Source organism: Macaca thibetana, chromosome 1 (assembly GCF_024542745.1).
Source record: "Macaca thibetana thibetana isolate TM-01 chromosome 1, ASM2454274v1, whole genome shotgun sequence".
Taxonomy (NCBI): domain Eukaryota; kingdom Metazoa; phylum Chordata; class Mammalia; order Primates; family Cercopithecidae; genus Macaca; species Macaca thibetana.
In genome coordinates this window covers 162792122-162864210 of record NC_065578.1, presented here as the reverse complement: position 1 = coordinate 162864210, position 72089 = coordinate 162792122, and the positions used below count along the sequence as shown (strand labels likewise).

Here is a 72089-nt window from a genome sequence, read left to right as displayed (position 1 = left end):
AGTTTGGTATAATTATATCACTACTTTTCTTTTTATAGATACAATAAGTAATAAACTCTTTTTAAATAAATAAAAGAATGGACGTATTTTAGCTACAGCAATGTCACTCAAATCTTTGAAATCCTTGAAAGTCATAGCCCCAAATCACTTTGTAATCTATCCTTATGTTCAGCCAGGCACAGTGGTGCGCAACTGTAATCCCACCGATCCTGTGAGGCTGAGGTGGGAGGACCACTTGAAGTTTCAGGCTGTAGTGTGCTATGATCACACTTGTGAACAGCCGCTGCACTCCAGCCTGGGCAACATACTAAGACCCTATCTCTAAAGAGAGACAGAGAGACAGAGAGAGAGAGAGGGAGAGAGTGTGTGGGGGGGGAGTGTGGGGGGGTGGGTGTTTAGGTCTCCCTTCAAGTACGTTGAAAGCGAACAGCCAGAAGCCAGACCCACCTGACTTGGAAAAGGAAGCGTCACATGCCGAGTCCTTCACATTCTCCTACATGCATTACATTTGAAATTGCCCCCTAGGTTTGGGTCCCAGAGGTTTTTTTTTTTTTTTTTTTTTTTTTTTTTTTTACCTTCCCAAACACACCATAGCAAGATTATGGAAGTGCAAGAGGTGTGTATTTTCCCTGTTCTCCAAGGGATCCGTTTGAGAAAAGTATGTATATATGAACAGTGAAGGTCTGAAAATTGCTTCCCTCCCTCAGAACCACTGATTCTATTTACAGCCATGCGACTCTCAAATCTAGCTCATCTCTTACTAAGCCCTTGACCCTGCAGCCTGAAGCACACTGCTTCATCAGCCCTCAGCCCCCTCACTATAGGGGTCTCAATAGGTCTCACATTGAGCTAATCTTCCCCAAATGTATCTCCCTTACTAACAGGCACCCCGCGCACTCTGTTCACCACACTGCTGCCAGATCAACATCCTACACAAGCAAATCCTGTCAAGTTGCTGCTCCACTTGAACTCCTTCACTGGTGCTCAGAATCTACCTTAACCCTTTGCATGCAAAGCACCTCATCTGAGAAACAATGAAGTCAGGTCCTCTATGGGGAAATGACACATGCTCTCAGGCTGACCCTCTGAGACCTGGTTAAGAAGTGCCAGACCTCAAGGACACAGGACAGGTTAGTGGTTAAAAGGATGGACTCTGGAATGGAACTACCTGGGTTAAAGGCAGTTTACTCACTGATAACTTTGACCTCCCTGAGCCCATCTCTTCATCTGCAGAGTATAATACTATCCTTCTTAAAGGGCAGGTGTAAAGATTAAGTGAGATAATGTACGTAATTTGCTTAGCACAGTGCTTGACACATGGTAAGTTAGAATAATACCTCAGTGAGTCTTAGCTGCCATCATCTTCCTCATAATTATCATGAAATTAACTCCTAAAGTCTTCCATTGAGGGTCCAAGTCCCTTACATGTCAGAGAAGCCCATCTTGCAGCCTCTCCTCTACTCTTCCCCACACCACACCACTTACTATCCTCCCTGTCCCTCTCCCAAATCAGGCTTTCACATCTCTGGGTCTGGGTACCCACTTTTCCCCTCACCTAGAATTCTTTCCCTACTCTGCCTGGTGAATGCCACCTTTCAAGACAGCCTCATTTGTTACTCCATCTCAAGTCCCCTCTGAGGCTCCCTCTTCTTTTTCTAGAACTCACAGTATTGTAGCACCTCAAAGCTCAGTCTGTTGACCCCTTCTCTTCTCTATCAGTACTCCCTTTATGATCTCTCTCTCTCCAGGCTTTAAATATTTATACGCTGGTAATTTCTTTTTTTTTTTTTTTGAGACGGAGTCTTGCTCTGCCGCCCAGGCTGGGGTGCAGTGGCCGGATCTCAGCTCACTGCAAGCTCCGCCTCCCAGGTTTACGCCATTCTCCTGCCTCAGCCTCCCCAGTAGCTGGGACTACAGGCGCCCGCCACCTCACCCGGCTACTTTTTTTTTTTGTATTTTTTAGTAGAGACAGGGTTTCACTGTGTTAGCCAGGATGGTCTCGATCTCCTGACCTCGTGATCCGCCCGTCTCGGCCTCCCAAAGTGCTGGGATTACAGGCTTGAGCCACCGCGCCCGGCCTACGCTGGTAATTTCTAAAAGCGTATCACCAGACCAGACCCTTTCCCTCTTCCATTTGATCCCCACTTGGATATCAATTGGACATCTCACACTCAACATGAGCAAAAATGAACCCTTGGTGTTCCCCCCAAATCTGTTTTCTCTGCATATCCTTCCCACCCCAGGTAGTGGCAACGCCATCCTTCCAGGTGCTCATGCCAAAAGCCCTGGAGTAAATCCTCACCTTCTCTTTTCCACTCACATTCCATATCCAACCCAGGGATAAATCCTGTTGGTTCTACCTTCAACATATACCCAGAATCTTCCTACTATTCACCTCCATACTGTTATGAGCCCTGGTCAGACCCATCATCATCTCTTGTCTGGATTACTCAATGGCTCCTAACTGGTCTTTCTGCTTCAAACCCAGTCTATTCTGAATATAGCAATCAGAGCAATATTTTTAGATTTTTGTTGTTGCTGTTGTTTTTGAGACAGGGTCTTGCTCTGTTGCCCAGGCTGGAGTGCAGTGGCCTGATCATGGCTCACTGCACCCTCAACTTCCCAGGCTCAAGTGATCCTCCCGCCTCAGCCTCCTGAGTAGCTAGGACTACAGGTATACACCAGCATACCCAGCTTTATTTCTCTTTTAGTAGAGACGAGGTCAGGCTACGTTGTCCCGGCTGGTCTCGAACTCCTGTTCTCAAGTGATCCTACTGCCTCGGTCTCCCAGAGTGCTGGGATTACAGGCATGAGCCATTGCACCTGGCTTAGAGCAATCTTTTTAAACTCTCAGTCACATCTCCTCCTCCACTCAAAACTTTGCAATGGCTCCATGTTGCTCTCATAGTTAAAACTCAGAGTCCTTAAAATGATGCTGGCCAGTCTGACTCCCTTACTCCCCCACCTCACTTTCAACTACTTTACCCCTCACTCACTCTGTTTCAGCCACTTACTTCCTTGCTGTTCCTAGATCTTGCCAGAAGGCAATTTCCTGTTTCTCCTTAGTTGTTTCCTCTGCTTGGAAATCTCTTCTGTTGAGATTCCCACACGGCTAGCAACTTCAAATCTTTGTTCAAATCTCACCTTCTCAATGAAAACTGCCCTGACCTGAGCTAGATCTCAGACACAGGCACCTGACCCCACTCATCTACGTGGTCTCCCAGGAGGCTCGGCCTCTTAACTAGTTCTTCCTTGGCCTCTGAAAAAACCCTCCTGGCTGAGTGCCTTCTCTGGCCCCATATTAGGTTCTGAGAAAAGGAACCATTCTAATGTTATAGGGCTCAAATCAATTGTTCCAGATCCCAAGGCTTGTAAACAATTGAGACTGAAACCATGCATGCTAGAAGCCTGTGCTGTCCCACTGTGCTGCTTGCTGGAGAGCTCCATGCCCTTGTCCTGCCCAACATAGGCCATTATTCTACCCCTAGCAGCGAGCCCAATTCCATGTCTAATCAGGGAGTAGAATGATGAAAACAGTTAGTTGAGGATTTGGGATTGTTGGTTTTTGTGGATTTTTTTTTTTTTTTTAATTATCAAGTCATTTTATTATGTCCATCAGTCAAAACTGGAAAAAAATGGCCGGGCGCAGTGGCTCACATCTGTAATCCCAGCACTCTGGGAGGCCGAGGTGGGCAGATCACGAGGTCAGGAGATCAAGACCATCCTGGCTAACACGGTGAAACTCTGTCTCTACTAAACAAAATACAAAAAATTAGCCGGGCGTGGTGGCAGGCGCCTGTAGTCCCAGCTACTTGGGAGGCTGAGGCAGGAGAATGGCGTGAACCTGAGAGGCAGAGCTAACAGTGAGCCGAGATCGCTCCACTGCACTCTAGCCTGGGCAACACAGCAAGACTCCATCTCAAAAAAAAGGAAAAAACCGCAAAGGATTCTTAATATATTTCATGTTTTCATCTGTGGATGTTAATTACAGAATAGCTGACAGCAGAAATGCATTTTAGGTTAGAATCTTTCTCTGAGTCTCACTGGGCTCCTGCGTGATTATTTGCAACCCTTCTGTCCCTTCTTCCAGGCCTCCCCTTTGTCCCACCCCACCCCATCTCACCTCTGCTCCCTCTTAATTGTTCATTGAGAGAAAGCAAGAACACCAACCAACTGATGACGTTCTTTCTGTATTTAGTGTTACTTGCCAGTAAGTAGTCATTTTTGTGAGCTGGGAGACATTCTCCACCATGGCTAATTACCAGGGAGTTCGAGTCATTCTGCCTGGGTTCAAATACCCCCTCTGCCACCGATGCTGTGGGAATGATTTGGCCTCTTTAAGGTATTGAAAATTAGTGTTCCTTCTTTATAAGGGGCTGTAGGATGGAATGAGCGAATTCGATTAAAGACCAGAGCCAGCCTCTGGCATAGAGGAAGTGAGCACTCAGAGTACAGTAGCTGTTGCTACTGATATTTCACAGGCTCTGATGCAGAGAAGCTTGTCCCCAGTGCTCCATCCACAAAGGGAGCAAGTTGCTCCCCATTCATGACTCAAAACACCCTGAAGGAAGATTATGTTCATTGGTTCTACAGTAAATTTCCACCTTGTGAAATTACTTCGGATGTTTGTTAATACTGGTAAGCTTTCTGACTTCCCTGTGAGAGGAGTGTTGGCATTCTCTTTAGCCCCAAATACTTACTTTAAAGAAAACCACTCTTATGTTACAAAAATACAACAGCAGTTCTAAATAAAAGTTATTCCGACTTCAATCTTTATCTATAACCTCATTTCCAGTGAGTTCTATAAACTTTCTTTCTGATTCTAAGGAAACTGTAGCTTCCTGCCACTTCCTCTATTAATACAGTTGTAGTAACATCTCCTCACTGTCTATTCAACTACATGATCAAAATAGGAAAACAGACTTCCTAAAAGTTGAACTTAAGTTAGACATTAACTCTGAATATCTGGTTCATGATTGTATTTTTTGTTATTAATTCTTTAAAATTAATTCAAGAATCTTAATTAGGCAAAGCTTCAGAATAATGACAAAGACTATTTTCTCCTTTTATTAAACATTGCAAGGCAACTGCTTTACCATTTATATTCATTTTCACTTTCTAGGAATACAAATAAATACTTAGAGAATTTCACACACACAAAAATCATCAATCAGAAAGAGGACTTAGCAGACTATTAGAAATCTGTAAAAAAAAAAAAAAAAAAGTTGTTTTAAGTGTATATAAGTTACTATGTATCTGTGTACACAGTAACTTTCTCCTTTCCAGTCTTCCTATTTGTATTCAAATATTCAAATAACAGCATACCAGATAGCTGCCCACAGTGTGATTTTCTGCAGTACTTTTCCTGGATGCAAAATGTTTGACCCTGCAAAGACAAGGTGACTCAGCACATTCAAATTGCAGAGCTCAGGTTTAGATGATAGATACATTGCAAGAACTGCTGAGAAGATATTAGGAGAGGATTTTTGTTAAGGTTTGAAAAGTCAAAGAATTTAAATGTATGCCCCTCTATCCCTACCCCCACCCTGCCCCAAAAAGAAAAGTATGGACTGGAGAAATGAGAAATAAGATTGCGGTAAAAACAATTTTATCTGATTGCTAAAAAGATTGTTGTCCTTAACTACATTAGCATTTAAATGGCCCCAGTAGGACATGGAGGAAATACCTACACGCTAATGCAAAAAAGGTAGGGAAGCTGGTCAAGTTTCCACCTTTTTTGTCCCATTGTTCAAATGGAGCCAGTTTTTTCCCCAGGCTGGATAAACAGACTGCAATGAAGGTGAAACAGACATTGAGAAAGCTAATGTTACTTACAAAAAAGCAAACAAACTAAATTTTGTTAAATTACAAAGACTCTAAAGTTGAGAAATTGAGAATGTTAAGCACTATCTGCTTTTCTACTGGTGTGTTTGGGAACTAGTGATTCCCAAACCTTGCAGACTATCAAAACCACAGGGGAGGTTTTCATAAATATAGATTGACAGTTCCCTTCCTGTCCCCATTCTGATTCAGTGGGTTTGGGGTAGAGCCCAGGAGTCTATAAAACACTCATCCACGTGATTCCGACACACAGGTTAGGCTGGGATCAGACACAGCTGATGAAATGCAAAGGTGAGGCAAAACAAACCAGGAGTCACATCTCTCCCAGCCCAGCTGTAAAATGCATGGGTAAAAAATCAAAGGGTACTTTAACATTTAGGAGGATGTCTCTTCATATGTTAAAACTGACAAATAAGGCCAGGCGCGTGGCTCACACCTGTAATCCCAGCACTTTGGGAGGCCGAGGGGGGTGGATAACTTGAAGTCAGGAGTTCAAGACCAGCCTTACCAACATGGTGAACACCTGTCTCTACTAAAAATACAAAACTTAGCCGGGCATGATGGCGGGTGCCTGTAATCCCAGCTACTGAAGAGGCTGAGGAGGGAGAATCACTTAAACCCGGGAGGCAGAGGTTGCAGTGAGCACCACTTCACTCCAGCCTGGGTGAAAGAGTGAGACTCTGTATCAAAAAAAAAAAAAAAAAAAACTTGACAAATATTAGTCGTATTTTTAATTGTCTTACCTTTTAAAATTCCCAATGATATCCTAACTTTTAAAAGTTATTTTAGAACATGACCTTGCCTTCTAGTTCCTGTTTATAGTGATGGGCTACACATCTTTGTGCCTGAAACAAAGACTTCTTTGCCAGACTCTGTGCCTGCTAATTTCCTTCAATTCATTCACAAAATCTTCACTGCAACTCCTGTAAGTAAGGACTGTTATCCCCATTTTACAGATGAAGAAGTGTGGCTATGAGAATTGTTCTAGTGATAAAGCTGAGACTTAAACAGAGTCCTAATACTCATGCTAGGTTGTCCATTGTTATAAAGAGCTGGGTTTGTTGGTTGGTTGGTTATTTGGAGAAACTAACACATGACATTTGGATATGTTCAAAAGAATCTCAGGCCTGGCATAATCTTCATACATTCAGCAAACAACGAGTTAGGCATCGTGTCAGGTGTGGGCAAATACAAGGACCCCCTACAGCTCTCTACCCTGGAAGTACCTTCCCGACCCCTCTACAGGGTAGCACACAGACAAAGAGGAATCACCTCCAAGAGCTTCTTCTGGACTTTGCTCAATTAACTGTCCCATTGTCTTCAGGGACACATGCATAGCTGTCTGAACTGAAACATTTCCACTGCTGATTCAGAAATGTGTTCATCCTAATTATGGGCACAGAATGCTCTGAGGAACACAGGTGGGAGGGGCTGTCTGGGGCCCTCTGGATGCCTCCACAGAGAATATGGCTTATGAGCTGAAGGTTGAAGGATGAAAAATATGTCACAAAGCAAAGTAAAAGGGCCCAGGGCAGAATGTACTAGGCCTGCCATGTCCAGCAGGGGACCCTGGGGCAGAAGTAAGGCCAGAGGTAGGAGCAACAGGGGGAATGGGGCAGGTGGGGAGGTGGGGTGTAGGCTGGGAAAAGACCCAGAAGGGGATTTTATGCTATGTAAGGAGTTTAGAATTCAAAAGATGCAAAAGGGAACCAATAATGGGGTTGTGTGTGTGTGTGTGTGTGTGTGTGTGTGTGTTTTGGCTAAAGAAGGAACAAAGATATCTGTAACTGGTTGTGATCAATTAGTTGTAAACACTGTTGCACTTGACCAGCCCCAGCAGTGGTTTTTATGCAGAGGAGTCATAGGACCAGATTGGTATTTTAGTAATGCTTGTGCCAGGGTAGAGAATGGGTTGCACAGAAGGCACAGGGTTTGACAGATAAAATCAAACGCTGTTGCAACAATCAAGGTTGGATCCAGTCCAGACTAATGGTGTGATCCTGCCATTAAAAAAAAGGACCTCACTGGAGAAATCTCTGAGGTTCGGGTCATGAGCTTTGGAGTCAGGTGGGCTGAATGCTGGTTCTCAACCTCTTCTTAGCCATGTCCTTAATGTCATCAAAACCTCACCTTGCTTATTGCAGATGAGATGAAATCTGCTGTCTGGGTCATTTTGCAAATGAAATTGGGGTTCATGCTCATCTGCACAAGGTTCTCACTCCATCAGTGGTGATAGCATTGATGGTGATGATGATGATAATGATGATGACAATGACAGACAACACTTTAGTGACTGACTGGCTTTAGGCTGAGGGTAAGTGATAGAAGAGTACAGGATACCTCCAAGGTTTCTAATCGGGTGAATGAAGGCACACATTGTCAACCAGGTTGGGGGCACAGAAAGAGGACCTGGTTTTGGAAAAAAAAAAAAAAAAGCGCATTTGTTTTGAACATGTTGTGCTAAGGATACCTACCAGAATTTGTTTTATGAACAGTTAGTTGGAAATACAGATTGAAAGAGGAGTCAGGGCCAGGCATGGTGGCTCACACCTGTAATCCCAGGACTTTGGGAGGCTAAGGAGGGCGAATCACGAAGTCAGGAGTTCGAGACCAGCCTGGCCAACACATGGTAAAACCCTGTCTCTACTAAAAATACAAAAAATTAGTGGGCATAGTGGCAGGTGCCTGTAATCTCAGCTACTCGGGAGGCTGAGGCAGCAGAATTGCTTGAACCCAGCAGGCAGAGGTTGCAGTGAGCCGAGATCACACCACTGTACTCCAGCCCGGGCGACGGAGTGAGACTCCGTCTCAAAAAAACACACACACAAAAAAAAAAAAGGAAAAGAAAGGAAAGAAAGAGGAGTCAGGGCTAGAAGTACAAATTTATGAGCCATTTGGGATCATGTCTGAAGCTATGGGAATGAAGTTTCAGGGAACACTAATACATATGGCATACTGAGAAGAAACCAGAGGAGCAACTATTTTGCTCAAAATGAAAGCTCTGATTCAGGATTGTCAGAAACAGAGAGCCATTAAACAAATGTACATTGAGAGCAAACTACATGCCAGGCACTGCCCTGGAGCTGGAAACTGGAACATACAAGTCAACCCATGGAAAGCTCACATTGTCACAGAGGACACAACCCTATAATAAACCTGGTACCCCAAAAGAGGGAAACCACCACGAGGGAAGTAGGCAGGGTGCAGGCAGAGTGTGGAGATGGTAAGTGCCTGAGGGAGGCCCAGGCTAGCTACAGGGGCCAGGTAAGGCCTCCCTAGGAGAGGACATTTGAGCTGAGACCTGAGACTAGGAGAGCATTAACTGAGGACTTATTAAGTACAAGGATCTGTTCTAAGCATTTTAAGTACATTATCCTATTTAATCCTTACAACAACCCAATGATGTAGGTGCTGTTATTATCCTCATACTAAAAATAAGGAAACTTAACCACAGAAATGTTAAGTAACTTCCCCCACACAGCTAGCAAGCTGGCAGAGAAGACCCTGACTCAGACAGTCTAGCTTCAGACAGCCCATGCTCTTCCCCACTGCACAAACTGCTTCTCACTGTCTGTGATAAATGCTCCTATTAATAGAAAATGAGTTCAAGAAGGAAAATGCGATCAACAGTGATCACAGTGGTTCACAGCACAACTAGAAATAATTGCAAGTGCTTGGTCTTTGCTATGTTACTAGTTAAAGCATGGACGCTTCATAGAGAATTGGTCAGTAGCCCCAGATTCAAGTGTCAGGTTCACTATTCTCTCATTCCGTAACCTGGGGACAGACAAGCAATGACCTCTACGAACCTTCATTCTTTTCACCAGTAAGATAGGTCTAACACACAACTCCAAAATTACCGTGAAGATAAAGAGATAAAATCCACATACATGACAATCTCTAGCAGACAATGTTATCTTCAGGAGCTGGCTGATGCTGGGGAAAGGTTCTCAGTACAGATAGCACACCATGACGTCTTCATAAAAAGCTGAAGCTCATAGCAGGTGCGGCACTGAAAACAGGACACTTTAGGTGACAGCCTACAGACTGCTATTCTGAGAAAAGATCTTCAAGGGGTGGAAAAAATCACTTTTAGAACTCCAACTGGTCTTATCAATTTTTAAGGAAAATTAAATTTGTCATATTTGCCACTGTGAAAATCAGCTCAAATATACAACAGGAAAGCTTATTTCACTGAAACTCAGTTCGTTCCAAAGTGACTCAATCAAAAAAGATAGGCTTCTTCTGTGTTCTACCTTTTCTCCCCCTACTTTCCTCATACCAGACAATAAAGTAGTGTCCCTTGTGAGGTAGAAACAAAATAGCAACATGAAAACAAATTCTAATAGCTCATGGGAAGAACAGACATCAAGATCCCAAAGTTCTATGTTAAATGCCGTAAGAGGAACCACCACTGTGCAATGGTGGTCCAGAAAGAGCGCGCTCAGCCAGCTGGATCAGGAATGATTATGAAGAAAGGATTTGATCACGGCTTTACAGGGCTTTAAAGGGCAAACTACGGTTTCCTGCAGTGGCTTTGGAAGACAGCATCCACAAGGCCCTGAGAGGCATGGCTTTGCCTGCCTTTGTCTCCTACAGCATCCACCACTCTCCTAGCCCCGACTGCCAGCCACAAGGGCAGCTCTGTTCCTCTCAGGATCCTTCGAGGCCACCCCTACATGCAGGCATCTGCACTTGCTCAGGATCAGAAATACTTCTGGTCTGTGAATGAGCTTCACACTGCTGGTCTCAAGGGGAATATAACCTTCTCTGTAAAGCCTTCACTGAGCACCTGCCCCTCTAAAGTTCCCACCTGTACATGCCCCATATCCACCCCCATCACTCCTCCACACAAACTCATTAACATTCTATTTTACTTTCTTTATAGTACTTATAAAGTACTATGGAAAATTATCGTGTTCAATTTTTTTACTGGATTATTTTCTGCCCATCTCCATCCTCTACTAAAAATTAAGTCACATAAGTGCCTAGATATTGTCTTTCTTTTTCACCCTTATATTCCCAGCACCTGGCAGGAAGTAAAGAGCTCAATAAATATTTATTGAATCAATACAGGAATGCAGAAGAGCATGATCAAGTTGCAGAGGCAGAAAAATAAAAGCTGAGTTTGAGAAAGTGGTAAGTTGTATGTTCTGGTCCAGCTGGGCACAGATGGATGAGGTGGGACAGGTTGCTTGCAGAGAACTTGATGCAGTTTGGACTGAGTAGATAGCGTGAGAGCTTCTGAGAGTGTTTGATCAGGCAAGGCCTTGAGCAGTGCTGTCGTTAGAGAGGATTAGGCCAGCAACTATGAATAGGATGAACTGAAATTAAGCTAGAAAGCCCAGAGAAAACCATTTGTTACCCCTAAAATTGGCAAAGATTAAGAAGTCTGACAAATGTTGGAAAGTATCTGCGGAAACAGTTTTCCAACAGTTGAAAATCAATTTGGTAATATCTCTTAAAAGTTAAATTGTGCATATTCAAAATGTAGCAATCCTGCATCTAGGAATCAAGACTAAGAAACTATTGCCTATATATTAGTGAAAAAATTATAAACAATCATATATTCACTAATAAATTGATAAAATGTGGTATTATTTATGCGATGAAATACCAGATAGCAAATAGACGGGCGTGGTGGCTCATACCTGTAATCCCAGCACTTTGGGAGGCCGAGGCGGGCAGATCACCTGTGGTCAGGAGTTTGAGACCAGCCTGGCCAAGACAGTGAAACCCCGTCTCTACTAAAAATACAAAAATTAGCCGGGCTTGGTGGTGGGCACCTGTAGTCCCAGCTACTTGGGAGGCTGAGGCAGGAGAATTGCTTGAACCCAGGAGGCAGAAGTTGCAGTGAGCTGAGATTGTACCACTGCACTCCAGCCTGAGTGACAGAGCAAGACACTGTCTCAAAAAAAAAAAAAAAAAAAAATGCTAGACAGCAATTAAAAATAATGAATATGTATAGATGTGTGTGTGCGTGTGTCTGTACAAAAACATGGCTAGACCTTAAAAACAATACTCAGAGAAAGTAAACAAATCATATAACAGTGGGCTGGGCATAGTGGTTCACACTTGTAATCCTAGCACTTTGGGAAGCAGAGGAGGGAGGATCTCTTGAGGCCAGGAGTTTGAGACCAGGCAACATTGTGAGATCCCATCTCTACAAAAAAAAAAAAAAAAAAAAAAAAAAAAATTAGCCAGGCATAGTGGCACACATCAGTAGTCCTAGCTACTTGAGAGGCTGGAGCAGGAGGATCACTTGAGCCCAGGAGGTCACGGCTGCAGTGAGCTATGATCATGCACTCCAGCCTGGGTGACAGGGTGAGATCTTATCTCTCTAAAAAAGAAACTATTTATGTATATTTAAATCCATAAAACAATACTACATATTAACTATGGGTACATATAAGTATATATAAAATATTAAAAAGTATACAAACTGAACATGGGCTCTGGGACATGAGGACAGAAGGAGGAAATGGAATTAATATTCAAAGGAACTTGATTTTATCATCAATGTTTTAGTTCATTAAAAAGTTGAATCACGGCCGGGCACGGTGGCTCAAGCCTGTAATCCCAGCACTTTGGGAGGCCGAGACGGGCGGATCACGAGGTCAGGAGATCAAGACCATCCTGGCTAACATGGTGAAACCCCATCTCTACTAAAAAATACAAAAACCTAGCCGGGCGAAGTGGCGGGCGCCTGTGGTCCCAGCTACTCGGGAGGCTGAGGCAGGAGAATGGCGTAAACCCGGGAGGCGGAGCTTGCAGTGAGCTGAGATCCGGCCACTGCACTCCAGCCTGGGCGACAGAGCCAGACTCAGTCTCAAAAAAAAAAAAAAAAAAAAAAAAAGTTGAATCAGATATGACCATAATAATAGCAGTTGTTAATTTCGAATGATGGGAATATAGTAGCGTTTACTGGGAATCAGAAGAGAGACGCTAGACACAGATGGAAAAACCAACAGGATTTCAGGACTGGGTGGGTTAGTGGAGGGTATAAAGTTGCCAGAAAGAATGAAGAGTAAAAATCATATTCTCTAGAGGCTAGCCACACCATTAAAAGAACTAAAAAGCAATGAGCTCTACTTTAGAAAGGTTTACCTTATTAATGAGACAGCCAAATCACGGTCAGCAAAAAGTCAGAATTCAAAAACCCAAGCGGGCACTGACAAGCTATCCTGCAAAAGTAAGGAACAAAATAGGTGCCTCAATCAATATCCTCAAAAAAAATTTTTTTAAGACTTTTTTAAGGTCCATAGAGAGTTCACTTTGTGTATTTGGCTTGTTTACAATATATATAGAAACCCAACCACAGTGTCCTATACTCAACAATTGAAAGTGAGGTTACTAAATTTTAATACACATTTCTACAAAGCCTGGGGGTCTGATTCTGAAAATCAGCCATTCTACTAAGATAACTTGTTAAGAGTTTCCTTTCAGTAAGCAAAATTGACTGACAGAGCAAATAATGATCCAAATTTACACTGTTCAAATTAAAATTTCAAGTATTAACCTCTATTCTGAAATCAAGCTGCCTGTCTCTACATAAAGATTATCAACTTCCAATTATCAGAAGAATGCAGCTTATCTTTATTATGTACCCCCCACAATATTTCATGATATTTACATGTTTGCATAGTACTTTCCTATCCTTTTGTAACATGTTTTGCAACTCCTGAAAAGTCAACAGTCTTAGCTCTTCTCTAAAGGGGGAAACACAAGAGACAGGGTGACTAGTTCAGGGTGACTCACAGGCAGAGTCAATATTGGAACTCGGAATACTGAGCCTGGCATTCCAAGTTCCCAAAACCTTTAGGCTCTTGCTAATCCCAGCAGAATTTTCTTCTTTACAGGGCTGTGCTTCTTTGAGGTCTCTGAGACCAGAATGTTAGTGTCCAAAGCTTTCTCCTTCAAAAGTAGTCAACAGTCAGAAATAAATGTTGGCCTGCAAGTTCAATGTTTTTCTTTTTTTTGAGACAGGGTCTCACTCAGTTGCCCAGGTTGGAGTGCAGTGGCACGATCATGGCTTACTACAGCCTTGACCTCCTGGGCTCAAGCACTCCTCCTGTTTCAGCCTTTCAAATAGTTGGGACCACAGCCACACCCCACCACACTCAGCTAATTTTTTAATTTTTTGTAGAAATGATGGTCTCACTTTGTTGCCCAAGTTGGTCTCAAAGTCCTGGGTTCAAGGGATCCTCCCACCTTGGCCTCCCAAAGCGCTGAAATTACAGGTATGAGCCACCACTTCCAGTCCATCTTCACTTTTTAAAAGACATAGCTAAACTGCATTGATACAACCTAACAATCTCCCTAATTAATGTAGCTTTGCTGGTAATTGTTTTTTTTAGAGTCCTCTGTTTAAGATTGGGTTAAATTCAAATCAAATGGTACTGTTTAAACTATTTGCTGTTTTTTGTGTTTGTTCGAGTTACTGCTATCTTGGACATGCTGAGCTTCTAACTGCCACAGGGCTAGTTTGCTGGTACTGACCTTATAAAGCCAACAGTTAGTGACTGTGTATATAAGGATTTAAGAGATTATTTTACCAGAATAAGGTTGCTTTGTAGCCATCCGGTGTAAATGGTGTTTCTTTCCATTAACAAATTGAAGCGCTCTTAAGCACCTGAAATTAAATAACAGCTTAAAAAATAAATTAATATACAAAAAATTTAGGTTTACTGACAATATCAGATTATTTCCCATTAAAAAAAAAAATCATCCAACTCTTTTTTCTGATGCCTTTCACGTGGGATTTCAAAAAGCTTTTCCAAATATTTTCACTATCCATAGTTTTCATTCTAATTTTGTAAATTAAAAAAAAAGAGCCAAATAACTTACCCAAGTTATGCAATCAGTTGGTAGTAAAGGCCAAATAAGAGCTCAAATTTAATCTAGTAATTAAGAATCTGACACAGTGTCCTCTTCACTAAGTTGTACTACTGCCTCATTTTATTTCCCTTAAAAAATAATTGTTTGCATATCAATTAAACTGGTCATATTGAAATATAAAAGCAAGCCAGTATTATCAGGAGGTCCTTTCTTAAAGCAACAAAATACAATCACCTTTGTGCTAAAAAAAAAAAAAAGCAATAAAAATAATTGTGTACCTTATAAATTTATCTACAAGTTTTAGCCTTCATTATATTCATTAATTAAAATGTCATAAATCTTCTTTTCCTATTGCTAAGATATTCTTCAACTTGCATACAAAGCACCAAAATGCACATCAGCCACAACACACACAAATTCATCACTCAATCTCGGTCCATTACTCTTGCCAAGGTCAGTATCGAATATTCTTGAAATTTTCACTTGTAGAATGAATAGATGTTTTGTAAGGATTATCTATTCAGGCAGAAAAAAAGGGGGGAGGGGAAGAACACAAGAAACAATTAGCTATTCAACTGGTACTGAGCAAATTCCAAGTACGGAATCCTTTGTTTGTTTTTATCTTGTTTTTGTTTTTCTTACCTACCTTGGGACTCCAGTCCATGAGAAGAAATACATCTTGTGAGATTTTTGTACAGCTTTTCTACAAACCTCCGTAGAGAAGGAAACGTTGTTGTCAGTTTTGGCTTCCTTTTGCAGTCAGGGACTGGGACCCAGAGTTATCTATTTGCATTTCAACACCCTTTTGTTTTCTGTCCCACAAGAGGCTCAACCAGTTCAAAAGCAGGTAAGGCAGTTAGATCACTGTAATAACCGTAGAAAACTCAAAGGAGAAAACTTTTGCAAACAATGTGGTTATTTTAGCAAAAAAACTGCTACTTATTTAATCATTCAAGCCTACAGAGCTCAAGCTAGACCATCTTGTTAAAAATTTACCTTAGATTGTTCTTAATTCTCTCTGTGCCCTAGAGAGAGAAGAACGATGGCGAAAAGCAGGGTTAGGGAACAGAGAGGAAGAGAGTTCTGTGTCTGGAATCTCTTCCGAATAAACAAATATCCCTAAAATATCAATATATTCATAGGAATTTACAGGTCACATTATTGCATTTGATTCTGAGAGCAACAGCCTCTGTCATTTCGGCTGAAGGAGCATTCCTATATAGCTCTAACAAAATTAAGAGAAAAGAATGTTTTCTAGGTGGAGAGAGTTGGAGAGGATTGGTAAAGGTGCAGCCATCCCAGTGCCTGAAGGACACTTAGATACAAATGCTGCTGGTGTATAATTCCTGCCACACGCACTCAGATGACTACATGGTCAAGATTCCAGAAAGTGATCCCCAGGACAGCTTTCTAAGCATTTAATATTCCAAGAGGCATCAGCAGATAAAAATGTGCAGAGTTGCAAATTGTTAATAGAAAAATCCCCCAGGGTCTATGCTGAAGGTCAGTGTTTGGGAAAAGGCTATATTATAATGGGGCTACGGAGTCACAGATTAGAGATAGAAGGGACCATAAGGTTCATTTCCTCAAGGTCCATGGTTACACGGCTGGTTTGTGACAGGCTATGAGCTGTAGGGTAGCTCTCTGGGCTCCCAATCTCACACTCTTGAGCTTTTGGTTACCAAACCTGCTTAGATGAGATCCACAGTGAGGTTATATTGTATAAAATTCTAAGACTTGGCAAGTCAGCCTATAATGAAGATATATATGCATAGACTTCAAAGGACTGACTTTGTCATCACCTACAATAGCTCTGCCAGCAAGATTACTGATTCAGGCATTCAGCTTTTGGATAAGCATCTTTCCTTCCAACTTGCATGACAACAACTCCAACTGCTCTTAGAAATATTGGGGCCTCCAGTCTACTGATCCCTCTGCTTTCTCCCAATTCATTAGCCTTCAGCTGTTTTCACTTTCCTTCTTATTCAATTTCTAGTCCATGGTCTGTTATTACAATATCCTTTTTACCAGTCCCTTAAACGCCCTTCTTCTCTGTTTTTTCTACAAACGTATCTAGGAAAACAACAGCCCTCGTTGAACCCTGCCATCTCCTTTCTCTTTGCTTGCACACAACTGTCACACTCTGCTGGAGGTGATCAAAAGCATAGATAGGTTCATGGTCACCAACTTCTTATGGGCCCTCAATACTAACAACTGCATTTTTGTTTTATTTTTAAGAAATGGAGTCTTGCTCTGTCGCCTAGGCTGGAGTGCAGTGGCATAAACACAACGCACTGCAGCCTCCAACTCCTGGGCTCAAGAATTCCTCCTGCCTCAGGATCCAAGTAGCTGGGACTATAGGAACAAGCAACCATGCCCTGCTGTAACAACTGTGTTATGTTTCTTTTTACAACTCATTTTCCAACAATTATTTGAAACTTTCTCCATCACCTTCAAACTTCCAATACAGCCATCTCTCTCTCTTTACTCCTTCATCTTCTGCTTAGATGAGGACTCTCTAAATCTTTTTACACCCAAATCCCTGCTTTCACTCCTGCTTCAAGGTGAATGAGACTCCTCCTCCACAAGGAGAAATCCTTTCTCTTTTGCCTTACATTCTCTTCTCTCATCATCACCCACAACCTTTTTGTCACTGTTTTCTCATATCGCATCATTTTAATCAGAAAAGCCTATTGGTTCTGCCTTCAAAATATATCCAAAATCCAATAATTTCTCATCATGATCACTCCTACCCCCTCATCAAAGACATGGTCATCTGTCATCTAGACTATTAATGGTCTCTCAGCTTTCACCATTGTCCCGTTACAGTCTATTCTCAACAGTGATCTTTTGAAATCATAAGTCAGAGCATGTTCCTCCTCTGCTTAAAACCCTCCAATGGCTTTCTGTTTACTCAGAGTAAAAGCCGAACTCCCTACAAAGGCCTTTAATACCCTACCAGCACTGTCCAACACAACTTTTTGTGGCAATGGAAATGATCTACATCTCACTGTCCAATACTGTAGCCACTTGCTACATGTGGCTACTATGAATTTGAAATGTGACTAGTGCAACTGAGAAAATGAATTTTTAATTTTTAAAATTTTAATGAATTTACATTTAAGTAGCCACTTATGGCTAGAGGCCTCCATGTTGGAATGCTCAGCTCTGCAAGATCTATTCCCCGTTCACCCTGTCCACCTCTTGTCTGAGCCTAGAAAAGCCCACATCACACTATAAAAACTCCTTTGAAGTCAGATGATGTCACTCCTCTGCTCAAAAATCTCTATGGTTTCCCATTTTACTCAAAAGCCAAAGAAAGTCCTTATCTTGATTTACAAGGCCTCATATGATCTGGCCACCTCACCCTTCTCTCTGACCTCAGTCTCTAGCTTAATCTCTTCCTTGTTGACTCCACTCCAGACACAACATTGCCCTCCTTAGTGGAACACACTAAGTATGCTATTGCCTCAGGGCCTTTGCTCATGCTGTTTCCACTGCCTGGAACATTCTTTTTCCCAATATTCATATGACAAACTCAGAGCTCCTTCACTTCCTTAGTAAGTACTCTGCTACAAGTGTCTTCTGATGAGAGGCTGATCTGACCTTACTTGATCTGAAAATCCTATCCAAAACAATTCCCTCCCACTTGATCATTCTCTATCTCCATACTCTGTTTTTGTTGTTGTTGTTGTTGTTGTTTTTAAGTAGAGACGTAGTCTCACCATGTTGCCCAGGCTGGACTTGAACCCCTAGACTCAAGTGATCCTCTCGCTTTGGCCTCCCAAAGCGCTAGGATTATAGGGATGAGCCAACATGCCTGCTCTCTGCTATTTCTTTATAGCACAGATCTCCATCTATGTTTCTTTACTTATTACTTGTCTCCATCCGCAGGGACAGCGTCTCTGTTTTATTCACAGCAGTATCCCTAATACCTGAAACAGTACCTGGCACAGAGTAGGGTCACAAACACACACACACACACACACACACACGGCTGAATTTGATGAGTGAATATGCATGGCCCTATGGTGCCAAAGACTACTTGCAAGTCTCAACACTGGTCTACAACCCAGCACCCTCCTGCTGCTATTCCCTGGGGAGAGGTTGGGAATGGGTTCCTCTCTAAATATAGTATCCTCACTTGCAAGAGGGTAGCTGAGTGCTTAAACTGTATCAGCTCTAATCTTCACCATAACCCATTTTACCAGTATGGAAACAGACGGGTTAAGTAAACTACTTGAACTCAGCTAGAGTGACGCTGAGCCTGTTTCTTATGACGGGGTTTCCACGGTCAATAGAAAATTCTTCTATGGGCAGCTACAAAGATATGCATTAAAGTGACCATGTAGCTTCATTATAAATCTCTTTACTGACTCTATGCCTTCATAGGGGAAAATAAGAATAACTACTTTTGTAACAGACTAAATGAAAATTAATTTCAGAGAGTTAACAGAAAATGGCCAGGTGCAGTGCCTCATGCCAGTAATCCCAGCACTTTGGGAAGCTGAGGCAGGCGGATCACTCAGGTCAGGAGTTTGAGTCCAGCCAGGCCAATATGGTGAAACCCTGTCTCTACTAAAAACACAAAAATTGGCCAGGCGTGGTGGCATACGCCTGTACTCCCAGCTACTCAGGAGGCTGAGGCAGGAGAATCGCTTGAACCGGGAGTCGGAGGTTGCATGAGCCAAGATCGCGCCACTGCACTCCAGCCTGGGCAACAGAATGAGACTGCCCCCCAAAAATAAAAAGAAAACATAGAAAAAGAAAATGAATGCTATTCCCACTTTCATTTTTACTCCTCCCCTAACTGGCCTAAGTTTTTCTTACCAAATTGCCATGAGATTTTCAAAATGCTATGCTAAATAAAATACTGTTGGTCTTCATGTTTGAAAATGATGTTGCTGAGAGTGCTATTTTTTAAGCTAGAATTTTTACAGTCAGCAAATAAAGTAATGGTCAGTAAATTCAAGACCAGTTCCACAGAATGGATTGAATTCCTCTTAACCTGCTGGGCAAGAGTGAATGCTATTTTTTTTTCTATGTTTAACATATTCATGAGGAGCAGGGATGGAGTAAGTACATTCAAGCCACAGAGAGTCAAAATAATTTTTGCCATTGGTTTTAATTATATATGCCATGGTATCTTCTGGTAGAAATTACAAACTATAAACATTGGTTTGTGTTTCACATCCCATTCTTTTCCATTGTTGCCTGACAGAAGCCCCAATGAATAGAGAAGTTACATCCTTGGCTACAAAAATGGGGATGCAATTAGAATCATCCAATAGACAAAGAACCTAAAAAATTTTAGGGATTTTGGCACTCCTGTTTCCAATATCTTTGCTTCTCAGAGGGAAAAAACTCAGGTGAAGCAATTTGCTGCAAAGTACAGACACTGTGACACATTCAGCAAGGACCAAGGTGTCCTAATTTCCCTGCAATCAGTGTGTTTTCTTTTCTTTTTTTCTTTTTCTTTTTTTTTTTTGAGATGGAGCCTTGCTCTGTCGCCCAGGCTGTAGTACAATGGCACGTCTCAGCTCACTGCAATCTCTGCCTCCTGGGTTCAAGCGATTCTGCTGCCTCAGCCTCCTGAGTAGCTGGGATTACAGGCGGATGCCACGACACCTGGCTAACTTTTGTATTTTTAGTAGAGACAGGGTTTCACCATGTCAGCCAGGCTGGTCTCGAACTCCCGACCTCAGGGAATCCACCTGCCTCAGCCTCCCAAAGTGCTGGGATTGTAGGCATGAGCCACTGTGCCTGGCCCAGTGTGTTTCATTCAAAAACCAATGATTACCTTCCAATTGGTCTGGAAGAGGGAGATAATCTCCACAGAAAACCTGCATATGAGTCTTCTGACACTGTTCACAGTTAAGAATTGCAAATTACTTTACAAAATTACTTCTCTCAAAATACTCAGACACCTGGCCACAGACTGCCAACCTAATACTAAAATAGGCACCTTGATCAGCTCACGCTGTGACTTTAACCATTCAGCTGCATTTGACCACAGTGACAGATATCTTTGCCAAAAGAAATATGAAAAACTCTGGGAGCTGATTGCAAAATTGGGATTGGTCCAAACTTTTCCAAAGTGATGGCTCTGTTGTCTGGAATGTCTCACAGCCAGGACATTTTTCTCAACATGTCAGCTCTACATAACGAAAGCAATAAGAAGAAAATCAGATGTGCACAGAGCTTTTCTCTCTCTGCCTAATATGGGAATAATAATTAACTGTCCAAAAATGTAAGCACTGGCTCATGGCTGATGATTCACCTTTAAAGTTGTGCAAAGAAAAAGGCCAAACCTTTTGCAAAGCATGTATCAGCCATGAAAATGTCTATTCCCTTTGACACAGTAATCTTATTGCTGGAAACTGATCCTAAGAAATGATCCAAAAGAAAAGATGTTCACTACAAAATATGAATGCCCAATAATCAGAAAAATGTTAATTATGGTACATCTTTCTAATGAAATTCTATATTATCATTAAAAATGAATTATGAAGACTGTCAAAATATACAGAAAATACTGAGGATGATATTAAATTGAAAAGCAGAATACAAATGATATATGTGCATTATGAATGTAACCATGTTCAAATATATTTGCACAGAGGAAAAATGGAATGGCAGTATTATGGGTGTTTTTTTATCTTAACATTTTGTAATGTTGACCTACTGTTTTATATGTAGAGAGAACACTCTGTTGCCCAGGCTGGAGTGCAGTGGTGCAATTATAGCTCATTGCATCGAACACCTGGGCTCAAGCAATTCTCTCACCTCAGCCTCCTCAGTAGCTAGGACTACAGGTGCCAGCCACTGTGCCAGGCTTGTTTTAATCTGTTTTTAAGTTATGTACAATATTTCATATTCCTTTTATTATACAATAAACCAGCATATAAATAATTTTTAAATTATCTAAAATAGCTAGCTCATTTCAAATATTTGTCCTTTAAAAATTAGGAGCAGGACACTTGCCCAACATTTGACAACCAGCAGGATATCCATGCCAGTTTTGCTTCAACCCCTCTGACCATTCCAAAGTTAACCTAGATTCACCTAAGCCCAGAATATAGTCAGATCAGAAAGGCACATGGCTCTGCCTCTGAAAAACTCTTGGCTCAGGCCCTCCCCTAAAGAAACCAGCCACCTGGCCATGGGGATCTGGGTCTCGAGCCTCTACTACTATTTCCAGGGAAGACCTGGTTTGTGAAAACCTCTGGGTCTACTTCCTGCGGTCACCCCTGAGCTCTGGAAGGCAAGTAAGCGATTTCAATATGGACTTTGGATCCTGGACCTAAAGGTAGAAAAATATACAGCTATGAGGTCTTTGTTTTGATGTTTTGTTTCTCAAAAATGGATTTTTTCACACCCAGTACATGTGGGGAGCAGCTGTTTTCTAGACAACCCTACAGCACTCCACAGAAAGATGAAGAGGTGGGGGCTGCCCCTCTTGCTTCTGGTCTGCTACCAAGAAGAGTTAATCATCTCCCCAAATAGTGCAGGGAATGAATTTTAACCTTGAATATACAGGCTTTGCACTCAGATATTGGTCATTAATGTTTATGCATGAAAGGAGACAGTTTTTGTTTGGTATACAGAGCATTAAAAAGGAAAAAGGAACTAGTAACTTCTACAGGTTTCATTGTCTTGAGATCAAAATGTTCATAGCAACTCAGAAATCTGTCTAGAGAAATGTAGCTATTGCTAAGCTAATGCTTAGTAAACTCAAATAGACCCCATTTTTATTATTGATATATATATTAATTATATCATTTCAAATGCATGCTTTTATCAATAATTCTTCAAAGGGAAATTTTTAATTTTACAGAATCTTTTTTTTAATCTATTGAGCTTTTTCTAAACCATCATATCTACATTGCTCAAAAATTGTTGAGACCCTGGGTCAAGGAGACATTCACATTGGCTTTCAACAGAAAATGTGCTTCTCTACACTAAAATGGCCACTTAAGCAAGACTGTGGAAATGATTTATCTCACAATGTTTAAAGCTGGATCCTCACTCCAGCTATGTCATGGCTGCACAATCAGTCAGAGACAAGTAGTTATACGCTCCTAAATAAAGAAGTGCACTCTAATGGCCAACAGAGTTGAGCATCTAACATACTAAAATTACCTTAATAAAAGTTAAATTACCCACATCCAAAAGAATACAAAAATCACTCGCAATAATAATGTTTAAGTGTTAAGAACAGCAGAACATAAAATAGATCTATTTACATCGCATAAATGTTATCTTCCCAAATTGGTGTTAGGTTAAGCCGTGATATTAGCAGCATACAAGTCAGAAAGTAAGAAAGTAGTATATAAGTCAGAAAGTAGCAGTATATAAGTCAGAAAGAAAAAGAAAAGGAATCAAGTGGTATAACCAGAGGCTATCACATGAGAGCATAGATTGCTGTTTATTGTTCACTGTAGTATCCCCAGGACCTAGTAAGTTCTGAATAAATATTTGTTGAATGAATGAATGTATGAATAAAGGAACAGAGCTCATCAAAACAAAAACGCAATTTGCGTTGTAGAATTTTAGGGCCATGCATACTTGCCTTAACAAGTCAGAAAAGAGACTTCCCAAAAGTAACATGTTTGCTACTGACTATAATTAAAACTTGGGCGTTAAAATTTATGTATGGATCCTACATTTAAAATATGGCCAAGTTTTATTTTGTTTTTTGTTTGTTTTTTGTTTTTGTTTTTTTTTGAGATGGAGTCTCGCTCTGTCGCCCAGGCTGGAGTGCAGTGGCACCATCTCAGCTCACTGCAAGCTCTGCCTCCCGGGTTCACGCCATTCTCCTGCCTCAGCCTCCCATGTAGCTGGGACTACAGGCACCCACCACCACGCCCGGCTAATTTTTTGTATTTTTAGTATAGACGGGGTTTCACCGTGTTAGCCAGGATGGTCTCGATCTCCTGACTTCGTGATCCATCCGCCTCGGCCTCCCAAAGTGCTGGGATTACAGGCGTGAGCCATCGTGCCCGGCCTTTTTTTTTTTTTTTTTTTTTTTTTGAGACAGAGTCTCACTCTGTTGCCCAGGCTGGAGTGTAGTGGCTCGCTCAACTCACTGTGACCTTCGCCTCCTGGGTTCAAGCGATTCTCCTGCCTCAGGCTCCCAAATAGCTGGGAATACAGGCATGCACCACCACGTCCAGCTAATTTTTGTATTTTTTTAGTAGAGACAGGGTTTCACCATGTTGGTCAGGCTGGCCTCAAACTCCTGACCTCGTGATCCGCCCGCCCTGGCCTCCCAAAGTGTTGGGATTACAGGTGTGAGCCACCGTGCCCGGCTGGCCAAGATATTAACAGAAGCAATTGGGACCATCCTAAAAGACCCTTCCGAGACTGTCTCTGTAGAGTCAATCATGTTACAGGTTCAGACGTTTCTTGGTCAAATTGACTAACAGATTTTGAGCACCCTCATTCCACCTGAATCTTCCCTAATTCACCATTTCAATTATGTGTACTAATTGGGCTCAGAGGCTGCTTCTAGGAGCGTTAGAAACGAGAGACAGTCCAAGATGTGTTTTAACTCTTCCTAGAGCAGCAATCTAAAGTGCACCCACCCCCATTATTCTCCAGCTCATTATCCTGTGTCCTTACTTTGCAGTGCTTAGCACAATCTAGTTATCTTGTTTGTTTGCTATTTTCTGTCTGCCTACTCCCATTAGAATGTTATTTCCAGGAGAGCAAGAACTTTGACTATCTTAGTTTATCATTGTATCCCAGCATCTGACACAGTGCCTGGTACCCCATACTCACATTTTTAGGAATGAATGAACAAGTAAATGAGTGACCAGAATCTAAGGATGATGTAAATAGTTTATTGCTGGCTAGAGAAAAGTATAAGAAAAATGTTCTCAGACTTCTACTCTAGGCTGCTTTATGACAACATATAATTCTGTTTTTAAATAAGATTTGGTAAAAGGCTTTCTAAGCAATTGATATATTATCCTCGGATGAATGATCCAAGTCCTCCCGTTCCAGACAGACTCTCTCTTTTTTTTTTTTTTTTTTTTTTTTTTGAGACAGAGTCTCGCTCTGTCGCCCAGGCTAGAGTGCAGTGGCACAATCTCGGCTCACTGCAACCTCCACCTCCTAGGGTTCAAGCGATTCTCCTGCCTCAGCCTCCCAAGTAGCTGGGATTACAGGCATGCGCCACCCCACCCAGCTAATTTTTGTATTTTTAGTAGAGACGGGGTTTCTCCATGTTGGCCAGGCTGGTCTCTAACTCCTGACCTCAGGTGATCCGCCCACCTTGGCCTCCCAAAGTACTGGGATTACAGGTGTGAGCCACTGCACCTGACCCCAGATAGATTCTAAAACAGACTCTGACAGTTCAAAGTTCAAACTGCTCTCAAAATATAAGGCTATATTTCTAAAACTAACTAAAAAAACATTAAAAACCTCAAGATTCCAACTACAGCACCATCTCTTAGTCCACTCACTTTAACAATTAACTCTTAAGTTTCCTGACAGACTTCTTAATTTTCACAGTATAAAAATATTCAATTCACTAATTCAACAGTGAATATGTAGAAATTTAAAGACATTTTAATTTCTTCATTTTGCTTTAATGTGGCAACTTTAATATACTCTGTATTTTTTTTTTCTTATATCTAGATTCTCAGGAAAATATTTTACTTAACAGGGCCTTCTTTCATCAGCAATAAGTATGAAATTAGATCTAGACCCCTCTAACTTTACTCCTGGTTCAATTCTAGTTTAACTAATTGCAGTACATTTGCTTTGCATTCCCTGAAATATTACATGGTTTTACAACAGTCAGGTTCTCTGGGTGCATCACATCTATGGCAAGAATCTACTTTGACTAATCTTGGGGATAAAAGATTGTGTTGGTATTTATCTACACAATTTGTTGAATATAGGATCCCCAAAACCTAAATGAATACATACTTGATCAATCTCTTTTCAATATATTCAGACATAGTACACACTGGTATTTCATAATATCTCCATGGTAATTCAAAGCCTAGCTAATTTAGGCTAACAAAGTTTCAGTATTCAATTTGAGCTGTTTACTTACTTTGGCCACCTTCTCCATACACTAGATTCAATATAACAGATAAGATTTTTGCCCACACCAATAATCATTCCAAAACAGGTATAGCAAGGATGTATTAACTCAGTTGGTTTTGTTTTTGCACAAATATTACAGTAACATTACTAGAGATTAATATTTAAGAAAAAAGAAAATCATAATGCCATTGTACTAAATCAAACATTTCTATGCATACATGAACACATTTTTATCTATCTATCTATCTATCTATCTATCTAATCTCTCTATTTATTTATTGACTGAGGATCTTGCTCTGTTGCCCAGACTGGAGAGCACTGATACAGTCACAGCTACACTGCAGCCTCAACCTGCTGGGCTCAGCCTCCTGAGTAGCTGGGACCACAGGTATGTGTACCACCACATCTAGTTTTTGTGGGGTTTTTTTGGTAGAGACGGGGTCTCCTTACGTTGCCCAGGCTGGTCTCAAACTCCTGGGCTTAAGTGATCCTCCCACCTTGGTCTCCCAAAGTGCCACAGCACCTGGCCCTGAACATTAGTTTAGTTTAGTTGTTTGAGATGGAGTCTCACTTTGTCGCCCAGGCTGGAATGCAGTGGCTTGATCTCAACTCACTGCAACCTCCACTTCCAGAGTTTAAACGATTCTTCTGCCTCAGCCTCCCAAGTAGCTGGGATTACAGGCATGTACCACCATGCCTGGCTCCTTTTTGTAATTTTAGTAGAGACGGGGTTTCACCATGTTGGCCAGACTGGTCTGGAACTCCTGACCTCAAGTGATCCACCCACCTCGGCCTCCCAAAGTGCTGGGATTACAGGCTTGAGCCACAGCGCTCAGCCAGAATTGCTTCTTTACTACTCATGGTATCTTAAACTTACTGATCTACATGCTATTTGACAAATCTCTTGGTCAGAATCCATTTCACAGATGGAAAATAACTGCAGAGCATTAAGTACTGGGACCCATTAGGGAAGGTGGGATTCAAATCCTAACACTTCTCTTAGGTCCCTCCATTCTTGCCACACTGACTTCATAATGTCTGTCCCTCACAGACTAGCATCCTGTAGACATCCACAGTCTTTGCTGATGTTTTTCTGTTTGTATCTGGAGTGCAGTGGCGCCATCTCAGCTCACTGCAGCCTCCTTGTCCCCGGTTCAAGCTATTCTCACGCCTCAGCCTCCCAAGCAGCTGGGATTACAGGTGCGCACCACCACACCTGGATAATTTTTGTATTTTTAGTTGAAATGGGGTTTCACCATGTTGGCCAGGCTGGTCTGAACTCCTGACCTCAGGTGATCCACCCGCCTCGGCGTCCCAAAGTGCTGGGATTACAGGCATGAGCCACCATGCCCAGCCCTTGCTGATGTTTTGTATTTTTCTATTTCTTTACTTTTTACATATATATGTGTCACTGTAGACAAATTATTATAGAAAATATAGCTAAAACTTAAAAGTAAACACCACAATCCTATTCCCCAGATATAATAATACATTGTTAACCCTTCCAGACTTTTTCCTATGCTTTTTCCTATGCTTTCTTTTTTTTTTTTTCCTTTTTTTGAGACAGAGTTTCGCTTTTGTTGCCCAGGCTGGAGTGCAATGTCTCGGTCTTAGCTCACTGCAACCTCTGCCTCCTGGGTTCAAGTGATTCTCTTGCCTCAGTCTCCTGAATAGCTGGGATTACAGGTGCCCACACCACCCTAATGTTTGTATTTTTAATAGATACGGGATTTCACCATGTTGGCCAGGCTGGTCTCGAACTCCTGACCTTAGGTGACCTGCCCTCCTCGGCCTCCCAAAGTGTGGGGATTACAGGCGCAAGCCACCACACCTGGCCTCCTACGCATACATTTTTATAAAAAGAGAAAAGGGGCCTGGCACAGCGGCTCCTGCCTATAATTCCAACACTTTGGGATGCCAAGGCAGTTAGATCACTTGAGTTCAGAAGTTTGAGATCAGCCTGGGTAACATAGTAAGCTCTCATCTCTACCAAAAATGAAAATATAAAAAATTAGCTGGGCACGGTGGAGCATGCCTATAGTCTCAGCTACTCAGGAGGCTGAAGTGGGAGGATTGCTTGAGTCTGGGAATTTAAGGCTGCAGAGAGCTATAATCTTGCCACTGCACTCCAGCCTACAGAGTGAGACCCTGTCTTAAAAAGAAAAAAAAAAAAAAAAAAAAGTATATGCACAGGAAAAGCAGACAGGAAATACAATAAAACATTAATTCAATGGTTGACTGAGTGCTGGATATTTCTTTTTTTGTATCTCCCAACTTCTTAACAATAAAAAAAATGGTATACAAAAGAAACATAAAAATGTAGCAGTCCCTGAACTTTGTTTTGCTAAGTACAGTAAAAATGCTACTAAAGCTTAAGTATTGGAATTTGATCTTCAGCATCTTAGCTTATACTGTTAGTGAAAACTGTTAATCAAGAGGACTATAACTTTTTTTTTTTTTTTAGATGAAGTCTCGCTCTGTCGCCCAGGCTGGAGTGCAGTGGCATAGTCTCGGCTCACTGCAACCTCCACCTCCCAGGTTCAAGCAATTCTCCAGCCTCAGCCTCCTGAGTAGCTAGGATTACAGGCATGCGCCACCACACCCGGCTAATTTTTGTATTTTTGGTAGAGACAGGATTTCACCATGTTGGCCTGGCTGGTCTAGAACTCCCGACCTCATGATCTGCCCACCTCCGCCTCCCAAGGTGCTGAAATTACAGGTGTGAGCCACCACACCAGCCCAAAAGGACTGTAACTTAAAATATTTTTGCTTCTAAATGTTGTCCCATGGTTTCTGGATAGTTCAAGAAAATGTTAAAAATTTGCCTTTCTTTAGGATAATTTACATTAGCTTTTAACAGCACAGTAACTTTGAGATTGAAGGCCCACCTCAGCATGCGTGACAATAAAATGTTTCCCTCAAATAAAAACAAGAGTGACAGAAGATAGATTAAAACAAAAGAATTAGTCATTTATTTCATTATTTCATCACCTGCACAACTATCTGACATTTGTAAACAGTAAGAAAAAGGAGATGGGACAGAGAGGCCTTTTGAATTATTTGTTTATTCATTCAAAAATAGCAAGAACTGGCTGGGCTTGGTGGCTCACGCCTGTAAACCCAGCACTTTGGGAGGCTGAGGCAGGTGGATCACAAGGTCAAGACATTGAGACCATCCTGGCCAACATGGCGAAACCCCGTTTCTACTAAAAATATAAAACTTAGCTGGGTGTAGTGGCACATGCCTGTAGCCCCAGTTACTTGGAAGGCTGAGGCAGGAGAATCGCTTGAACCCAGGAGGCAGAGGTCCCAGTGAGCCAAGATCGCACCATTGCACTCCAACCTGGCGACAGAGCAAGACTCCGTCTCAAAAAAAAAAAAAAAAAAAAGAAAGAAAGAAACCAACTAGAGTCACAAATTTTTTTCCCCTTTCTATCTCTTTCCCCTCTAGAAGGGACAAAATCAGGACAGACATGTATACGCCCCTTCTCATTAAGAGCAAGTGATCCTCTCCACCTTATAGAACAGTGTTTTTCAAGTTATAAATCGATTTTTAGTGAGTCCCATCCAGCACTTTAAAAAAATATGAAACAGAATAAAATGTATCAAAGAGCAATAATTTTAAAAACAACATTTTGTGTGAAACTTTACATCAATTCATGATTTACATTATAGGTGATATAAATTTATTTATCATGGAGTCACAGAAAAAAATTTAAAGCTTCTATTCTAATGTAATGAAAATGAAATAACAAACTATTCTCCCCCACCTCCAATCAAAACTTAAATCCCCAAGTCAAGTATTCCTGGGAAGTATGGAAAAATAATTTGCAATTTAAGAAGTCTATAGTTATGCCCTAACTCAATCTAAAACCTTCGAAAGTTTTGAGTTATTCAAAATCATATGAAAAATGTTGGCAGTACAGCCACATTGATTACTGATTGATTTAACACTTAGTTTACTTGTTATAACATAATTATACAGCCTGTTACGACAGCAAACTCCTAAATTCTCTGTACTTCCACTCTCCTAGCCACACTCCTCTTTGACATTTAAAGCCTTCCCTTGTATCCTGGGGAACTCATTTTCCATAATTAAACTCCTGCAACCTCAAACTCCTGGTATTAACTTGAAACTCTCTCTCCCCACAGTTCTCTCAAGAGAAGGCTGTTTTCTCATGCATTTAACAAATATTAAGTACCTTCCAGATACCAGGCAATGTGCAAAGCACCACGTATACACTAATGAACAAGACTGACAAATGCAATGTTCTGAGGTGGTACTGGACTGGTCTTCCTGCAGGAACAGAGAGGAAGCCCATGTGAGTAGGAGAGTAGCATGCAATCTGAGGAAAGTTAACAGGAGAGTGGCTCTGCAGGCCTCATAGGAAGTTTGCATTTTACTCTAAGAGTAGTAGGAAGACACTGAAGCAGGCTGAAGTTTAGAACAGCAGAGTGATATTGCATGAATGATTCTAGAGGGAAATGGGTTGTATGGGGACAAAAATGAAAATAGGGAGAAGAGCTGGGAAGTTAAAACAGTCTTAGAACAAGCGATAATGGTGGCTTGGACCTGAGTAGTGACAGTGGAAATGAAGAAAACTGATTGGAAATATTTTCTAGATGCCAACCAATAGAATTTGCCAATAGACTGAAATGTGGAGAATTAAGAAAGTCTGGAGTTTGGGGCTAGGTGGGGTCAGTGTCTTTCCCAACCCACATACTTCCTTTCTTTTATCCTCTTGTAAAACTAGTTCGTTTTGCTTTTTTTTGTTTGTTTTTTGTTTTTTGAGATGGAGTCTCACTCTGCTGCCCAGGCTGGAGTGCAGTGGTACAATCTTGGCTCACTGCAAGCTCCATCTCCTGGGTTCACGCCATTCTCCTGCCTCAGCCTCCTGAGTAGCTGGGACTACAGGCGCCTGCCACTACACCCGCCTAATTTTTTGTATTTTTAGTAGAGCCAGAGTTTCACCATGTTAGCCAGGATGGTGTCGATCTCCTGACCTCGTGATCCGCCCGCCTCAGCCTCCCAAAGTGCTGGGATTATAGGCATGAGCCACCGCACCCGGCCTTGTAAAACTAGTTTTTTTAAGTCTCATGGCATTTGGCTATAACCCTCTCCACCACTTCTCTTGGCTGACCTGGCCATTTCCTAATAACACTAGAAATGGGCTCCTCTCCTCCCCACATCCTGCCATCTGAGTATCCTCAAGATTTAAGTGGACCAGCCATCCATCATCACTCTGTCATTATCTTGACCACCCTATCTCCAACTTTATCCTGCCCTGTACCACTTCAGTCATATCTCTCACAGGTGCATCCTAGACCTTGTCAGGCTCCAACCTGCTCTATCACTGAAATGAAATCTGACATTCCACTTTGAATGCAACTTTTCTCCTTGTAGCTTCCTCATCTATTCCCACCAGAGTTGTTTTCTAAGTCTCTCAGGACTTTCCTTTTCCCCTGTCCTCTCCCCTCTATCTAGTTTAGATTCCACCCCTGTATTCAACACTCCATTTCCCACTGTTGTCCTGTCCCACTCCCTGGCAAATCCATTCCAATTGGCACCACTGACTATACAGTCATGGCCACTCTCAACTTGGCACTTCTCTATGCTTATTCATTGCCTAACTCCTTCTCATCTTTTAAGTCTCAGTGATTCCTAAACTAGAATAAATTTCCAACTATACACATTCTGCTTCTGGCCCTTCTTTGTCATGGACTTTAATGAAGCTCCTTGAGGAAAGGGCCATATCTGATTCTTGACGCTATTCAGTAGCTAGTAATGCCTGGCACTCAATAAATACTGTTATGGGTGTGATGTCATATTTTAAAAGCTGAAACATTAAAAGTGGAGTTATTTTTTAGTAGAAAAGTGAAATCATAACATTTCGTCTTTCACTAAACTTACCTATTTGTTCCTTTGTATATAAAGGAAACACTGACCCACTAGGAAGTAATATAAAATCTGCTTATCGCCAGCAGGAATTGATTTTACATCAATCAACTCTTTTGATGTCCTTGTGACTATTGGTATAAATCTTTAACACATTTGGCTGATGTTAGGATCTATTCAGCTACATAGAATATCTGAAACGGGGACTATAATAAACGCTCATTTGTTCCTTTTTGACAATTTTTTTTTTTTTTTTGAGACGGAGTTTCACTCTTGTTGCCCAGGCTGGAGTGCAATGGCGCGATCTTGGCTCACTGCAACCTCTGCCTCCCAAGTTCAAGCGATTCTCCTGCCTCAGCCTCTTGAGTAGCTGGGACTACAGATGTGAGCCACCATGCCCGGCTAGTTTTTGTCTTTTTAGTAGAGACAGGGTTTCACCATGTTGCCCAGGCTGGTCTCGAACTCCTGACCTCAGGTGATCCGGCCACCTAGGCCTCCCAAAGTGCTGGAATTACAGGTGTGAGCCACCACACCTGGCCAACAAATTTTTATTTAAAAGGGCTAACACTGAAAATTACTCTTAAACATTTATGCCAGTGCTAAATTTAGAATTTAAGAAGCAGAAAACCTGCTGGAAAACACTGATTAGTATACATCAACATGTTAAAATGTGAGATGTCAACAATGAAGCAAATCTGTTAAATATATTAACCTTATACAGATTTTTATTTTTTTGCTAAAAATCACCAAATGTACTAGTCAAGTTTAATCCTTAAAAATAAAAAAGTATGGCCGGGCGCGGTGGCTCAAGCCTGTAATCCCAGCACTTTGGGAGGCCGAGACGGGCGGATCACGAGGTCAGGAGATCGAGACCATCCTGGCTGACACGGTGAAACCCCGTCTCTACTAAAAAATACAAAAAAACTAGCCGGGCGAGGTGGCAGGCGCCTGTAGTCCCAGCTACTCGGGAGGCTGAGGCAGGAGAATGGCATGAACCCGGGAGGCGGAGCTTGCAGTGAGCCAAGATCACACCACTGCACTCCAGCCTGGGCGGCAGAGCGAGACTCTGTCTCAAAAAAAATAAAAAAAATAAAAATAAAAATAAAAAAGTATGAGTTACATCTTAATGAGGTAATAACAAAGTATGTGCTTGCATTTAGAAGTGTCTGTACTCAAATTGTGTTTTTTGCTTGACATTCATGTACTTAAAATATTTAAGTCAAATCCCAAATACAAGCAACGAATTTTGTTTTCCTTTCTACTTATTATTTAGAAAAGGATAAATGAGCTAACTAAACAATGAGAAGAAAACAGTCATCAGATTATAAACACTAGTAGTAGAATATCATGAGGCAATTTTGTTAAGAAAAATTTAAAAATATTTTCAAATTTTCTTCGATTTCTCAGTTCATTCTGTAGGCAAGTACTGTGTTAAACTGCTTCGGAAAATGTTCCTCAATCAGATATGATTCCAAGATATAGTTAGTAGGTCTTGTTAATATGTAAGCACTAGAGTTGTTTATTCTTCAATCTATTGTTATATTTTAAATTTTTTCTCTAAAGTATTTATTCTAAAAACAGAACAAATCAAACTGCATGGTATATAAACCACCCTGACTCCATTATAAAATGTCTATTTCTGATAAAATTATATTTCCTTTTATCTACTTATTAATACATATTAAGCAAGAATAATGCTATGACAAGAAGAGTCAAGTGTTTCTATAAATTGTTATGTTTTGAGGAAACAAAATGAGGAAGGTGGTAATAGTAATTTCCTTATATTCATCTTTCCATTGGAAACTATAACAATAATCTGGTCACAGAAATAGAAAATAATCTACCTTTTGGTATTATAAAATTTGCATTCTGCAAAACACCCCAACTTTCCCAGTATGCAAATTCCAAACATTAGCATTACAAACTATACTCACTGAAAATGGCAAACAGCTGGGCCAATAACATCAACACTGCCTAACTGAGGAATCACAAATAGGACATGAGAAGATTCCATTAAAAAAAAGAATTAGTAAAAATAGAAACCCTTCACTCCTAGACATTCAGTTAGCCCAGTTCTGGCAGTCACCCTCTTTTATGTAACACAGGCAGGTTAGGATTCCTTGGGCTATAGGTCTTTACCTATCACGGGGCATTTTCCTGTTCTCCACTCAGCAGTCCTGAGAATGAGGCAGGCAAGTATTTTTTATATCCACTTTATGTTTATGAAAGAGGTGGCCAAGAAAGGTTTAGTAGTTTCTTCAGAATCATATTGCTCCAAAGTTCTGGAGTCAGGACTAGAACTTAAACTGCAGGACCCCTGGGCTTGAGCTCTTTCGAGACCATTACGCCAAAACTTGGTGCCAGGCTGGATCTTGAACACAGTGGGAAGTCTCAGGGATCTCAAACTAATCCCGCATTTGCATTCTAGCTCTATTATTTCTGGTGCTTCTCTGGTGGAAGTTTCCTAACCCAATTTGTTCTTCTGTAAAATGAGATTAGTATTACCCTGCCTTTCAATTTGTCAGAATCAAATGAGGCAAAGCCCAAAATCACTCTGACAAAGTAGGTGTTCAACAAATGATAATATACAATTCCCACAAGCAGCCTGTGGAACTTTCATAAGCAATGCCAGGTTCCTCAGGAATTATGTTTTATATGTTAGTACATTCATTCCCATATTATAGGGCATACAACAATCAGGGGGCTCTGTTTATGCAGCTCCAAAAGCCAGCATTCCAATCAATGGACTAGAGTTTCAACTTACATATAAACCACTTTAAACAATGTAACAGGGCTCCTCCCTCCTCCCCTTTCCTACTGATGTGAAGCAGTAATTGTTACTCATTCACTCTGCCACAGTTGTATGCCACATAAAGGTGTTACTCAGATAATGAATATCAAATAAGACTTGTCTTTCAGGAAGTCAGGGAGATTTCTTTTTCTTTCAAGACAGGGTCTCACTTTGTCCCCCAGGCTGGAGTGCAGTGACGCAATCTCAGCTAACTGCAACCTCTGCCTCACAGGCTCAAGCGATCCTCCCACCTCTGCCTCTGAAGCAGCTGGGACCACAGGCACGCACCACACCTGTTTAATTGTTGTATTTTTTGTAGAGCCACCGCACATGGCTGAGATTGTTTTTTCTTTTGAAACGGAAGTCTAGCTCTGTCGCCCAGGCTGTAGTGCAGGGTGTAATCTCAGCTCACTGCAACCTCTGCCTGCCAGGTTCAAGCGATTCTCCCGCCTCAGCCTCCTGAGTAGCTGGGACTACAGGTGCCTGCCACCATGTCCAGCTAATTTTTGCATTTTTTATAGAGGCAGGGTTCCACCTTGTTGGCCAGGCTGGTCTTGAACTCCTGACCTTGGATGATCCACCCACCTTGGCCTCCCCAAGTGCTGGGATTATAGGTGTGTGCCTGGCCAAGATTTCTTTTTTAAAGAGAGTGTGGTGTCCCACGTCTGTAATCCCAGCACTTGGGGAGGCCAAGGCAGGAGGATCACTTGAGGTCATGAGTTCGAGACCAGCCTGGTCAACATGGTGGACCACTGTCTCTACTAAATATAAAACAGCCATATGTGGTGGTACACATCTGTAATCCTATCTACTTGGGAGGCTGAGGTGGGAGAATTGCTTGAACCTGGGAGGTGGAGGTTGCAGTGTGCCAAGATCATGTCACTGCATTCCAACCTGAGTGACAGAGACTCTGCCTCAAAAAAAAAAAAAAAAAAAAAGAAAGAAAGAAAGAGAATACTGGAATAAAAGAGGGATTTGATGATTAGATACCCCTACCTTGACTAATTTAGTATTTATTTACAGATGAGGTCTCACTATGTTGCCCAGGTCGGAGTACAATGGCTATTCATACAGGTGCAATTATAGTGCCGCAAACTCCTGGACTCAAGGAGTGTTCCCATCTCAGCCTCCAGAGTAGCTGAGTCTACAGGTGTGTGCCACATCTGGCTGCTTGGCTAATTTAATTTTTAAATGTTAACTATAAATATGAAATTAACACAACTAAGGAGTCTTAGTTAACTGCAAATAGATTTGTCCTCATAAAGGAAATTAGGCTGATCTCAAACTCTAAATACCACATAATCCTAAATCTGTCATCATAATTAAGCCAGAAATTATCTAGTATATACTAGGTTTATTAGAGATTTGAGTAAAACCTACTGATGCTTCTAACATTCCATTAGTGAATTTTTTTTTTTTTTTTTTTTGAGACGGAGTCTCACTCTGTTGCCCAGGTTGGAATGCAGTGGCACGATATCGGCTCACTGCAACCTCCACTGCCCAGGTTCAAGCAATTCCCTGCCTCAGTCTCCCAAGTAGCTGGGATTACAGGCACCCACCACCACGCCCAGCTAATTTTTCTATTTTTTTTTTAGTAGAGATGGGGTTTCACCGTCTTGGCCAGGCTGGTCTTGAACTCCTGACCTTGTGATCCACCTGCCTCGGCCTCCCAAAGTGCTGGGATCACAGGTGTGAGCCACTGCGCCTGGCCTCCATTAGTGAATTTTAACTTAGAATTTGAGAAGCAGTAAATTCCTTAACGTAGTTGTCAGATAAAATAATCAAAAATAAAACAGTGGGAACCCAGCAAGCTTAAATAATTCAATCAGATAGGCACAATAAGTTTTGTTTTTTTTTTTTTTTTTTTTAAAAAAAAAAGCTTCTCACTAAAAATTGCCCATCTTTAATCACACCTAGCCTTGTATTTATTTATTAAATAGTGACTGGTCAGGTTACCTAAATATTCCAAAAGTGAGATCTCTATGTGTTCCCCGACTATTTCAATAGTGGCTTATCTTTTAAAGCAGAGTTTCCCTACCTCAGCATTACTGACATTCTAGGCTGCATAATTGTTTGTTCGTTCCTAAAAACAGAGGTTTTATTGCATTTGGTCCACAGTCGGTATTTTACCTCATTTAGTGGTGCAGGGTCCCTGGGTGAGGGTCCTTGTGCAGTACACTTGGCAGAGTGTGTGGCTGGGGGTGACAGAGCAGTATAGCTGGTCAGGCCCAGGAGGGTAAGAGGGCTGGGTCTCCTTAAAACCCACTGATAAGCTGCATAATTCTTTGTAATGAGGAGCTGTTCTGGGCACTGTGGAATGGCTAGCAACATCCCTGGTCTCTCCCCATTAGATGCCAGTAGCACACAATCTGGTTCCAAGTTGTGACAACAAAAATGTCTCCAGATACTGCCCAATGTCCCCTGGAAGCAAAACTGCCCCCAACTGAGAACCACTGATTTAGTTACCCCTTTGGTGTCTTTACCCCCACAAGACCCTTGTTAAAGTGCACATGCATTCCCTGGAACGGTTAAATACTGATCTGTGTGAGCCCTTGCTCCATGCAATGGGTGCTTACAAGCACCACTTTACAGATGAGGAAGTTCAGCTTCAGGAAGATGAAGTAACTTTACTTCTATTCAATGCCAAAGCCAAGATTTTAAATTAGGTCTAACTATAAAACTTTCTACATAGGTCTTTCTGTAAGGCCACAAGACTTCTGAATAAAGAAGGCATAATGCAGTACTAAACACACACACCAAAAAAACCCCACAAGATTTGCAATCACTAAGGGGTTTCACCAATTTTACCGGTGGTACGTTAGACAAGAACAGATCTCTTCCCTTCCTGAGCCACTGCACTCCAGCCTGGGTGACAGAGCAAGACTCCATCTCAAAAAAAAAAAAAAAAGTAATTATAATACATTTTTTAAAATACTCGTGGTTGGATATCGGCACCCTAGAATCTCCTCCCCCAGCTTCACTTTCCTATCTCCTTTGGTTCTTTGCTCCAATGTTACCCCTTCCAGGACTTCCCTATCTGAATAAGCACACATCTCACTATCATTTTCTGGTCCCTTTTTCTTCCTAGCATTTAACCCTAACCCACATTATATGATGTATTTGTTCACCCAGCTCCTCCATTAGAATTTAAAGACACTCAATTTTGTTCTTTTCACCTTTATTACCTAGATTAATACCGGCACATAATGGGCACCCAGATATTTGCTCAGTGGATTAGTTTTGTAAAACTAAACCAGTGAATTTTGAATTAGGGACCTATGGGAAGTGAATGGATTTTGATGAGAGAGGAGAAAGGAAGGCCAAGGAGAGTGTTGGAGCATAAGTGAAAGTTTTAACACAGTGCTTCTCAAATTGTAACGTATCCAGAGCATCTTGCTAAAATGAAGGTTCTCATTCAGCAGACCTAGGGTGAGGCTGAGACTGCATATAAGTGATGCTGGTCCACTTTCATAGCCAGGCCCTAGACAACCAAAGAGGGCATTTAGGTAGGATCTAAACAACTTTGCACTGAGATGTACATCAGAGCAGCAGGGGACTAATGAGATGAATTGTTTGTTAATGAAAAGTGCATGCCATCTCTCTCCGTATTGCTTTCCTTTCAGCTTCTAAGGATGATAAGATCCAAGGAATACTTTATGGAATGAAGAATCTGAGAGTCCCAGCACTAAACAATCTTATATTCATATAGCACCTTTTTCATGATGTAATAGTCATCTATGTATATTTTAGTCTTGTTTTGGAGGTAATATACTGAAATGTTAGTACCAAAATATATATATATATTTAGCTTTATCTCTGATTGCCATATAGTAAGTACAATATACTAATGACTAATGTATCAGATTTCAACAGATTATGAAATGCTTTCTTTTCCACAATCATTCTGCTTCAACATCACTTAATACTTAATGTAACACATACACAACTTGTGAATTTAATATAGGAGCAGTTGAAAATCATGAGATTGAAAGTAGCTAAATAGAGGAGAGAATACATTCCAAGTAAGTGCAAAACCAGGCAGTTGTCCATCAAGTTTCAATTTGGATAATAATGTAATTGGGACTAAAATCAAGAGGAGAACTGAACGTCATTCATTTCCAAGTTATAAATTATGTTTACTTACCTCTGGTAACAGTAAAATGCTTAATTTATTTTTATTACAAAAGGCAATTCTTGGCCAGGAACGGTGGCTCACTGCTGAATCCCAGTGCTTTGGGAGGCCGAGGCGGGAGGTCACTTGAGGTCAGGAGTTCGAGACCAGCCTGGCCATCATAGCAAAACCTCACCTCCACTTAAAAAAAAAAACATGCTGGGTATGGTGGCTCACGCCTGTAATCCCAGCATTTTGGGAGGCCAAGGTGGGCAGATAACCTGAGGTCAGGAGTTTGAGACCAGCTTGGCTAACATGGTGAAATCCCGTCTCTACTAAAAAAAAAACAAAAATTAGCCAGGTGTGGTGGCGGGCGCCCGTAATCCCAGCTACTCAGGAAGCTGAGGCAGGAGAACTGCTTGAACCTGGGAAGAAGAGGTTGCAGAAAGCGGAGATCATGCCACTGCACTCCAACCTGGGCAACAGAGCAAGGCTCCCTCTCAGAAAAAAAAAAGAAACCAACTTTTATTACAAAAGACAATTGTAAATCAAATCAGTAAACTGTAAAATTATCTAAACATCTTTTTTCATCCCTAATTTAAAATCAGGTGATGCTGTATTTATAAAAGAAAGTATGATTAAAACAGATTTATTTATAAACTCCAGCTATTAATATGCTTCAGTTTCATAGAACAAATGGTGGCAATATCAGAATTTTTAAGACATCCATTTCCAAAGCAAGAACTGTTTAAAACATTTTTGTTCTATTCTATTAAAATAATACAGGTGATCATTTCTAAAATTCATTTCACATACAATATATTTATTTAGTATCTTTAACGTAACTTCCACCTTTCAATAGATATTTCTAGAAATTATAATCTTACAAAATGAAAAAACTGTTTTCTCCAAACAACAGTTCTGACTTACATTTGAAAAGCCCTAACAACTGCTCCTGTCCAACATTTGAGAGCCACCTAAAAGATGTGAAGTGGCTATTCTTGAAAACAGAAACTGGATATTCCTTATACGTATGTGAACCAAGATTTTCAAATATATCTGTTCTGTGAAGCCCAATTTTCTAAGAATGTTTTTAAGAAATGAGCTTTTACAAAACTCAATTCAGGTTCAGGCACTAGTGTGCTTCCTATTGATAGGCTAAACTTCTCTTCACAATCTTAATAGCTCTAAACACATTAATCTTATTTATTGCAAAGCAATGTCCCCACCATCTGCTCTTGCTAGTATTTCTCTGAAAGTGTATTTTATATATTCAGTCACCAGTAATTTGTTCTGAATATTTTATTAAAAAGCAAATACATGAATAACATACTTTATAAGCCATGCACAGTTATTTAGATGATCAAGTTTATCTGTATTAAACTTGATCAGCCATGCAATTATTTAGATGATCAAGTTTAGTACAGATAAACTTGATCATCTAAATAACTATACTTGGCTTATAAACAAAATAACTGACTTATGAAAGGCAATTCTACATATATATTGAATTTCTGCTCTCACATTCACCTGCCAAAATTCCAACTGATATTTCAGTACTGAACATTTTTAACAAATAGTACTTTCAGACCATTCAAAGTATTTTTGTATTCTAGTTCCACATGGAGTATTGGTTCAGCTGGGTATATGACTGAACCTAATCGGGTGATCATTTCTTATTAAATTATAAAATGCATGTTAGTTTTGGTTTGGAAATCAGAAAAATAGTTTCCATCATTGAATGTCATGGGTAGCCCTGAAATTACTTCATCATTACATAACTATTTCTGTAAAATTTTACTTGCATAAGACTTTATTTACATAGATGACTTGAAAGTTTAAAAGCAAAAAATGATTTCCATGATAATTCTTTTCTGCTACTTAATATTTAGCTATGAATGAAAATGTTATCATTTACTTTGTATTACAAGTCAGTTTAGTGTTTTTTTCCAAATTAAGATACTCACCCATACTGAATTACAGTACTTCAAAATTTCAAGTTTCAAGAGAGAAATTTTCAGTGTTATCATAAAAAAAGCTACTAAGCAAGGCATCCCTTTTTCTCTCATCTTTTCCTAAATACTACTTCTACTTTCTATAGGACACATACACTAGCATTATTAGCAAAAATACCATTACATCCTTTACATACCCTTGTCTCTCCTTCTCAAATATCAATTTGTTTTAGAGGTTTAATAAAATCAAAGTGAACAAAATGAAAAACTGTAATGTTCTATTCTTTCTATCAGGACTCCAGAAAATCTTCCCAAATCACATTTTAGTTTTGCCTTCATATACATTCCTGTAACTCAACAGCAGTACCCCACAGGAACCCATTATCAGTTGGCCACTGGTACCAGTCTTCCAAATGTATCTAATTCAAATGTTTAAGGTCTTTAAGTATATGGCCCTGGCAAACATTCCCCTTAATATTAATCTCCTTAGATCCTTTCCCACTTACACAAGTCATTCCTTCCCTTCCAAAGACAAATCTGTCGCAAGTTTTAATATTTTGTTTTTTATGGCATGTTCAACAATCATAGGTTTTTAAAATATTTTTTCAACTAAACCTAGACAATCTATGTTAAGTGTTGTCATAACCTAATTTTTTACTTACTAAAAATAAGAGGCAATTTTAAAAGTTAGTGTAATGGTTTCTAATTACCCTTGCAAACTTTCTAAACTAAACCTTTAAGAGATCAAATTACCAACATAAACACTCATAAAAAGACACAGCTAACTACTCCAAATGTGCCTGAGTATAGAAATGTGTATGATATCTTAGTGGACATCATAAAAAAGAGATTAAACATTTGGACCTTCTACAGCTGTCCCCCCAAATCCAAAGGAATAAAATTCCTCAGTAATTTGCCTTACAAACAACATAATCCTTAACATATTACAGTAACACAATTTTAGGATGCTCATTGTAAGGCTACTTACAACAAAAGTGAAAGCAGTACAAGATCAAGTTTTAATGTGATTTAATGCATTTATGCAGTGCTATGAAATCTTGCTCAGTTTTCTAATGTGCTTGACTGAATAAAATTTACATATTAGAAAAAAGAAAAAGAAAAAAGAATAAATCTGCCATGGCCTAGGGTATAAAAAAATAGTAATAAATTTTTAAAAAGAAAATTTACATATTGGGTCTATTAAATGCAAACATTTTCACAATTTTTATCCCTATACCTTATCCACTTGCAAGAAGAAAATTTCAGGTCTCATTTCAGTCTGCTTTCTAATCTATACTGGGCACTTTTATTGTTTTGGACCACAAAGTAAAAAACTGCAAGTCTTAGAAAAGCTCTTTCCAGTTCCACCACTAAACTGATGAGGGTCATGGGATGTCTATTCATGGAGACCCACAATGGTACCCATTTACAGTTCTCATTATCCTCCAAAAAGAAGGAACTCTCTTTCAAATGTTTGTACTTGGCTTCCCTGTAGGAAGAGCCTAGTTTATGCACAAACATAAAATAGTTACACTGCTGATCTTGTCATTTAATTCTGCAATCCACTCTTTAGAAATTAATCTAAAAAATGTCACTTCGACTTTAAAAGCTGTATTTATTCTAAAACTCATTATTTAAAACTTTAGCTACCATTTAAAACTTTAACTTTCCAATAGATAATGCTTATAAAACAAGATTCTTATCTAATGTAGAATAAACAAATGAACTAGTCGCAAGTTAAAATTGCAAACATTTTTCAGAGCAAAACAAAAAAATAATTATTAAAGGTTTCCAACTTTTTATAACCACTCACACTTTTCCTTTGTCGTAACACAACATGCCTTTATACACTGTATTTGTACATTTATTTTTTGGTGGGTAAAGAATGTGGATTCAGAGCTTTGGTCTTAATTCCTAAATTCTGTTCATATCCATTTGATCACATATAACAATTTTGACTGCAATTGTTTTAGTAAGAAAAAAGTTATTTAAAATTCTTAACAACTGATAGAAGCTGTGTGATTTTATGAGTTACCAAAGAAAAGATTTAATACATAAACACAAAGATTAGCCATCTTTTTCCTAGACTGGACGTGTAAACAGAAATTCACCACAGTTGTCTGTTAAGAGTTATTTATTAATTGCTCCACAATAGTTCTAAAGTTCATTACAAACCAAAGTACTGAAATAAGTCTGAACTGAAAGAACGGCAAAATCAGAACAGTTTTCCAACTAAAGGTCCTTTTTACCCTTTTAACAGTTAATATTGGAGTAAATGTTATATTCCCTATTTTCCAAATGTGACTGAGTATAGAATGTGTATGATATTTTCCTTCAAAATCTATTCCTTTTCTTCTCCATTCTAAGATATCCTTTAATTACCTTTACACTCAACCCCTGCCAATTATTCTTCTATTCTCTATAAACACGGGAAATACATTTTCCCCTCTGGAGTATAAGCTCCAAATCATTAAATTTTTCTCCAGCTTCTATCTACACTTCCCAAGATACCAGTTTCAACATATAACATGCTTTACAAGGCTTATCATACACAGTACATTTGAACCTAGCTAGTCACACACAGGCTATAATGAAGTATAGTCTGTTATTAAGAACTCAATATTATTCCTCCTAGGTAAAAAGGTGTAGGTTGGTTGTAGGTTTTTTCACTTTTGCCAAAAGCTACTCTGTGCAACTGCAGAACCACAGTAGTTGACTGTAATTGTTATAAACACAACTGTTGACAGAAAATACTGAACTACTGTCAAGTGTACTACCTATATGGTAGTTATTATCAGATGAGAAGTGCAAAGACTTATAAAATCTATTCAACTAATTACTTGACCAGCTTATCATAAAGCTCTATGGCTTTTTGTAACCTAAATGCATTCCATAAATGCTAAGTAGTTAAACTGCAGATAAATCAATTCAGAAGCACCCATAATATTTGATGATTTTCTTAGGTTTTAACTTCCTAATTATCTATGCAACAAAATTTCAATATTTAGGATATCTTCTAAATTCTTAACCTAGGGTCCATAACTAAGAATTTATTTCAAAGTTGGAGGAGGTCTTGTGACGATGTAGACTGGCTTGCACATTTTCATTTGTTGATATATCTCTGCTAACACACAGGGGACAGGGGGCCATCAATTCTATCGGGTGCCCAGAGTCTCTGACCCAAAAAAAAAAATGTTACGCAGCACTTGTATAAGTAAGCCAAAGAATTTAAATAGAATCTATTTAAATTAGTCACACTCAAATACAGTCAAGCATAAGACAACAGAATTCTAAGATGCTGTGTTCATGCTAATGTTCATTTTAAATGTTACCAAGGATGTAAAAAAATAACAATACAGTATTTTCCCTCACTATCTATCAGTAATTCTTTATCATCTCATAGAGGGTACAAGCAGATTGGTAAGCCAGCACAGATCCCTCTTCTTAAATACCAGGAGGGATCCCATAACAAAATATTCATAGAACATTACTGACATAACCTCACGCAGCATGATGTATGGATCATATCATAGCACTAACAAAGGAGCCTTGCACCACATTTAAAAAATGAAATCCTATCAGTATGTATCATAGAAAACACGAAGACCATAAAACTCAGAAAATGAAGTCTTTAGGTATATTTTACTCTTAAAAGTAGAAGTTAAGTTCAGAAGCTAATTATTTTTGGTGAGGGAAGTTCTTCTGTTTAACAAGAGTCTATGAATTTGGAAGGTAAAAATTCCATGTGACCTCATGAAGTCATATTGCTCAAACTGTCACCCAGTTCAGGCTTAAATGCTACTAATGGCAAGTAATTACAAAATGCCAGATGACACGAATGAATACAAACTTTTGCCTCTCTCATCTGATGAGCATAATACAGAAAACTAAAGTAGAAATATTTGTATCAGTTTGCAACTTTTTATGCTAAAAATTATAGATGTTTTTCCACTGTTCATTAAATTACCTCAAAAATACTGACCAGCAATTGCTAAATTATGGTAGTCCTTATTCTGAATTTCCAGTAGCACAACAGAAATCCAAAAGCATTGTTTCCTACTTCATACCTTAACATCTTAAAAGTAAAAAAAATCTTAATTTAAAAATGATCATATTCAGAGACAGACATTCCACAGAAGAAATAAAGGCAGGTGGGCAGGTTAAAAAAAAAAATCAATCTGTAAGTGCTAATCTAGAACAGAGAATAAGTCACCTGTGCAAAGAAGTAAAAAGTTGGATTTCAATGCGTAATCACTGAGATTCTGCTTAGCACTCTTGTTCAAGGAAACAACCAAATCTAGCAAATACACTCAGGCAAAAAAACAAAACAAAAAACTTACATTTCCTAATCACAGATAATCTCTACAGAGAAATTCATGCTTTTACTTAATATCTTTATCATTTTCTATAATACTATCACATACCAAAAAAAAGCCAAGCCTCAAAGACCTATTCTACCCTTTTAATTTATTCCCAATTCCTCAACTCTGTAGTCATTAAATTTCAAAGCACAATTGTCTTATGATCTACTTTTTCTCCTTCATGTTTGTAAGTTTACTAATATATTACACATTTACTAATTTTCAGTTTCTGCATCTTCATTATTTATATGGTTTAGCTCTTTCCTTCTAATATTTATACTATCAACTTTTTAAAACATTGCTATGATTTAATAACACCTTCTTCCTACCTAAAATGCTCAAGACCATTGTAATCTAAATCATACTGTCATTTTATTACAACTTTTTAATTAAAAAAATTTTTTTTCCCAAAACTGGTGCCATAGTATATTACAACCTTTTTGAGGTAAAAAAGGATGCACCTAAAACCAGAAGATATTGGAATCTGATTTAAAATAAAACCTCGATAAATAATTTCTCAGGAGTAATATTAGGATGGCTAACCCAATTTCAATAAAACATATTCTGATTTATATAATATTAAATTTCTATTCTTCCACATTATTATGCACCTAAAACATATTCAATGTTCATAAAGTATTCAATGTTCATAAAACATTGAATGTTTTCATGTTGTCATAAAACAATGAATATTTTATGAACATTGAATATGTTTTGGGTGCATAGTAACATGGAAGAACAAAAATTTAATATTATATAAATCTGAATCCCTTTTTTTTTTTTTTTTGAGACACAGTCTTGCTCGGTCGCCCAGGCTGGAGTGCAGTGGCACAATCTCCGCTCACTGCAACCTCCCCACCTCCCAGGTTCAAGCAATTCTACTGCCTCAGCTTCCTGGGTAGCTGGGACTACAGGCACATGCCACCACGCCCAGTTGCTTTTTTGTATTTTAGTACAGACGGGGTTTCACTGTGTTGCCCAGATTGGTCTCAAGCTCCTGAGCTCAGGCAATTCACCTGCCTTGGCCTCCCAAAGGGCTAGGATTACAGGTGTGAGCCACCACACCCAGCCTTGAATCCATTTTCAACTAAAATAAACCGAGAAACATAAAATACCTAAGTTTAAAAAATACAATTAAAATACAAGCCTCTAAACTGCAGGTTATACCACAGATGTGAATATTTTAGAAAAAGGTTAATAGAAAATTCTGAAAAATGTACTGGATATTAAGTAATATCTCCTTTCTTCAATTTTGTGATTAACAGGACTTTTATTGGTAGTAAACTAGAGCAAACAATCAGAATAATACATATGCAGTATTCAGTACACACAATAAAAGTTAAAGAAATTCAAAACCTGTATAAAACAAACTGGAGAAAAATCATACAGCTTAAGAGATACAGTGGTAAAGGTCCTCTCCATCCTTTGATTACAGCTTGTACTCTGTACTCAATAGAACTTACCGCACTTACTGAAATAAGAAACACTTTTTAGTACTGAGTGTATTTAAGAAGATTAAGTACATTTTCTAAGAATCTTGCAATGACAAGTTGGTGACCCTTTAGCTGCTAAAGCTAAAGGGAGGAAAGTGGGAAAAGGAAATTAACTAATACTTTGTAACCATTTTTAATATTTCTTATTTTCCAAACACTGCTTTTATAACAGAAGTGTTTTACACTTGCACAATATTAATTACTTTATTATACATGGAAGCCTGCGGTAGGCTGATTACACAATAAGACTGCAAACAACCAGTGGTACTTTTCTGACGTCAGAAGAGTACATAAGACTGAAACATCACCAAAAGTACATAAAAAACTCATCAGCATAAACATCAAAGTACATTAAAAAATATAATCAGGAAAAAAATACAATTGCTAAAAAGCAGTTTAGAGTAGAGCCACTGCCTATCAGTAGCTTCAAATGGCAATTAGAGTTCATAGCAAGTTTTGATGACTTTACAAGACCCCTGTACAATACTAATGCACCCTTTTATTAAAATGTACATTAAAGGCCGCAATTTCACAAAGAGGTTCTGATGTTATTACTATATGCAGACACATCATCCCTCACAGGAGTTATGTCACCAGTTGGAATTACAACCTTATTAATGGGGTTTTATTATATATGGAAATCTGTATGGGTTTTTTTTTTTTAAAAAAAAGGTGGGTTTTGGGGATGTTTACCCTATTGTTTTGTATTTGGATGCCCTAAGGCATATAAAGCGCATAATTACCTACTGGAATGTAAATGGTACTAAAATTAAAACTGTCAAAATAGAAAGAGGGAATAAGGAAGGCCCAAGAACTCTTTTTAAAGAGAGGCTGAGAACAAGAAAAAAAAACCCAGAAGTGTAGGTAATATGTAACAGCGCAAACAAAAGAACCGTTTAGGCCATGTATAATAAATAATGCATACCCCAAATTTCAGTTAATCATATAATTTCAACTTGAGTTCTAATACTAGAACCAGCCAACCACTTGGGTTTCAACACTGTACTAGATGTCAGTAGAATCGCTTGATGGAATTACAGCCTTGTTACAGTTGGGATAAAGAGAGGGTGCTTTTTTTTTTTTTTCCTTCTTTTATTAAAGCTATCATTCCAGGCTTTGATCAAAGATCCAAGAATATTTGTTCTACCAGGCTGGAATGAACGTGGTTTGGAAGTTCAGAGTACATTTAAAAGCTGCAACAAAATATAGGTAGCCAACAATCTCAGAATTTTGGATCAGCCCAGATGGAGATAGCAATTTGAAATGTTTTCGATCCCTTACTTAAATGACAAAATGTATATCAGCCCAGATAGAGCAATTTGAAATGTTTTCGATCCCTTACTTAAATGATGAAATGTATATCATACTATCTGTAAATTGGATATTCCATTACAGTGATAACGTACAGAATTCCCATGCGTTATTACACTTTCCTGAGAGTAAAGCAATTAGAATAACCTTAATCCTAGCAACAAAGTTTTTTTTGTTTTTTTGTAGGGTTTTTTTGTTGTTTTTTTTTCCTTTTTTTTTTTTTTTTTTTTTTGCATTTAAAACATTTGGGCTATTCCCTGACGATCTATACATGTAAATTTGATTGCTAAACATTGTCACTTTGAATGTCAAACTATTTTTAATCTATTGATTTTGATTAAAAATCATAATACAAACAGAGCTAAAATCACACTAACAAAATAAACTAAATATGAAAAGTTGCATTGAAAGGGCATCACATTATTCTTAATAGGATCGTGTAGAAACATTCCAATGGCAGTGTTGTCAAAATAAAACAAAATTACATTAGAAGACCCCCAGCCTGGTCACTTTTGGGACCTTACCTGTAACTCTGGCTGGTGGGTGTCTTTACTCTTGTACTACATGGCTCACTTACATCAGACATCATATTTGTATACCCTGAGAAATCTGACACTGAAGTCCTTACTCTATGGTCCACTTCTCCATTAGAGTTAGTGATAAAGGTCATTGGCACCCTGCTGCCCGACTTAAACTGAGAACCAAACGCTTGTGCAAAGTTCTCAATCTGATACGTTGTTCTAGGCTCTATGTCTTTCTGAGGATCTATCTGGCTAGCTAACTCCTGAGATGGAATCTGAAAGCCTGTTGAAGACTCTAAGTTTTTCTGTTCCTTCTGGCTAGTCAATTTCTGAGATGAGGACTGGAAGGCTGATGAAGTCTCTAAGTTCTTCTGAGAATCTATCAGATCATCCAGCTCCTGGGAAGGTGTCAACTGCTGATGTGTAGCATCCAAAGCAGACAAATAAAGACCTGGCTGCGATCCAAACAACATCCCAAAAGGAGGCTTTGGCAATGAAGATGGCAACACTGAGGTAACAGATTGGCCAAAACCACACTCCAAAGGAGATGTAGTGTATATTTGTTTTTCTGGAAACAAAGTGTGGTTGTGGAGAGGTGAAGACAAACTGACAAATTGGAAACCATGTCCAAGAGTGAAACTTGCATTAGTGGATTTTTCAAAAGCCTGTTGGAGGTATTTGGAGTATTCTTGCAACATACTTGCTTTATCATTTGAAGGTGTTTGGGTGCCTGGGCTCAAATTTTCTTCTTGAACCAATTCTGAGTGTTCTCCTGAGGTGTGTAAATCCACTCGTGGTTCTGTAATATTGAAAGGATCCTCTTTCTGGCTTTCTGATTTGTTGGAGTATTGATCCAAAATACTTTGTAAAACCTCATCAGGAATTCCAGACTTGTCATGACAAGACTTAATCTCAGCATTTAGAGCTGAGGAGTCAATAAGTGACAATGGTGCCTCATTGTCCAAAACACTGACACCTGCAGACTGAATGACAGACTGTTGGGAGACCATGTGTCCTACGTTTATAGAAAAGGCACTGTTGCTGCTGGCAGTTGGTAAATATCTTCTTTTCTTTGAAAACTGCATGGCATCATCATAATTACTACTTATTTGACCTTGTTTGCCACTTGTACTTTGGAGAAGACCAATGGTCTCCACACTATTATTTGATACTATGCCAAGTGAGCCACTTGGTTTTCCAGACAAGGATTTCTGTCCTACTATGTCTGGTAATGGTGACACAAAGTTAAGGTAGTTTTTGTCTGTATTTTTTCTGCTTCCTTTCTTAAAGATCAATTTTGGCACCCTTTTCTGCAGTTCATCTATTCCAGTGCCAATTATGCCTCCACTGGAAGACACGGTAGGCATTTCTACTGAGTAACTCTGCATGTTTATATTATTTGAAATTTGTGATTCATTTGTTTTACCGGTCTTCTGTTCCTTATTTTCAATAGCTATGCTTTTTGACTTTGTTTTTCTCCTTGAAGAACTTGTATTTCCCTGAGACAACACAGCCAGATTACCCATATTGTTATGGTTTGATGACCCAGGTTCTGCACTAGTGGCTCCTTTAACTATGACTTCACCACATGTGCGCCTGTGCTTCAACAATCTATCAGTCCTTGAAAAATACTGTTGGCAAGTGTCACACTTATATGGCTTTTCTCCACTATGTGTCCTCTTGTGTCTCTCCATATGGTACTTCTGAATAAACTTCATGCTGCACTGATCACATCCAAATGGCTTCTCTCTACTATGAATTTTCTCATGTCTCTGTAGTAGGTATTTCTGAATGAAACCCATACTACACTGGCTGCACTGGAAAGGTCTTTCTCCTGTATGAATGAGGACATGTCTCCGCAGATGATAGGAGCTTCGGAAAGCAGCACTACAGTGATCACAGATATGAGGTTTCTGACTTGGGGAGAGGATGGCACCTTCTCCATCTCCAACCAAAGAAGGTTTGGAAGATGCACTTGGCTTCCTCTTGGCTTTGATTCCCTGAGATTCTGGCTTTGGCCTTTTTGCCTTTTTGACATTAGTGTCCTGCTTTGGCTCCTCACTGCCATGGTGGTCATCAGTCCTGCTACTGCTGCTGAGCAATACGTCGCGGTGGTGCTGAGCTGGTTGCTGCTGGACATGCTGGTGGAGAATACTGAGGTCCTGGATGACGCCGTGACTCCCCCCTTCACCGCCTCCTAGGCCTGGAGACCTCTCTTCAGCTCCAGCGAACAGCCCCCCATAGTGGTGGTGGTGATGGTGGTGGTGGGACTGCTGCTCCTCAGGATCCGCGGGTTTCTCCTGTTTGATGCTAACCAAAGACTGCAAGAATCCCCAGGAGGTCCTCTGCGAGGGGAAGGCCGCGGCTGACGCCGCCGGCTCCTTCTTGAAAGTCATGTCCGGGGCTGGCGGAGGGGGGGGCTCAGCGGCCGGGGCTGCGGAGGTAGAGGAGGATAACACGCATTGCGGGGGAGGGGCGGCCGACCCCGCCGGCCGGGTGAAGCTGGTGACCGGGGGAAGCCGGTGGTTGAACATAACCATACCCTGGGGAAAGGTGGGTTCCATCTCTGCCCTCCTGCCGCTGCTGCTGCTGCCGCCGCCGCCGCCGCCGCCACTACCACCGCCGCCGGAGCCGCTACCACCGCTACTGCCGGTACCTCCGCCGCCACTCAGGAACCCACTGCCGATTTTCATACCCCGGAGGAGGCCTGGCTGAGGAAAGGAGGAGGAAGAGGGAAGAGGGAGGAAAGGAGGTGGAACCGGGCCCCGGGCCGGGACCACCGCAGCGCTAAGGACCCCGCCGCGCCGCCGCCCAGACCGCAACGCGCCCAGCACTAATTCCCAGCCCAGTTGCCTCCGGCACCGGCACGCATGGTCCTGCGACTCTTCCCCAGGCCTCGCCCTCTCCCTCCTGGACCCACCGGCAACACTTACGGGTCCCGCCGCCGCCGCAGCCGCCGTCGCCTCCAGTTAATAAAAATAACGCCGTCCTCTCCACAATGGAATTAAAAGCCTCCCGTGTACTGCGCAGCCGCAGCGCAGTGTCTGCTGGGAACTCCTCGACCCGGCCAGAGGGGAGGTCTGAGGAGCCAGGGCGCCTGCGCCGCAGCTTCCGCCCGGTCTGCCTGTCAATCACTGGGGCGGTTGGGCGGAGGCGGGGGAGCAAGGGCAGGAGAGGCGGGGATTTGGAGCCCTACTAAAAAGGGGCTTTCGAGGCGCATGGGCGTGATTGGTGGGCTGCACTGAAGGAGATGAAAGTGGTTGAGGGTTTCTGGGGGGAAAACGCTCAGGAGGTGGAATCCAAGGGGCGGGAAGTTACGGGGGACTGTACTACAGCGTGGCGTGGGAGATGCAGAGAAAGAGGCTGAAAGAGAAGGTGGGGGAAACTGAGGATTCAATATTAGGGCTTTCTTCACTCTAGGTTTTGCAATCCAGGTCTTGAAATAAAATTCAAACTCAGAAGTGGATCATTGAGGGCACTTTTGATTCTATCAAGAAGCATTCAACTCCAAATGCTCAACATTTATTAAAACAGGTGCTTATGTTATCCCTTTGAATTTGGAAGCACTAATAATGGGCGCATATCCTTTGCATTTATAGGAGGAGCCTGCTTTGAAACCGCAATTAGTGGTACCGTTGCAAAAAAAAGAAAGCAAAAAAATCTTGTCTTACTGCCAACCTTCCTGAAGGCTACTGGAAGAGGAAACCGAGCGTAATCCAGGTGCAGCAGTCCTGTAAAACACGCCCACACACATACTTCATTATCATCACATCTTATTTAAATGCCCCCATACCTTAGCCTGGCTAATCAGTCTGTTTGCCATGTTATAAATGCCTGGCCCTTTATATTGTTTATGCAAAATTAACCACCAGGCCATTCTAAGAGCTCTGCTAGGATCCACTCTCCTCGCCAGTACAGAATGCCGAGAAACTCATTGCAAATTTAGAAATTTTTCTCGTAAAGGAAAGTAATGAAGTAAAATCTTAAAATCAAAGTTATATCAACAAAATCAAACAACAAATATTTATTCAGTGCCTAATGTGCACAAGGCATTCGATTTCATGTTAAGCACGCAGAAATCTAAACCAGACATTTTCCTAGCAAAGGATATTTATAAATGAGAAATTTTAAATAAAAGAACCAGAACTATGACAGCAGCTTATTTACATAGTATGTTTTCTTAATGAAATTACATGTACATCACAATGTTTCTAGCTAAATAATTTCTCATAATTAAATAATAAATTCTCTGAGAAATTTCACAATCGAAACCATAGGGATTATTTACTAATATTTATGGACCTCTCTGAGCCTGCCCTAAAAAATTTAAGGACGATATTTAATGAGCATTTTGAGATAAGAAGTAATTGCTTTTTTTCTAATCCCATGAAACAACATGTAAGTATTCCACCACTTAAACTGACACTTTAATTCTGTCAAGTATAGTTGTGATATTGTGAAATATATATTTGGACTTTGAACCGTTTTGTGGCACACAACTGCTAAAATCCTTGGAATCTGCAAAGTAATAAATGTCTTTTTGTATGCTAATGAAGCGACTGATGATGGCTGGCAACCCCTAGGTAGCTTCAGGATGGGGGCTGGTCACCGGAAAGGCCAAGGCAGGATTAGAGTTTGGGACTTTCAGTCCCACCCCCCGACCTCCGGGGAGGAGAGAGGGATTGAAGGTTAAGTTGATCTCCAATGGCCAGTGATTTAATCAATCATGCCTGTGTAGTGAAGCCTCCATAAAAACCTAAAAAGGACAGGGTTTGGAAAGCTTCCTGTAAGCGAACCCGTGAAGGTTCCGGGAGGGTGGCGCACCCGGAAAGGGCATGGAAGCTCCACGCCCCTTCCCACATACCTTCCTCTATCCATCTCTTCATCTGGTGTTCATCGATAGCCTTTGTAATGTCCTTAATAGTAAACTGGAAAACGTAAGTGTTTGCCTGGGTTCTATGAGCTGCTCTAGCAAATTAATCAAGCCCAAGGAAGGGGTCATGGGAACCGCGATTTATAGCTGGTGAGTCAGAGCACGGGTAAAACAACCTGGGGCTCGTGATTGGCATCTGAAATGGGGCCAGTCTTGTAGGCCTGGGCTCTTAATCTGTGGGATCTGATGCTGTCTCCAGGTAGATAGTGTCAGAATTGAATTGGAGAACACCCCGGTGGTGTCTGCTGCAGAATCGATTGTTTCCTCAGTGTGTGGGGAGAAACCCCTACACATTTGGTCACAGAAATCTTCTGTGTTGATTGTTGAGTGAGAGTATAGGAGAGGCTGAGTTTTTTGTTTGTTTGTTTTTTGTTTTTTTCTACAATAGCTAAGTGTTAAAGACTGAAAGTTGAAAAACTTAAGGCAGTCATAAAATATTAGTCAATGCCTATGAGAAATGAGGCTGTCCCTTTATTCAGGGTGTCAGTGTTTAATGGTAAGCTGGGATGCATATAAGCTAGTCCAAGCATGAAGGGCAGTAGGACACTCATATGAAAAACCAACTTTGTTCCTCAGTTATCAAGATAAGAAACCTGTCATTTCTCTCATTCACTCTGTCAGCCTTGAGATACTCCAAGCAGACTTACCTCTGTGTTGTACACCCCATATATCAGGAAGATGAAGAGACCCTGTGAAATAAAATGGAGGGGAAAAGCTGTTAACGCTAATCATTTCAGCAGAAGAAATACCTGAAATAAACTTTCCTGGGAACAGACAAAAGAAGACACACTTCATCAAGGTCAATTTATTTTCCTATTTTTCAACATTAGAAGGTGTACCTTGAGCATTTATATGATAACATAGCAAGCACATCACTTGTAGTGGTTATGCTATTCAATTCTTTAGAAGTACAAAATAAAAATACCATCCCAAGTACAAAGAATATTAATTAGAAAAATCAATATACCAGTTCTGAAAGATAGCTGGGTAATGAAAAAATTAAACTCAGGAAATGTTATTAAAGTAATCATAGAAATAACACTAAGCATAAGTATTTCCAAGCACTGTTTTAGACTGTAGCAACTAGAATAGATTTGTTACAATCTTCAACAGGGTTAAATTTTGAAAAAAAAATTATAAAGCAGCTAAAAGAATAAACTTAAGGTAGTAAGTATAAATAGGTTTTAAAATAATACTCGAAATACCAGCTCAAGATAAAATTTCACATTACCATCTGTTGTGAACTTCATACACTTTTATTGTAATCTGTATATGTAATAAACATTCCAAAGATGTTAATCAGTCTTTAGCTTTAGAAAATGCTTAATTAATTAGAAAATATAAATTGAACCGCACTCTTAACTCTAAAATCTTAACTTTAAAAGAAAATAAAACCTATATGCTTTAAACTTACAGAAAACAGACAGCAAAAATTTTCACTTTGGTGAGGAAATAAAAATCTATATTGTAGCGTTCTTGTTAGGTACTAACAAACCAACTATTAAATAGGAGTCTGTACTAAATCTGGAAATGGTTCAAATAGTTAAGTAATATGATACTTTCCCAAGGAAAATACTAAAGGAATATTTTAATATTTGTTTATCTCTGAATGCTTAGATTTTACAGATAATGGAAACAATCCCAGAACAAAAAGATTGTATAAAACTAGTGATTCTTGTTTTCTATTTCTTTTTAATTAGACTTTGTTTTTTAGAACAATTTTAGTTTTACAGAAAAATTAATAAGATAGTACTCAGGCTGGGTGCAGTGGCTCTCGCCTGTATTCCCAGCACTTTCGGAGTGCTGAGGATCGGGCAAGGCGGGCCGATCACTTGAGGTCAGGAGTTCAAGACCAGCCTGGCCAACATGGTAAAACCTCGTCTCTACTAAAAATACGAAAATTAGCCAGGCATGGTGGCACATGCCTGTAATCCCAGCTACTAAGAAGGCTGAGGCAGGAGAATCACTTGAACCCGGGAGGCAGAGATTGCAGTGAGCAGAGATCACGCCCCTGCATACCAGCCTGGGCGATAAGAGTGAAACTCCATCTCAAGAAAAAAAAAAAAAGTACTAACAGTTTGCATATATCCATCCCCAGTTTCCTCTATTATTAACATTTTACATTAGTATGGTATATTCATTATAACAAATCTAATTCTTTTCAATACTACTACCTTTATAATTTCAGAATCTAAAACTGTTGCAATGTATACATTTATATTAATAAGAATAATGAAAAGTTATGAACAATAAACAATTTCCATTTCGATAATAAACTTTTAAAAATTCAACTATAGCTACACTTTTTTTTTAACTGTGTGTACACAATGTCCCAAAGTTCAATACCAAACTCACTTTCCTCCTTCCAATAGCCTTCATCAAGATCTATCTAGTGCAGACTAAATTCAAGCCACTCAGTACTTGAGTTTAGTACTCATTTTATAGGCTACTTGTTTGCCCCAATTCTGGATAATTCTAAATAGTTCAAGAAAAAAATCTTTTTTCTGATTTATGTAAAAACTCTAAAATAATTAAGAGTTCCTCCTCCCTCAATAATTGTTAATTTTTTATTCCTTATTTTGCTACATAAATAAAAAATTAAGGGTAAGTCACTCAAATTTTAATTCTATTTATGAGATACGCATTTTTGCTTTGTACAATAGGGGAGTTCCTGAATAAATAAAATTTCCTGAACATTGAAAAACATGCATTATTATTTCTGTATAAGAAACTCAGCTGTTTATTTGAAATCTATATGATGCTTTGAAAATCAAAGAGCTGGCCAGGTGCCATGGTTCACGCCTGAAATCCCAACTCTTTGGGAGGCTAAGGCAGGAGGATCGCTTGAGGCTGGGAGTTTGAGACAAGCCATGGCAACAATAGCAAGACCCTGTCTCTACCAAAAATTTAAAAGTCAGCCGGGCATCGTGCTGCATGCTTGTAGTCTCAGCTACTCAGGAGATGAGAGGATCACTTGAGCCCAGGAGTTAGAAGCTGCAGTGAGCTGTGATCGCACCACTGCACTCCAGTCCATCCTGGCAACAGAGTGAGATCCTATCTCTAAAAAAAAAAGAAAAGAAAAAGAAAATCAAAGAGCACTTTAGTAATGGTATAATCACCGCTATAATTTATCTGTCTTATAAGTTTTATTTTTTCCCCATGTCTTGGTAAACTGAGAAAGTAGAGTATGCTTCATATTTTTATTTACTACGCTACCATGTTACTTATTATATATTTTAATTTTAATACATTTAACCCTTAAATGTAAAATAATCACAACAAAAATACTCTTTTTGAAAACAGGATTTAGATTTTAAAAGGATTTTAGATAAAGGCAGCTTCCATCTCAAAAGCTTTTTTCTCTTTTCCCCTGTCCTCAACAGATGTACACCTAACAGCATGATAAGGAAGCCCCAGAAGGATATTTCTAAAGACCATGAGGGAGTCTGAAACCTGAAATCATGCCAAGGACTCTCTGCTTCTCTTTCGCTTGGGGTGTCTACCTGATGCTGCCACAACCAGTTGAAGCGTATAACATTAACAATAAAAATTAGTTTTTTTGTAACTAATTTTATGCCCCATAATTGTATGCCCCACACATGACTTTTTTTCTCCACTAATTTTACCAGCTATTCACAGTCGTGATCATTTAGATCTAATGCCACAGAACTTCATAAACCCTTCACTACTAGAAAACATCCTATTTTCTCAAAGAGAAGAATCGAAACAGAAACAGCTAAACATAAACATCTTAAGCTATAACTGTGAGCCACTTTTTAAATTCCTGCAGAGAGAATACCTTTAAGAACAGCTGGAAGGAACCAACTGCCAATCTTCAACTGGCACTGCGATTTCTGGAACTCCTTATAGCAACATTCTGTCCTACTAAGGAGTGAATACTGAAAGTATGCCACATTTCTGAATTTAATGATCCCTCATGTCTGTTAGATGGTTTCCACTATTTCATCCACAGAACAGTTCATCTGTAATGTATTAATATATGCAGTATTTTCTATAGAGGTACCTATTTCTCAATGTTTTAGTCACAGTAAAAATAACAATAATTGGGCAGGAAGCATCCAAAGTGAGGCTGGATTCCTGTAGCATGCGTGTACTTTATGGGCAGGGGCCAGGAGTTGGGAAAGAACACCAGGATATTACATCTGATACTGTACAGAAGTTAAAAATAGAAACTAAGGGAAAGAGAAAAAAAATTCTCGATGATTTCATTCTCATTTATCTATGAAACATTGAAAACTCAGGCGACTTTGTAAATATTTACACTGTTCTAGAAGTCTTGAGCATTATCTTCAAATAGATTCAGTGGTTGACATCAAGTCTGTTGTTGTTATATTGATCTGTATTTTTATAGTACACTTCATGATTGTTACAGAATCAATCTTCTTTAAGTGGTAATATGTTCTTCCTTGGCAATACAAAGAACAGGAAAGGTGCCCCGTACATAGTCCATCGCCTCCTCAGGAATCAGAATAGTATTAACAGTGCTAATATCTGGATAGCTCTCTCAAGCACTTTCATTTACATAAATTCATTTGTTCTTCACTACAACATTGCAAAGGAGGCCGTGTGAGTATTATTAGCTTTATTCTTATATAGGGATTTTGAGACTTGTGGCTCACAGTGCCACAATGCTGACAAGTTGGCAGAGCCAAGGATTAGTGTTTGACTCCTAACATAATGCTCTTTCACACGCCTTATCTAGACACCTTCATAACTCTTTTTTTTTTTTTTTTTTTTGAGACGGAGTCTCACTCTTTCGCCCAGGCTGGAGTGCAGTGGCACGATCTCAGCTCGCTGCAAGCTCTGCCTCCCGGGTTCATGCCATTCTCCTGCCTCAGCCTCCCGAGTAACTGGGACTACAGGCACCCGCCACCACGCCCAGCTAATTTTTTGTATTTTTAGTACAGATGGGGTTTCACCATTTTAACCAGAATGGTCTCGATCTCCTGACCTTGTGATCTGCCTGCCTCGGCCTCACAAAGTGCTAGGATTACAGGTGTGAGCCACCGCGCCCAGCCAACAACTTCATAACTCTTAAGTCACTAGCTTCAAGATAATGCAATTGGTGAGACTTTTGGAAGCTCAGGTTTATTAAAAGCATGTTGCAGTTTGATTAGCTCATAGGGTCAGGGACTCAGTATTTAGTAACAGGGCTTCGAGTAACCCTGGTCCTCCACCTAACAAGTACAACAGGAAATACGGTTGGCAATAATGATTCTCAGTTGCTATAGGCCAGTTTCTGTCTCTTGTACTTTTCTTATAGATTCTCATTCAATGACGTATACTTTCTGGTTGCTGGGAAACATACCTTTCACCATCAAAAAAAAGACTGCTAGGTAACCGTATTGTCAAATATTCTTATCATTGTCATCATTTACTAAACTTTTTTGAGTATATGTTACTACGCCGTATACTTTTATATATTCACAAATCCTGTTCCAATCTACTTTCTCTTTTGTTTGTTTGTTTTGTCTGTTTGTGTTTGTTTTTGTTTTGAGATGGAGTCTCGCTTGTCACCCAGGCTGGACTGCAGTGGCATGATCTCAGCTCACTGCAACCTCCACCTCCCGGGTTCAAGCGATTCTCCTGCCTCAGCCTCCCAAGTAGCTGGGACTACAGGTGCCCGCCACCACGCCTGGCTAATTTTTTGTATTTTTAGTAGAGAGGGGGTTTCACTGTGTTAGCCAGGATGGTCTCAATCTCCTGACCTCATGATCCGCCAGACTTGGCCTCCCAAAGTGCTGGGATTACAGGCGTGAGCCACTGTGCACGGCCCCAATCTACTCTCTATAAACAATTCCCATTTTGGGGATTACATCCTACAGAAACAAAAGCATTAGTGTGCAAGGATATGTATTTTTGAGGTTGCTTGTTGCAGCATTGTGCACAGTGGCAAAGAACTAGAAACAACTTGAATGCCCTTCAACACGAGAACAGCTGAAAAAATTGTGGTATCTTTATCCCTCAGGATATTAGGCAACCAAAAGAATGAGTTGGCGCTATATTAGTCTGGAGGGATGTCCTTGCATAGTTAAACAAAAAAAGCAAGAGGAAAAGATGCATTATGTTATATATTCTTAGTTCTGTAAAACAAATAGCAAAACTCTCTCTTCCTCTGCCCAAATGTAACTATTAATAATTACACAGGAGAAAGATGTGCAAGGATGCACACCAAACTGTTGTCACTGGTTTCCTAATGGTAAGGATAAGAGGAAGAGGAGGTAAGTCAGAAACAAGTGAGACAGGTGGGGCGCTGTGGCTCACGTCTGTAATCTCAGCACTTTGGGAGGCCAAGGCAGGTGGATCACCAGAGTTCAGGCGTTGGAGACCACTCTGGCCAACATGGTGAAACCCCGTCTCTACTAAAAATATCAAAATTAGCCTGGCATGGTGGCGAGCGCCTGTAATCGCAGCTACTTGGGAGGCTGAGGCAAGAGAATCACTTGAACCCGGGAGGTGGAGATTGGTGAGCCAAGATTGTTACACTTCATGTAACAATCATGAAGTGTGCAGTGCCACACCCAGGCCACTGCACTCCAGCCTGGTGACAAGAGTGAAACTCCATCTCAAAAAAAAAAAAAAAAAACAGAAAAGAAGAAACAGGTGAGACAGAGCAAAGTAGAAAAACATGCTGATGTTATCAAGAGAAGAAGTGGAATATAAAATTCTATGTATTATGTTACTGTAAATATAGAAAACAATCTGCACACAAATAAGGATCGAAATATAAGGCTGACAAAAGAAATATTGATTTGATTTGGAGGTAAACTTGGATTTTTTTTCTAGATTCTTATTTTAATATAAGGACTACAATAAATTTGGACAAAAAAGTGGGTTGATTTAAAGTATGTTTATTTTTTAAATGGGCTTATTTTTACTTTTATTTATTTAGTTTTCAAGAGACAGTGCCTCTCTATTTTTCCCAGACTAGAGTGGAGTAGCTATTCATAAGTGTGATCAAAGCAACTGCAGCCTCAAATTCCTAGGCTCAAGTGATCTTCCTACCTCAACCTCCATAGCAACTGGACTAGAGGTGCCCAGCTGAAATGTATTTATTATATGTACTGTAATGAAATTCCTGGTAGAACTATTTTCTCTTTTTTCTGGGCTTCTGATTTTTTTCAGGTTTTACTTCTAACTATCCTAGCATGTATATATATATGAAAAATGTGTATATACATAAGTCATATATATAAATAGAAATAAATATTTTATTTCTATTCTCTTAGATTTATATATATATAATATACACACGTATATGTTTAATGCATACATATAACTATATGTATCTATGTATATCACCGGGTAATTGAAAATAAAATCTGTTTTTGTTTAGTTTTGTTTTGGTTTTGAGATGGAGTTTCGCTCTTGGTGGCCAGGCTGGAATGCAATGGCCTGATCTCGGCTCACTGCAACCTCCGCCTCCTGGGTTCAAGTGATTCTCCTGCTTCAGCCTCCCAAGTAGCTGGAATTACAGGCATGCACCACTATGCCCAGCTATTTTTTGTATTTTTAGTAAAGGTGGGGTTTCACCTTGTTGGTCAGGCTGGTCTCTAACTCCTGACCTCAAATGATCCACCCACCTCAGCCTCCCAAAGTGCTGGGATTACAGGCGTGAGCCACCCCACTGGCCAAAATCTGGGTTTGTTTTGAGGCAGAGCCTCACTCTGTTGACCAGGCTGGACTGAAGTGCTGGGATCTCAGCTCACTGCAACCCCCGCCTCATGGGTTCAAGCAAATCTCCTGCCTCAGCCTCCCAAGTAGCTGGAACTACAGGCATGCACTACCACGCCCAGCTAATTTTTGTATTTTTAGTAGAGATGGGGTTTCACCATGTTGGCCAGGACTGGTCTTGAACTCCTGACTTCAAGTGATCCACCGGCCTGGGCCTCCCGAAGTGTTGGGATTATAGGCGTAAGCCACCACACCCGGCCAAAAATAAAATCTGAAAGAAGTCAGAAGCCCAGGGAAAGATAAAATAATTCCAACAGAAATTTCACTTCACTCCAGGTGGCCAACCCAAGAAAGAGAACATCGTGGGTTACTACATGGTTCCCATTGTGCGATAATAAGATCTATTTTTCACAAAACATATTTCCTAAGAGCAATACTGAGTGACATAAAGGAGAATATCTTTCCTTTTTTCTTTTCTTTTTTCTTGAGACAGGGTCTCGCTCTGTTGCCCAGGCTGGAGTGCAGTGGTGTGATCATGGCTCACTGCAGCCTTGACCTCCTGAGCTCAATCAGTCCTCCCACCTCAGCCTCCCTAGTAGCTGGGACTACAGACATGCACCACCACACCCAGCTAATTTTTGTCTTTTTTGTAGAGACAGGGTTTCACCATGTTGCCCAGGCTGGTCTGGAACTCCTGGACTCAAGTGATCCACTCACCTCAGACTCCCAAAGTGCTGGGATTACAAGTGTGAGCCATTGTGCCTAGATAAGGGGAATGTTTTAAATGACTGTTTTGCAGAAGAACCAAACAGGATCCAAAGGGGCAGTCAAGGGTGAAGGTTAAACCTAAGGATTTGGGGCTGGGCATGGTGGCTCACACCTGCAATCCCAGCACTTCGGGAGGCCAAGGCGGGTGGATCACGAGGTCAGGAGTTCGAGACCATCCTGGGCAACATGGTGAAACCCTGTCTCCACTAAAAACACAAAAATTGGCCACGCTTGATGGTGGGCGCCTATAATTCCAGCTACTCAGGAGGCTGAGGCAGGCGAATCGCTTGAACGCGGGAGGCGGAGTTTGCCATGAGCCGAGATCAGGCCATTGCACTCCAGCCTGGCGACAGAGCAAGCCTCTGTCTCAAAAAAAAAAAAAAGATTTGGAGTCAAACAAACTTGGATGTACTCCAAGCTCTACCACACACTAACCCTGTAACTTTGGGCAGTTTTCTTAACTTCTGTGAGGCTAACTTTCCTTATTCTGTAATAATAGTAATTGTACAGGGTTGTCACAATAAAGTGGGTAACATTTAATGTGATGCCTAGCATCACTGGGATAGAGCTGTGGATTTGGGATTCATCAGAGTACAGGTGGAAATTGAAGTCATCAACTAGCGAACATGTAAAGTATATAAAGACAACGGCCTTGGACAGAGTTCTGGAAAATGGCAACATTTCAGAGATGAGCAGAAAGAGAGGAACCAGAGAAGTCAGAGATGTAAAGAGGGTGTTTCCATTGAAGCCAGGAGAGGAGAGTTTCGACTGGAGAGAAATGATTAGCAGCAAACATAGGTGAAAGACAAAGACTCTAAAACCAGACTGCCCAGGTTTTAACTCTAGCTCTACCATTTGCTAGCTGTGTGAGCTTGGAAACATTACTCAACTCCTCTGTTCTTCAGTTCCATCATCTATAAAATGCATACAGTAATTGTACCTGTCTCATAGAATTGTTATGGGAATTAAATGAGTTAACATGGCATGAAGTAATTGCTGTATGACTATTGATCAATTGTCATGGTACAATCAAGTAAGAAAGGACCTGAATATGCAGTTGGATTAGGGAATTAGTAATTCATTTCACTTGCATTTGAATACTTACTGTATGTCAGGCACTCAGGATACGGTCTTGAACAAACCATTGACTTTGGCCTTGATGGAGCTCACATTTTGGTGAACAGTAGTTGTTGAATGTGTACTATGTGCACTGCTTTAATCCCAACAAGCTTAACCTCACTCACGCCTCTCAATTACCGTAGGTTGTAGGTAACCATCATTATCCCCATTTTACAGATAAGAAAAATGAGTAGCACAAAGAAGTTAAGCAAAGTCCCCAAACCAGGAAGTGGCAAAAGCAGGATTCAAACAGAGCTGAACTGGCTCTGAAGAACATCTTCTTAACATCTAAACCAGTGTTGGCTGTTGACCTTAGCGACAGCAGTTTTAGAAGCGTGGTGAGGCAATATCCAGGCTGCAATAAACTGAGCATTGAATGGGAGCGAGTTAATCAAGATAGAGATTAAAAGCATTTCCTCGGAGAGCCAAACCAACAAAGTCCAAGCATGTGGATTTGTGGTGATCTTAGTTTGTTTGAGGGATAGAATAAGAAATAGTAAAGGATTCAATACTAAGCATGTTCTCAGGTCAAGTCTTTCTCAAATATCTGTTTCCACTATTCTTTTGCAAGAGCTGCGTGGCACTGGTTCAATATTAAGATCTTTAGTAAATGCTTGAAGGTGTATAGTTGGTATTATTTATTAAAATAAGGTAAGTATAATTTAAATGTAAGATGAATATGTGGCAGAATCTCATTTTGTTATAAAAATCAAAGAAAATAAATTGTATTCTCTTTTTTTTATTTTTATTTTTTTATTTTTTTATTTTTTGAGATGGAGTCTCACTCTGTCACCCAGGTTGGAGTGCAGTGGGACCACCTCAGCTCACTGCAACCTCCACCCCCAGGGTTCTAGTGATTCTCCTGCCTCAGCCTCCCGAGTTGCTGGGATTACAGGCACCCGCCACCGCACCCGGCCTTAAATTGTATTCTCAACCAAAGTTAAGATCATTAAAGGCTACAGATGACAGATCAGACTTCTTTTTTTGGTGAATGGAAAAAATCTAAAGAGTACTCCTAACTTTTCTTGGTCTACTAATTCAGATTAGTTGGTGCCAGGTATCTGCATTTTTAACAAACATCCCAGTTGTTCTGATGCATACTAAAGTTTTTGGGCTTTGGTGTGTTTTTTGAGATCAGCGCCTCACTCTGTCACCCAGGCTGGAGTGCAGTGCCCTAATCATGGCTCATTGCAGCCTCAGCTTCCTGGGCTCAAGCAATCCTCCTGCCTCAGCCTCCTAGGTAGCCAGGACTGTAGATGCACGCCACCATGCCTGGCTAATTTTTTGGTTTTGGGGTTTTTGTTTTTATTTTTTAGAGACAGAGTCTTGCTATGTTGCTCAGGCTGCTCTTAAACTCCTGGCCTCAAGTAATCCTCCTTGGGATTCCCAAAGTGCTGGGATTACAGGCGTGAGCCACTGCACCTGGCCTCATACGAAAGTTTAAGAATTAATCCTGGCTGGGTGTGGTGGCTCATGCCCGTAATCCCAGCACTTTGGGAGGCTGAGGTGGTCAAATGACCTGAGGTCAGGAGTTGAGACCAACCTGGCCAACATGGTGACACCTCGTCTCTGCCTGTAATCCCAGCACTTTGGGAGGCCAAGGTGGGTGGATCACGAGGTCAGGAGTTTGAAACCAGCCTGACCAACACTGTGAAATCCTGTCTCTACTAAAAATACAAAAATTAGCCGGGTGCAGTGACAGGTGCCTGAAATCTCAGCTACTTGGGAGGCTGAGGCAGGAGGATTGTTGGAACCCGGGAGGCAGAGGTTGCAGCGAGCCAAGATTGCACCACTGCATTCCAGCCTGGGTGACAGAGCAAGACTCTGTCTCGAAAAAAAGAAAAAAATTAGCCAGGCATAATGGTACAGTCTGTAATCCCAGCTACTCGGGAGGCACAAGAATCGCTTGAATCTGGGAGGTGGAGATTTCAGTGAGCCGAGATCGCTGTACTCCAGACTAAGCGAGAGAGAGTGAGACTCTGTCTCAAAAAAAAAAAAAAAAAAAAAAAAAAAAAAAAAAGGAATTAATTCTAAGTCAGGTGTGTTGGCACTTGCCTATAGGCCCAGCTACTTGGGAGGACAAGGTTGGGGAACCCCTTGAGCCCAGGAGTTGGAGGCCAATCTGAGCAACATAGCAAGACTCTGTCTCTTACAAAAGAAAAAAAAAAAAGAATCAATTCCAGTTCCACTATGGCATTTGTTATGTAAAATAAATAAACCACCATTTTAAGGGCTACTCAACAAATAAAAACTGCAAGTTTAGCGGGGTTGGAGTTTGCCTTGTTTGAGATGAAATATATTATAACCCTAATCAATTTTCGGGTGTTGTAATTGAAGGGCTGTAGAGAGTAAATAAACTAGAAAAAATTTCAGAACAGAATTTTTTTTTTTTTTTTTTAGCGGAGGTCTCTGTGTTGCCCAGGCTGAAGTGCAGTGGCTAGACTCAGGTGACCTCATAGTGCCCTGCAGCCTGGAACTCACCCTGGGCACAAGCAGTCTTTCTGCCTCAGCCTTCCGAGTAGCTGAGAGTACATGTGCTCGAAACTGCAGCTGGTTCAGAACAGAATTTAAAGGGACTGGCAACAAAAAATTTCTTCTACAGCCTTTTTTTTTTTGAGTTAAGGTGATTGACCAGATATGATATAGGTCATACTAGATATAGGAGTACCATTTTACAGATCTATGCCACAAGGATTTCAAAATACTGCTTTCAAAATACTGCTTAAATATACAAATTAGGATCTTCTTGTTTGCAAATGACAGAAACTCAACTCAAACTAGATGAAGCATATAAAAGGAGAGGAGATTTATTGTAAGGATGGGATGGGGGGAGCTACCGGGATTGAAAAAATAATTTTTTTTTCTGAGACGGAGTTTCACTCCGTGGCCCAGGCTGGAGTGCAGTGGCCCGATCTTGGCTCACTGCAACCTCTGCCCCCCCGGTTCAAGCGATTCTCCTGTCTCAGCCTCCCGAGTAGCTGGGATTACAGACTCACGCAATAACGCCGGCTAATTTTTGTATTTTTGGTAGAGACGGGGTTTTGCCATATTGTCCAGTCTGGTTTTAAACTCCTGGCCTCAAGTGATCCACCCACGTCGGCCTCCCAAAGTGCTGGGATTAAAGGTGTGAGCCACGGCGCCTGACCAGAATTGAATAAATAATTGAAATATTAAATCTTGAATGGTAAGAAGAGGACTGAATAAAGGATTCTCTATTTGCTTCTCTGCTCAGATCGTTTTTCTCTGGTGGAGGATGTGGTGCCTAGCAGTTTTGGGCTCTCCGTCTTACAGCTCCTCTACAGGAAAAGGAATGCCTTTTCTGTCATAACTCCTAAATGAAATTCTGGCCCCATTTAGGTCACATGTTCATCAGTGGACCAATGGCTGTGGTGTTGGGAGTGGGCTTTTGCAATTGGCTCAGACTGGTTTACAAGCCTACCCCTTAACCAATCCAGTGGCTAGAAAAGCAAGGTCCGATAAGATTGCCACTTCCATTGGGGTAGCTTAGGTAGAGCCAGAGGAAGGCGGAGGGTAGGACAGGGAGAGTCACCTGAGGAATCATCAGCTACCCCAATTAGTGTTTACTACAGACATGGTCGCTAGTTTTGGGACTTACATCTTAGTGGGAGAGCAAAACAAATAATTTGTGTATAAGAAAGGCAAACTAATGTGGATTTATGGTATTCAGACAATACAAAGTTAAATATTAGCCGGGCATGGTGGCGCCCCCCTGTAGTCCCAGCTACTTAGGAGGCCGAGGCAGGAGAATCACTTGAACCCGGGATGCGGAGGTTGCAGTGAGCCAAGATCACGCCACTGCACTCCAGCCTGGGCCACAGAGCGAGACTCCATCTCAAAAAAAAAAGAAAAGAAAAAGAAAAAGCCCTGACTAAATAAAGTTAACCAAATTTTGGTATATCAAAGCAATATAATGTTATGCAGACATAACATAAATAATTTTTATGAAAATTTTTTGTTGTTGCTGTTGCTTTTTTTTTTTTTTTTTTTGAGACGGAGTCTCGCTCTGTCACCCAGGCTGGAGTGCAGTGGCGCGATCTCAGCTCACTGCAAGCTCTGCCTCCCAGGTTCACGCCATTCTCCCGCCTCAGCCTCCCGAGTAGCTGGGACTACAAGCCCCCGCCACCATGCCCGGCTAATTTTTTTTGTATTTTTTAGTAGAGACGGGGTTTCACCGTGTTAGCCAGGATGGTCTCGATCTCCTGACCTCGTGATCCATCCGCCTCGGCCTCCCAAAGTGCTGGGATTACAGGCGTGAGCCACTGCGCCTGGCCGAAAAGTTTTAATCATGTGGAAAACTGATTAAGAGGCATGAGTGAAGAAAAACAGTATACAAAAAGGATTACCTCAGTTATGTAAAAAAAATGCATTTAAAGAGAGTGGAAGGAAATACACCTAAGTATTAATGATAATTATTATTATTCAGTTGTAGGATTGTGGATAATTTTTTATTTTCTTTATACTACTATATGTTTTTCAAATTTTCTATTGCTTTTTTTTTTTTTTTTTTTTTGAGATAGGGTCTTACTCTATCGCCCAGGCTGGAGTGCAGCAGTATGATCATGGCTCATTGCAGCCTTGACTTCCTGGGCTCAGATGATTCTCCCACCTCATCCTCTTGTGGGGCTACATGTGCCACCACACCCAGCTAATTTTTTTGAGTTTTTTGTAGAGACAGGGTTTTGCCATGTTGCCCAGGCTGGTCTATTGCTTTTGTTATCAGAAAAGTATGTTATAAAAATAGATTTTTAAAATGTTTAATAATGCAGGGCAATAAATATTCTAATCTGTTAAATAACAAAAATCAGCATACAAATTTGTATCACAATATATTCACAACTACATAAAACATAAAAAGAGCTCCATAAACATAAAAACTGAATAAATGTGAAATATCCAGAGTAGTTGCTCTGCTTATTATTTATGAACTATTATACCTGTTAAAATCTAGACTTTCACTTTCATTTAAAAAGATGTCACTACACAAAAAGTATCTTAACATTTTAGCAGAAATTCACAATCTGTTGAGCTTCCTAGAATTTCCCAGAAGATCACAGCTAACAAGTTGCACGCTTCCTGTTGTATCTAGAAAATAATTACATAGAGTAGACTGTGGAAGGAAAATAGGTGTGTTATGCTGTTTTGTCGTCTGGTGACACAACATAAAGAAGACAAGTGGATACCAATTAAAAAGAGACTGTAGCTGGGTGTGGTGGCTCACAGCCTGTAATCCCAGCACTTTGGGAGGCCAAGGCGGGGTGGCAGGGGAATCGCTTGAGCCTAGGAGTTCAAGACCAGCCTAGGCAACGTAGTACAACGTAACGAGACATCATCTCTACAGAAAATTTAAAAATTAGCTGGGTATGGTAGCACACGCCTATAGTCCCAGCTACTGTAGAGCCCGAGGCAGGAGAATCACTTGAGCCCAGGGAGGTCAAGGCTGCAGTGAGCTGTGATCATGCCACTGCACTCCCACCTGGAGGACGGAATAAGACCTTGTATCAAAAAAAAAAAAAAAAAAATAGGCAAACAAATTCACTAATAATTGCCATGTGATCAGTTGAAAACTTCAAAAAACAAAGAAAGCATAAGAATTTTGGCATGTTGAACCAAGTTCTTTTTTGCCACAGTCGACTATAATTCATGGAACACATATAAGTTTGACTTTGGACTACAGTTTGATAGAGTTCTCATGTTAAGGCACTAAGCCGGCCTGGCATCCCCTTCAGGTTGAACTTCATCAGGATCCACATTCATTGAACACGTATTGTTGAGCCTTTACTATGAACACAAACTGTTGAGTACTTAAATGGCCTGGGTATCTGACTTTCAGAATTCTAGTCTCCTGACTCATCAAACGCAGGGTTTCCACTGTTATACATATATTATACATATACTGATTGGTGTAAAATTTGGTGTACTGTACATCACATCAAAAAAACCTTTTTGAAATAAGAAATATGTATGTAACTTAAAAATCAACAATAAGATGGCAGAAGGCCAAACAGTTTGGAAATGTCCCCTTAATTCTAGTCCTAGTCATAGTATTTATATGAGCCAGTACCTCAAAGGCTGGCTCTGTGCAAGTTCCCTTTTCCAGTGTGTGACATTTAATTTGTTAATTCATAAACATTTACATGGTATTTTACACATGATAAGTTGCTTCTATGGAACATGATTTCATTTTAGCCTTACTATAACTCCATTTTTAAAAGGAAGAAAATAAATGACTTGCCCAGGATTGTAAAATAAAATAACAGAGCGAAGATAGAACCTACATTTTTGTGGCTTCTAGTCTGGCATTTGTTCACTATAGCACTCTTCTGCTTCACAAACAAAAGGCTTACTCATGTTGGCTTCTCATTTATACTTTATAGCTATCATCTCTGCTCACTTCATATGTTAGGCCAAAAATTAATTGGTGAATTTCTTACAGAAGATAGTATATACATACAAATTCCTTAGATGATTTAAAGTCTTATCTAACCTATTTTTAAAAGGTGAAACTGAGCCAGGCATGGTGGCTCATGCGTATAATCCTAGCATTTTGGTAGGCTGAGGCAGGAGGATTGCTTGAGCCCAGGAGTTTGAAACCAGCATGGGCAACATAGGGAGATTCTGTGTCTACAAAAGTAAAAAAATTAGCCATGCGTGGTAGTGCACTCCTGTGGTCTCAGCTACTTGGGGGGCTGAGGTGGGAGGCTTGCTTGGGCCCAGGAGGTCAAGGTTGCAGTGACCCATGATCGAGTCATTGCACCATTGCACTGAGTGCCTGAGTGACAAAGCAAAACCCTGTCTCAAAAAAAGAAAAAAGAAAAAAGGTAAAAGGTAAACTAATTAAATACACTATTTCTGCCAAATATCTTGAATATTTTTACTCGAAAAAATTTTGTACTTAGCCTAAAACCTATGTGAAGATTAAGCAGTTTTCCAGAGAAATGAGTCCACTCTAGCTCACATTCTGGTTTTTTTCCACTGTGAGTGGTTGATAATGTAGATATTTGCAACATAACCAGAATTGACTCCCTTGACTCCATAAACAGTGACTAAATTGTCCCTAAGTCCTGGACTATTAGTCATTCTTTTTCAAAAATCGTGGTATATTACTGCTTACGTCAGAGGAAAGAACTTCCAATCCTAAAGAGTATGAAATAGGGCTTTGTTGTACGCACCTCTATTTTAATTTACAGTTAAATTAAGTAACAGTTACTCTATGAACTGAATAAGCATTGGCCTCTTACTTATCAACTAGAGGGTTCCCTTTCACCTGAATGCTCACTTCAAAAGCAGCTAATCTTATTGGCTATAGAGTCAGAAGCTTCAAACATATTGACAGTAAGAATGTTGTATTCAGTAGAACTTCTCAATCCGTTAAATAGACATGGAATAACTGCCCAATCCGATGACATTCAGGTACTTTGGTATGCCTTTGTGGCTAATATACTGAGGCTCTGTTAGAATGCATTACTGAGGTTAGAGTCCCTCACGCCAAATGATGTCTACTTTGTTACTGCTGTGAGATTCTGGGATTCTAGAGTTGTAAAAATGTTCAAAAACATACTTGCATGTATGCTACCTCCCACATCCACGTACAAGTGTGCTAACCCACAATCTGGAAGAGTGCCAACGGATCCTAGTATGGCACAAGACAAGAATGGTGCTGTCTTATCTCTGTCTTCTAAGGTTTATTGGAAGCCCTTCCGTCAATGACACAGAACACAGGCTCTCCAAAGGGTTTCAAGCAACACTGACTTGCCCAAAGCCTTATTTGAAACACCTGATGTTAGTGAGCGATGGTTTCTAGGGTATACGTCAACTACTTCTAGATTCTCTGAGTGCTATTTCTGTATAAAGTTAGATCATCAGAAAGCAGTATATTTGGATCACATTAGCATGGGTTGGTTGTAGAAATGCCTTCAGTGAGTGATGACATTCTCTAAATTAACTTTTTTTTTTTTTGAGATGCAGTCTTGCTCTGTCACCAGGCTGGAGTACAGTGGGGCAATCTCGGCTCACTGCAACCTCTGCCTCCCAGGTTCAAGCGATTCTCCTGCCTCAGCCTCCCAAGTAGCTGGGACTATAGGCACGTGCCACCACGCCACAGTCTTTTGTATTTTTAGCAGAGACCAGGTTTCACCACGTTGGCCAGGCTGGTCTCGAACTCCTGACCTCAGGTGATCACCCACCTGAGTCTCCCAAAGTGCTGAGATTACAGGCGTGAGCAACCTTGGCCAGCCTACATTAACTTTTTAATTTAATTTTTATCCTTATCACAGTTATACATGTACATGGGGTTCCTTTCTTTATCATTATTAATATATATATATTTTTGAGGCCGTCTCCCTCTATTGCCCAGCCTGGAGTGCAGTGGCACAAACTTGGTTCACTGCAACCTCCACCTCCTGCATTCAAGTGATCCTCCCACCTCAGCCTCCTGAGAAGCTGGGACTACAAGCACATGCCAACATGCCCAGCTAATTTTTGTCTTTTTTGTAGAGACGGAGTTTCACCATGTTGCCCAAGCCGATCTCCAACTCCTGAGTTCAAGCGATCCAGCTGCCTCAGCCTCCCAAAGTACTCAGATTACAGACAATGAGCCATGGCTCCTGGCCTTGTACATGGGGTTTAGAGTCAAATAGTTCTGCAAGACCTATGATTTAAAAAAAAAAAAAACTTAGACCTCCACCTTCAATTTCCCATTCCCCAGATGCAAATTTTCCACTCTTTTTTTCCCTCCTTTTATTTGAGACAGTCTGTCGCCCAGGATGGTGCAGTGGTGCGATCTGGGGTCACTGCAATCTCCGCCTCCCGGGTCCAAGTGATTTTCCTGCCTCAGTCACCCGAGTAGCTGGGATTACAGGCGTGTGCCACCATACCTGGCTAATTTTTGTATTTTTAGTAGAGGCGGGGTTTCGCTATGTTGGCCAGACTGGTCTCGAAGTCCTGGGCTCAGGTAATCCACCCACCTTGTCCTCCCAAAGTGCTGTGATTACAGGCGTGAGCCACAGCACCTGGTCAAATTTTCCACTCTTTTTAGCTGACTGCTTTCATACTTACCTCCACATATCTAAATAATATATTTATATTGCTACGTCTTGATTTTCAGTATTTTGTTCTATCAGTTTTCCACAATGGAAGATGTAAATTTTGCTGATTGTATGATCAACCTCACTGACTGCTTGCTTTCCATCCTCTGAGTTTACTTCTTTTTGGTGGAGCACATCTTTCAGTAGTTTTCTGAGAGAGGGTAAATGGAAGGCAAAGTTGCTACCATATATCCAAAAATGTCTTTATTCTGGGTGGTGACTCATGCCCTGCACTTTGGGAAGCTGAGGCAGGAGAATTTATTGGACCCAGGAGTTCGAGACCAGCCTGGG

At 40.4% G+C, this 72089-nt stretch overlaps 1 protein-coding gene and 1 long non-coding RNA gene across 4 annotated transcripts; one reads left to right on the top strand and one right to left on the bottom strand.

The window, feature by feature from the left end:
• Window positions 1–46106: 46106 nt before the first annotated feature.
• Window positions 46107–51513, bottom strand: ZNF281 (zinc finger protein 281). Of its 2 annotated transcripts, none has more exons than XM_050782273.1 (2): window positions 51113–51513; window positions 46107–50890 (listed from the first exon to the last, which is right to left on the bottom strand). In XM_050782273.1, the coding sequence occupies exon 2, from the start codon at window positions 50870–50872 to the stop codon at window positions 48179–48181; it is 2694 nt and encodes an 897-aa protein (XP_050638230.1). In that variant the 5' UTR covers window positions 50873–50890; window positions 51113–51513; the 3' UTR covers window positions 46107–48178. The 2 variants fall into 2 exon arrangements, with proteins under 2 accessions (XP_050638230.1, XP_050638238.1); XM_050782281.1 differs by having other exon boundaries at window positions 46107–50886; window positions 51113–51220.
• A 1419-nt stretch (window positions 51514–52932) lies between these two features.
• LOC126949674 (uncharacterized) lies at window positions 52933–57862 on the top strand. 2 transcript variants are annotated; one of them, XR_007723874.1, is made up of 3 exons: window positions 52933–53116; window positions 53734–53911; window positions 56496–57862. It is a non-coding gene; the product is annotated as an uncharacterized LOC126949674 (long non-coding RNA). The 2 variants fall into 2 exon arrangements; XR_007723873.1 differs by having other exon boundaries at window positions 52937–53116; window positions 53787–53911.
• Window positions 57863–72089: the final 14227 nt, after the last annotated feature.

Excerpts from the sequence above, each read along its gene's own strand:
- ZNF281 (XM_050782273.1), bottom strand. The coding sequence starts at position 50,872 with ATGAAAATCGGCAGTGGGTTCCTGAGTGGCGGCGGAGGTACCGGCAGT.